The 72,089-nt window shown below is 32.3% G+C and overlaps 2 protein-coding genes across 2 annotated transcripts; one reads left to right on the top strand and one right to left on the bottom strand.

Annotated features, from left to right (window-relative positions):
- The first annotated feature begins 40,069 nt into the window (after positions 1–40,069).
- On the top strand, positions 40,070–48,526 carry LOC139848545 (uncharacterized). The gene is made up of 3 exons (XM_071838273.1): positions 40,070–40,102; positions 47,742–47,744; positions 48,077–48,526. Exons 1-3 carry the CDS (start codon positions 40,070–40,072, stop codon positions 48,524–48,526), a joined length of 486 nt encoding a protein of 161 aa, XP_071694374.1.
- Positions 48,527–52,423: 3,897 nt separating this feature from the next.
- Positions 52,424–53,006, bottom strand: LOC139848546 (uncharacterized mitochondrial protein AtMg00810-like). The gene is made up of 2 exons (XM_071838274.1): positions 52,641–53,006; positions 52,424–52,555 (listed from the first exon to the last, which is right to left on the bottom strand). Exons 1-2 carry the CDS (start codon positions 53,004–53,006, stop codon positions 52,424–52,426), a joined length of 498 nt encoding a protein of 165 aa, XP_071694375.1.
- Between the last annotated feature and the right edge of the window lie 19,083 nt (positions 53,007–72,089).

Here is a 72,089-nt window from a genome sequence, read left to right on the forward strand (position 1 = left end):
AGTTTACCCTATGATACCTTGTACTGTCAGTGTCGTGGAATCATTATTATGTAACCAAAGACCAACGGTCGAATGGTTAGAGACGTTACTCTCAATAGGCCTACTCACAATAATTAAGTTTGCATTTAAACGTAGCAATTAACAATATTACGGTAGGGATTTAGCATGAATCAAAGCATGACAGCATAGTTAACAATTTAGTACTTGTGTCTAAGCGTAAAACAGTTATAAAGCAAGCATGTGTCTCACCCCAAAAGTTATAAAACAATTATGAAACAGTAAAAAGTGGGGCTATGAAGTTCACCTTAGTAGCACAAAAGAGTATTCCACGAAAGAATTGAACGGAAGGACGTGATCGAGATCTCAACCTAGAGATAGAACGTATGATCAGACATTGCCTAACAGACAATAGTATATAGTAATATATTGATCGTAATGGTTCACTAAAGAATTTCCATTTTCGGAAGGTTACTATTTATGGAAAGTTTTCACTTATAGTAATTTTCCAATTTTAGAAAGTTCGGGTTAATCTTTAGCAAGACGTTGTACAACTTTACTCAAACTTCGTTCCTATCAAATAAGTCAGAAATGACCAGATGTAACCGGGGGCCCAGGACTCTTGACCAGAATCTAAGTCATGGCATTCGAGATCCACAAGCTTACCCATAAATGGCAACCTAGACATCATTCACTTACGACCGTGAGTAGCGATGAAGTTCACATGAATTGTACATTATCTTTGATTAACCTCCACTTTAGGTTTATATGTTATTATATATGTTATATTATATTTATTAATGTATTAACAATTTGATTATCTTATATTATATACTATAAGTTATTATTATTAAATTAGTATAGTTATAAAATAAATGTTTATTAATAATGTATTGTTATTAACTTACATTATAAGCATTATACTTTATTATATAGTATACTTAGTTATTAACCGTAAGTTATAATAATAATATTAATTTAGTATATGTAATATACTTATGTTAATCGAAAATCATACTAATATATGTTAATTCGAATATTAATTCATTAAATATTATATTTATAATTTTTATAAACTTAGTTAATTATGCAATTCAGTAGGATATTTTATAAAAATAATTTTATCAAGTTTTTGTATTTATTTCCCACTTTTCTTTATATATATACTCGATTTATATTAATCAAATTTAATTAGGTAATAAATATTAAATCGACCTAAATAAATAATTTTATATTTTTTACAGGTTCTATATTATGTAAAAATATTATAAAAATTGTTAATCGAATTTTATATCAAAATATTATTTATTTAATGTTTTCTAATTATTTAACCATTGTAATTGGCCTATAATTAAATAAATAGGAAAAATAATTTAAAATTAATTTTTATATTTTTTTTAAAGTATCTAGTGATGCTACTAATCATATAAAAATTTTATAAAAATATTTAATACACGTTTGTATTTATTTTGTATTTTCTTTATTATTTCTCTCGGTTTAGAATAATGCAAAAGTAAATTCATTTTAAATAATAATATTCCCATTTATTTAAGTTTTATAATTTTCGCTTGTTTATAAAATTATAATAATCTCAAAAAAAATTTAAAATTATTTTTATTACTGTTTAATATTTTATTACGAATTTTATATTGCTTTTATGTTTAAATACTACATAATTCGTATTTAATTATAAATAATATTCCATAAATTATCAAAATTATTTTTATACATCATAATACTTATAATACTAATTATAACATGTAAAAATAATTTATATATATTAAATTCGAATTTTTAAAGAATATACAAAAAAAATAAAAGTAATTCGATAAAAAAATAGAAAATACCTCAAGTACTTTCCCAAGTTTGTGAGAGAGTTTTTCTAAAGATTTGATACAAGTTTTTATGAAATGGAAGTGGGTATTTATAGGAAAAAAATGGTTGGTGAAAAGAAAAAATATAAATAAAATAAAGTTGCCAATTTTGACAAAAAATAAAAACATGTTAAAAATGTTTTTAATAAGTTTTTATTTTTAAAAATATTTAGTCAAAATTCATGGGCTCATTATTTAATTTATAAAAAAAATCTCTTTATTTATAAGCTAATATATAAAGACCCAGAAATTTCTTTTAATGGGTAGGTACTGTCACGACCCAGAAATTTCGGTCAAATTTAAACTTCGATAACTCCGACAAGATAAGTAAATTGATGTGTTGCATTAAAATGTTTTCATACATTTAATTAACCTTTGGACTTTACCCTACGATTCACGAACAACCTATAATTTAAAACTCGAACCCGTCATGATTTATATATGATTTTACTTTCTTAAACGAAGACGTTTTATGATATAATAATTTCTATTATTATTACCTCTTAATAAAATAATTTTGAATATAATTAGTTCTAGAAAACTAAATTTTATAATATTTATATACGGAATGATAAAAATTTACTATTGAATGAGGCAATTTTAAATTAAAATTTTTACATATATAATCGTTTTATTTTTATGATGTAATTTTTTATTAAATTATAAGAAAAATGCAATTAAATCAAAAATGTATAAGCTGTAAAGCACAACGTACAACAATGTAACTTAAATAGTTGAATCTAAATTAATTCATTTAATATTTATATGAATAGTAAATAAAACGAAATTAATTAATTTACTATTCACATGAAAGCGACATGATAGAAATTATTAATTATAAGTTACATAAAATACCTCTGGAGTATTTAATAAATACGACTTTTTAAAATATTAAAATTCATTCATTCGATTGAATTAAATGAATTCCGTAATTTACGGTGATACAGAATGATCAGCTGACTAGTACGTACACTCTACATCGAACGTAAATAGTAATTTTATAAATAAATGGACCTTTTAACAACTAATTTTATAAAGCTTAAGACCAAAACAGATATATGTTTTCAAATATAAAAAGTGGAATTTTTATCCATATTTTTTAACTGTCAATTATTAGCAACAGAGTACGAAATACCGATCCGTGAAAACTGTCTGTATAAAATGACAAAGGCGGCTACTTTTTAATTCTAATTCACACGTTTTTTTATGAATTATTATTATATTATTACTTTATTACTTTATTATATTATATTTATATTATTATATTATTATATTTATTCTATATATATCGAACGAATTCTGATTCTGGTTTCATTTCCATAACATAATACTCCGTAAACATATATATATATATATATATATATATATATATATATATATATATATATATATATATATATATATATATATATATATATATATATATTATTATTATTAGTATTATACATAAAATACTACGACGGGGGTATGCTCGGGTGATTTCAAAACGGGTTTTTCAAATAGTTTAAAGCTAAGGAATTCATGGGTATTAAATAAGGGGGTTATGGGTATTGATCAGGGGTATTGTTCGTGAATCAAAGGCCAACCGTGCATTTATCATTTCCGTTGCGTCTGCATACTTTTCCTACAATATTGAACCACAATATTGATATGTGAGTTTTCATAGCTCCCTTTTTAAATGCTTTTGCATTATATATTTTTGGGCTGAGAATACATGCGTATTTAATAACTGTTTTACGAAATAGGCACAAGTACTAAAACTAATTCTATGCGGGTTTAAACCAGAAATAGCCCCTTAGCTTGGTAACTATAACTAGTAGTGTATGACTGGTTGGCGCGAATCCTAAAGATAGATCTATTGGCCTGACAAACCCCATCCTGACTATGGGATGCTTTAGTACTTCGAGGTTATTTTAAACGCACCTGATCCGGTATACTTCAGAGGGTAAAACATGAACGTTAAAGCTTGTTACCGGGTGCCCACAACTTATAGAATGCTTTTGTACACTACGGTGTATGGTTATTTATGAAACTGAAATCTTGTGGTCTATTATAACTATTGAAAATCATTATTTATGATAAAACTATGAACTCACCAACCTTTTTTGGTTGACACTTTTAAGCATGTTTATTCTCAGGTTTTAAAGAAGCTTTCGCTGTTTAACTGCTATGTGCATGGAGTCTTACATGACATATTCTTCAAGGAAACTTTGCATTCAAACATTAATATGTATTATATTTTGACTAATGTAAAACGTATTCTTAATATGCATATTCTTCAAGGAAACTTTGCATTCAAACATTAATATATATTATAATAATACATCAGTTAAAAATGTTTGTAAAACGTATCATATAGAGGGCAAACCTCGCTGTGGGACCGTAGTTAACGTACCGCGTCAATAGCGATTTTGGTGGGTCGTTACATGTGGTATCAGAGCGTTGGTCTAAGCGAACCAAAATTTGCATTAGTGTGTCTAACGGGTCTTTGTTAGGATGCATTAGTGAGTCTGGACTTTGACCGTATATGTTTAGTTATAAGTTTTGCTTATCATTTCTTGTCGAAAATTACCTGCTTATCATTCTAGTCTTGACACGTCTCACTACAAGTATCGCATAGACAGTGTATAGATAAATTCATATCTTATCATATCTATTACTCTAAATCTGCCTGCCATATTCCGTAAATTCCTCCGTAACTTGTGAGATTTTGATATTATCTATACATATGTAAAATATGTATTTAGAATATCAATTTAAGTCCTACAAATTTTTTTTTTATATCATCATTCCCCTGATTGTATAAGATGGATCCCGCAACTAGTTCGAGTTCATCGAATTCCGACAGCTATTCCGATATAGATATCCATATGAGTTTCGAAAGCAGTGTAATCGGAATAAATCAACTAATTAGCCATCATCTATTCTGGATGAAATGGGGATGGGTTCGTAGTCAACTTACTCATTGGAGACAAGAAGAAGGCGTTCCTTTCCACCCACCAAATTTTCCTCTTGGCAAAGAACCTGAAGCACTTACCGGCGAACCAGTCCGAAACACCATTTTCACCCTCATTTCTAGAATAGCTCGCAACGATTATATAATATCTAAAATTTTAAATTTTATTCATCCTCTTGTTCCAATCGCTAATCATCCTGGAGTAATGGAAGAAGTCAACGAGCTTCGTGCTCGAGTTGTGGCTTTGGAGAATATGGTGCAAAATCTACAAGCACCACCAGCATCAGCACCAATAGCACCAGTACCACCACCAATAACATCCACATCGTGAGCCTCAACATTACAATCTGTACCATAAGCATCGACATCCTATGCACCATAGATACCAAGGAGTACCAACAACAAACCGATGAAGTATTGATTCATAACTTCATTGGAAAAATATTCTGCGATGATTATGTAATCTCTAAAGTTTTAGAGATTATTTGTTCTAGTTCTAACTCATTATTTCCAAAGAATTCATATGTATAATTTTATATATATATATGAATTTTGAAACCATAATAAATCTATTTGTACTAAGCTATTACGTGTGAATTTTTAACTGGTAGGTACTACTTGGTTAATTCATATTACTAGTATGCTATGATGTACATCCTTCGTTAACGACATAACAATCGTTAACTATAATCTCTACTTCAACTCAATAAATTCCATTTCGTAATAAACCAAGTGTATTATTGAAATACATGTTTGATTTTACACTTTAATTTTCGATATACACGAAACTTTCTAGAAAACATCATTCGTGCCTTGCAAAGTTCACGAGAATTCCACGAGCACCAACACCATACACCGAGAAATATCAATAAAAAATGAATAATGAAGTATTAAATCATAAATTCATTTACATTGGAGAAATATTCCGCGGAGAATATGTAATTTCTAGAAAGTTTTAGAGATTATTCATTCTTGTTCCAACCGTAAACCAAATGAAATTAATATTATATTAATTCATTAATTCTATGTTACATCTGAAGAAAATATACATGTACGTATATTTTCATAAAGATTGTAATAAAAATTCCGTGTACAAACTGTTAATTGTGAAAATATTTTAACGGGTAGGTAATACCCTAGAAATATTCAAATTTCACATTGATATGTTACACTGTACATTCTTCAATTTTGATTCAACAATCATTAACTACATTACTTACGTTCCCAGATATATATATATCTCTTCAAAAAAATCAAGACAACCATTTCCATACAAATTCAATTATATATTCTAATTTTAACATATCAGAATTCAAGTCAAGATTTAACAAGTGGCATAATTCTTAAATTTCTACATTTTTTGAAACCCTACTTTGAATCCCAAAGGTATTTTAAAACCACCTTTATTCACAAAACCCAGAAGAATATTTTTGCATCTTTCCGGATTCACGATGATTTCACCTCAGCTATCATATGTATATTGACAGTTACATCCTGCTCTTAAACACCACAATTTAAAATTCTTAAAAACACCTCAGATTGAAAATCAACGATTCGAACTCGTTATATATGAGAATGTTGATGAAGCAGCCAAAGCTGTTGATGGTCTTAATAATCAAAAGTTGATAATAAAGTAAAGTACGTTGGAAAAGCTCAAAAGAAATTTGGAACTGGAGAACGGATTGAGCAAACTATGAAGGAGGCTGTTGACAAATCACAAGGACTAAACATGTACCTAAAGAATCTAGATGATTCAGTTTCTGATAGAAATCTCAGAAGATATGCAGTCTCTTTACGTATTCTAAATCCTTGCGGAAGAATTTTTCTCATCATCTTTCGATTTTAAATATTTTTTTTTAAAAAATTTTCTAAGATATCATCGTATCTTTCATTATAAATATCCTCAATATTTCTGAAAATACCTTCATAACTATTATTGTCTGAAATTAATTATCTTTTCGCGCTATCTGTTTTACATCATAAAGGAAACTGTTTTAGTTTGTAAATTTCAGTAACATTCGAGTTTACATCCATTGATATTTTAGAGTAGTGTTGGAATGAAAGCATGAGTTAGTATAATATAATAATGCCCGATCAACGTGATTATATTACAGTAAGTCATGCGGAAGTTCTAATGGCACATGAGGAAGGTAGTACTTGATCAACATTACCCTTACCATGTACCATGTTACACGAATCTTTTATTTTACTTAACATCTGAACATACCAAGAATGTATTTTCTTGATAGTTCTATACTTTTCGTGATTCCAACAGTTTGCTAATATAATCGTGCCATTACATTTTTATTTCTGCTTATAACACTAGTTATGCTCATTCAAAATTCAAAGAATAACTACGAATTCTAGATGTCTTAATCGATTTATTTCAAGTCGGGAAGAAAAATAAAAGCATGGAGCTTTGGAACATAAGCAAGAATATAAATGACAGCAAACAAGAAATTACAAACCATGTATATCTATGCAAATCGCAACATAAAGACACGGGAGAATGATAAATACAACAATTCCTAGAGCATAGTAAAAGTAGACAGGTTCCTCCGGCGAAAGTTGAAAAAGTAGGACAATTGTTGCAATGGTCAGGATAAGATGAAGGACCAGGCTGGATTGACCATCTTCAAGATTTTTTTTAAAGGAATAAGAATTAAGAAAGAGAAGATAGGAGTTGAGAAAAATAATGATACAAAGGTGGTAAATTTATAGTAAAAGAATCAGACAAAACAATTGAGGCAGATCACCATATTGCAGAAGATCTTAATTTTTTCTTATCCTCCGTAAACCAAATCTTACCAATTCGAATAGATCCTAATTTCCTTGATTATCGGAGAATCAAATTCTATAGTAATTATGAAGATTTCCTTAAAATCTTTAAATTAAGAAATTCAACACGCTTAAATTATAAGGATTCGCAATTAATTATTACTTCCTACACTCTTTTGAAATCTTATCTCTCATAAATTAATCATTTCATTCATATTTCTCAATGGTAAGAAATCCTATATTTATTGAACTCGTGCTTATCATAAAACGGAACTCGGCCATTTGGGGTATTCAAAATGCTCTACCCATCGATTTTATCATTTCTTTAATGATGATTATATGAACAATCGAATTCATTTTAAAAATTCAAGTTATATCATATTTCGTGATACAAAAATATCCTTGTTTTCGTTATCAACTTTCCTTAGCCAAATTTCGGGACGAAATTTCTTTTAATGGGTAGGTACTGTCACGACCCAGAAATTTCGGTCAAATTTAAACTTCGATAACTCCGACAAGATAAGTAAATTGATGTGTTGCATTAAAATGTTTTCATACATTTAATTAACCTTTGGACTTTACCCTACGATTCACGAACAACCTATAATTTAAAACTCGAACCCGTCATGATTTATATATGATTTTACTTTCTTAAACGAAGGCGTTTTATGATATAATAATTTCTATTATTATTACCTCTTAATAAAATGATTTTGAATATAATTAGTTCTAAAAAACTAAATTTTATAATATTTATATACGGAATGATAAAAATTTACTATTGAATGATGCAATTTCAAATTAAAATTTTTACATATATATTCGTTTTATTTTTATGATGTAATTTTTTTTTTAAAATTATAAGAAAAACGCAATTGAATCAAAGATGTACAAGCTGTAAAGCACAACGTACAATAATGTAACTTAAATAGTTGAATCGAAATTAATTCATTTATTATTTATATGAATAGTAAATAAAACGAAATTAATTAATTTACTATTCACATGAAAGTGACATGATAGAAATTATTAATTATAAGTTACATAAAATACCCCTGGAGTATTTAATAAATACGACTTTTTAAAATATTAAAATTCATTCATTCGATTGAATTAAATGAATTCCGTAATTTACGGTGGCACAGAATGATCAGCAGACTAGTACATACACTCTACATCGAACGCATATAATAATTTTATAAATAAATGGACCTTTTTACAACTAATTTAATAAAGCTTAAGACCAAAACAGATATATGTTTTCAAATATAAAAAGTGAAATTTTTATCCATATTTTTTTAACTGTCAATTATTAGCAACAGAGTACGAAATACCGATCCGTGAAAACTGTCGGTATAAAATGACAAAGGCGGCTACTTTTTAATTCTAATTCATACGTTTTTTTATGAATTATTATCATATTATTACTTTATTATATTTTTATATTATATTTATATTATTATATATTATTATTTTATTATATTTATTCTATATATATCGAACGAATTCTGATTCTGGTTTCATTTCCATAACATAATACTCCGTAAACATATATATATATATATATATATATATATATATATATATATTATTAAGTAGTATTATTATTAGTATTATACATAAAATACTACGACGGGGGTATGCTCGGGTGATTTCAAAACGGGTTTTTCAAATGGTTTAAAGCTAAGGAATTCATGGGTATTAAATAAGGAGGTTATGGGTATTGATCGGGGGTATTGTTCGTGAATCAAAGGCCAACCTTGCATTTATTATTTCCGTTACGTCTGCATACTTTTCCTACAATATTGAACCAAAATATTGATATGTGAGTTTTCATAGCTCCCTTTTTAAATGCTTTTGCATTATATATTTTTGGGGTGAGAATACATGTGTATTTTATAACTGTTTTACGAAATAGGCACAAGTACTAAAACTAATTCTACGTGGGTTTAAACCAGAAATATCCCCTTAGCTTGGTAACTATAACTACTGGTGTATGCTTGGTAGGCGCGAATCCTAAAGATAGATCAATTGGGCCTGACAAACCCCATCCTGACTATGGGATACTTTAGTACTTCGAGGTTATTTTAAACGCACCTGATCCGGTGTACTTCAGAGGGTAAAACATGAACGTTAAAACTTGTTACCGGTGCCCACAACTTATAGAATGCTTTTGTACACTACGGTGTATGGTTATTTATGAAACTGAAATCTTGTGGTCTATTATAACTATTGAAAATCATTATTTAGGATAAAACTATGAACTCACCAACCTTTTTTGGTTGACACTTTTAAGCATGTTTATTCTCAGGTTTTAAAGAAGCCTTCGCTGTTTAACTGCTATGTGTATGGAGTTTTACATGGCATATTCTTCAAGGAAACTTTGCATTCAAACATTAATATGTATTATATTTTGACTGTTTAGTCAACTGATGTATTATTATGAACTATCATTTATTGGGATTGTCTATACGTAGAAATCACCACAGGTCAAAACATTTATGTACATGCTTTAAAAATGTATACAGATTTAAAAACTTTCTTACATAGAAAGCGCGTCTTTTGAAATGAATGCAATGTTTGTAAAACGTATCATATAGAGGACAAACTTCGCTGTGGGACCGTAGTTAATGTACCGCGTCAATAGCGATTTTGGCGGGTCGTTACTGTAACACCCTGATTTTTTTTATTCACAGCGGAAGTACATTTAGTTACTAAAATAACCCTGGTTAATACTTACAAACCATAGTTAACAAATCAACTTAGTTAATGTTATTACAATATTCCAAAACATCAGTGTTACGTGAAAACATCACTAAAATTGAAAACATCAGAGTTAATCACATAGTCAAACATGTCTTCAAACCCGTCCACAACATCCATCCTAAACAGCAGTACCTAAACCTGCAAGGGTGGAATTGTGGGGGAATTAGCACAACTTCTAAGTGAATGGATACTATCTAATAGATCAAGCATAAACAACTAAACATGCAAAGGTCACAGATATGCTAACATCCTGAACTAGCATATAACAACAACTGACAATATGAGGATCGGCTGAAATGTCCCGTTCATATTGATTATAAACGTTCCATATTAATTGATTTCGTTGCGAGGTTTTGATCTCTATATGAGACGTTTTTAAAAGACTGCATTCGTTTTTAAAACAAACCATAACCTTTATTTTATCGACAAGGTTAAAAGGACACCACCTAGATTATCAGAAATGATAATCTAAAAATATCACACTTACACACTACAAATACATATTGGTTTACAATATTAATATGTTACAACAAAGTAAATCTCGAATGCAGTTTTAAACAATATTATACAAGCATGATGACACCAAGTCTTGTCCATATTTTAGCATGCAACAGTGGAAGCTCTTAATAATCACCTGAGAATAAACATGCTTTAAACGTCAACAAAAATGTTGTTGAGTTATAGGTTTAACCTATATATTATCAAATTAATATAATAGACCACAAGATTTCATTTATTCAATAATCCTACACTCGCAAGTGTATAAAAATCATTCTATGATGAACACCTGGTAACCGACATTAACATAATGCATATAGAATATTCCCCGCATACTCGCAAGTATGTCATAAATTGGCAATCACAATCACCATATAAATCGAAGTATTAAAGCATTCCAAATTCCAGAATGGGGTTTGTTAGGCCCATAGATCTATCTTTAGGATTCGCGTCAGTTAGGGGTCATTTCCCTAATTCTTAGGCTACCAGACTTGAAGGAGCAATATTCGGTTTAATAATCCAACCATAGAATGTAGTTTCGCGTACTTGTGTCTATTTTTTAAAACATTTAGAAAGCTGCATGTATTCTCATCCCAAAAATATTAGATTTTAAAAGTGGGACTATAACTCACTTTCACAGATTTTTACTTCGTCGGGAAGTAAGACTTGGCCACTGGTCGATTCACGAACCTATAACAAATATGTACATATATATCAAAGTATGTTCAAAATATATTTACAACATTTTTAATACGTTTTACTGTTTTAAGTTTATTAAGTCAGCTGTCCTCGTTAGTAACCTACAACTAGTTGTCCACAGTTAGATGTACAGAAATAAATCGATATATATTATCTTGAATCAATCCACGACCCAGTGTATACACGTCTCAGGCTAGATCACAACTCAAAGTATATACTCCCTCCGTCCCAGATTAATTGTCCCCAGACAAAAAACACACAGTTTTAGGAAATCCCACTAACTTTATTTCTCCACCAATGAAATATCTTCTCTCTCCAGATCCACCAATGAAATATCTCCTTTCCTTTCTATTTATGGAAGTAGACAATTAATTTGAGACATCCCAAAATGGAATACTGGACAATAATTTAGGGACGGAGGTAGTATATTTTAGGAATCAACCTCAACCCTGTATAGCTAATTCCAACATTACTGCATATAGAGTGTCTATGGTTGTTCCAAATAATATATATACATGGGTCGATATGATATCTCAAAACATTTGCATACGTGTCTATGATATCCCAAGATTACATAATATATTAGAATACATGTATAATACAATATGAGTTAGCTAGGATATGATTAATATAGATTTGTTACCAATTTTTACGTAGTTACAACAAGCAAAAATATCCAATCTTGTTTTACCCATAACTTCTTCGTTTTAAATCCGTTTTGAGTGATTCAAGTTGCTATGATTTCATATTGAACTTAAGTTTATGAATCTAAATAGAAAAAGTATAAGTTTATAGTCAGAAATACAGGTTACAAGTCATTTTTGTAAAGGTAGTCATTTCAGTCGAAAGAACGACGTCTAGATGACCATTTTGGAAAACATACTTCCACTTTGAGTTTAACCATGATTTTTGGATATAGTTTCATGTTCATAAGAAAAATCATTTTCCCAGAAGAACAACTTTTAAATCAAAGTTTATCATAGTTTTTAATTAACTAACCCAAAACAGCCCGCGGTGTTACTACGACGGCGTATATCCAGTTTTACGGTGCTTTTCGTGTTTTCAGGTTTTAAGTCATTAAGTTAGAATATCATATATATATATATATATAGAACATGTGTTTAGTTGATTTTAAAAGTCGAGTTAGAAGGATTAACTTTTATTTGCGAACAAGTTTAGAATTAACTAAACTATGTTCTAGTGATTACATGTTCAAATCTTCGAATAAGATAGTTATACATATATGAATCGAATGATGTTATGAACATCATTACTACCTCAAGTTTAGTAGGTAAACCTACTGGAATTGATGAAAAAATAACTTGAGCTTCAAAGGATCTTTGATGGCTTGGAAGTTCTTGAAATAGAATCATGACACAAAAACAAGTTCAAGTAAGATTATTACTCGAATTAAGATAGTTATAGTTATAGAAATTGAATCAAAGCTTGAATATGAATATTACCTTGATTTAGAAAGATAACCTACTGTAATAACAAAGGTTTCTTGATCTTAGATGATTGCTTGGAACGGATTAGGAAACTTGGAAGTAAACTTGTAAACTTGGAAGTGTTCTTGATGTGCTCTTGAGTAATTGTTTTTATGATGATTATAGGTATTAACCAAAGCTTGTATTTGATAATTTTTACTGGAAAAATAGTAACTTAGACGTTCATGGAAGAGTGTGTGTGTTTTGAGAGAGAATTGGGAAGAAAATTGGAAGTGAAATGGAGTAGGTGGTGAGTGGTAAAGGTGAGTGGGGTTAAAAGAAGTTCTTGTTTTTGTTTCCTTGCTCATAAGTCATGCTAGATGTTAAATGATGGTTCCCACATGGTTAGGTGACTCACATGGGCTGCTAAGAGCTGATCATTGGAGTGTATATACCAATAGTAAATACCTTTAGAAGCTGTGTATTGTACACGTACAAATACGAGTGCATACGAGTAGAATTGTTGATGAAAATGAATGAGGATGTAATCGTAAGCATTTTTGTTAAGTAGAAGTACTTGAATAAGTGTCTTGAAGTCTTTAAAAAGTGTATGACTACATATTAAAACACTACATGTATATACATTTTAACTGAGTCGTTAAGTCATCGTTAGTCGTTACATGTAAATGTTGTTTTGAAACTTTTAAGTTAACGATCTTGTTAAATGTTGTTAACACATTGTTTATTATATCTAATGAGATGTTAAATTATTACATTATCATGATATAATGATGTATTAATATATCTTAATATGATATATATACAGTTAAATGTCGTCACAACGATAATCGTTACATATATGTCTCATTTCGAAATCCTTAAGTTAGTAGTCTTGTTTTTACATATGTAGTTCATTGTTATTATACTTAATGATATGTTTACTTATCATTTAACATGTTTATATATATTGTATAAATATCTTAAAATGATTCATATGTAATTAGTAAGACGATGTTATAACGATAATCGTTATATATACTGTTTTCAAGTTTCTTAATTCAATAGTCTCATTTTTATGTATATAACTCATTGTTAAAATACTTAATGAGGTACATACTTATCATAATATCATGATAACTATATATATATATATATATATATATATATATATATATATATATATATATATATATATATATATATATATATCCATATGTATGTCATCATATAGTTTTTACAAGTTTTAATGTTCGTGAATCACCGGTCAACTTGGGTGGTCAATTCTCTATATAAAACCTATTTCAATTAATCAAGTCTTAACAAGTTTGATTGCTTAACATGTTGGAAACACTTAATCATATAAATATCAATTTCATTTAATATATATAAACATGAAAAAGTTCGGGTCACTACATCGGCGGCTTGTACGAGCACACGACTTAGTTGATCAAGCTACAGTCTACCGATAGTCCACTTTACTGACTCCACTACATAACCGTCCAGATGCAACACATGCGTCCTTCTATGCTATACTGAACAGTCAGTAACACCATGACCCGACCAGGCTACCACAGTCGACCTCACATCAACCCTACCTTGCTGCCTCTGTGGGTTCCCAACCTTGCTGCCTCGGTTGGTGTCCAACTAACAGTGCGCACATAATATCACAGATAATTAGTCATGCAATCGTCCTAACTAGCATGGCAATATCTAACTACACATGTGATAACGCCAAAATTATACATATTTGTTGTCGTTATTTCGATCCGATTTTGTATGTAATTATTGTACTTATGTATTGTAATAAGTTAAAATTTGTGTATAATCCGTTGCAAGTGTTGAAGCGAAGATTTATGGAAAATATTGCTGATTTTAGAAGATTCTGCGCACCTGTACCGTTTTGGCCATAACTCGGTCATACGGACTCGAAAAAAGGTGAATCCAGAGCCCAGACATCCGTAACTCAGAGCACTACAACTTTTATTTATATATTTCCTCATTTTACTCAAGGTATGCGGCGCATCTGTGCAGTTTTCTTGTTCAAAAGTATTAAATGCGGTGTTTCAGAGGCATACGACGCATCAGTAAGGTCAGATGCGGCGCATCTCTTTTAGATGCGGCGCATCTGGGTATAAAACATCAAAAATGAGCTAGAAATGACCTGTATGTGAGCTGGATGGTAGGTGAGAAGGTAATGCAGCGCATCACAAAGAGATGCAGCGCATCGGAGGCTGAAATACCTACTTTTCATGCTACTTAAAGGGTCTAAACTCATTCTAAACATACACCACAATATAGATCAGTAGTAGTTCAAGAAGGGGGTTTCCTCAGCCATTCTAAAGGGTTCTTCACCCTTTTGAGCATCAAGATTGAAGAAGGGATCATACGCTACAATAGGTACTCTCGGTTTCATTTATTTTAGTGATAAGATTATGAATTCCTCTTGTTTCGATTGTATCATTGTAACCTTCATTACTATGATTGGCTAAAGCCTTGTATGTTTACTTTAATGTAAGATTTATGGTTTGGGATTGTTCTATCTTTTAATGTTATTTAAGTTACTATGATGTTTGATTGATTAAATTACCATGTCCAACCAAAAGAACCATAGTTATGCTAGTTTGGTACTTTCCTTCAATTACATAGATTGTTAACTACATGTGACACTAGGAACAAAATCTATGCTTCAATACTTTTAGTAATCTAGACAGGTAAACATAAACTTAATTGACGACTTTGCTATATGTTTAGATCGGTAATTGAATAGGTACTAGAACTACATAATCATGAATTTACCTCAAGTGATTGTTGTAATTTAGGTTATACATGATTTTAACTGGGTTGGGTCTAATTAATCTAATCAATCTAAATTAATTATGTTCTTCCATAGATCCATTGTTGTAAGTATCCATTTACTCTAGTTCAATTATACAAGTTATGAACTGGTTTATGTGAGTTTATCAATGTTCATGGCTTGTACTTCAACACTTAGTGATTTAGACATCTACATGTGAGTGTAGGATGGTAACTAAATGGTAAATAGATTTCACAATAGTGAAGTTTATTTAGAGTGATCTTAATAAACTAGGTTTTATGTGAATTCAACCAAGGAAGAGTCTTATTGATTAAACATAGGTAAAGAAGAACTAATGACAAGGTTTATGTGAATTTACTAAGTTTATAGTTCTCGGTTTATAGATATTATGAGATTGATATGAACCATTTACTTGTAACTACAAAATAACGGGTTTAAGTACAAAAGAACAATTCACTGTCATTTATCAAGCATTGAAGTAAACACCGCCTTCTCATCCTTGTTATTTATCTCATTTTATTTCCTGTTTATTACTTAACAATTCTACAATTAAAACTCCCTCTTTAGAATAATTAATCGTTTAAGGTCCTTAAAACAAACTTCTCCCTATGGATCGAACTGGTCAATTTACTTGCTAGTTACTGCATGATCGAATTTTATTTTCCTGTATTATGTGTTAATTATTAAGCATATTGTCTACATTTTAAAGGTTACATCTTAACACATCAACTTTTTGGCGCCGCTGCCGGGGAATGGTTTTGTTTAAAAGATTTTAATAGACTTTTAGTTATTCGATCCTTTCGTGGGAAGTTATTTTCACGAAAGTTACCTGCTTTATTTTTATTTTTGTTTTTGTTTGTTTTGTTTTTCTTTTGTGGTGTGATTGCAGCTAGGTTACATGTATAATATGGATGGGTATGATTATATGATTTCGGAAGCCATGTATGATGGCCAACAATCGGGTGAATTATCGATTTTCATGGGTATGAATGATGATTGGTGTATGGGTTCTTCGGAAGCTAGGGTTGAACTACGAGGTGTTTGTGAGACTTAAGGAGGTTACTATATGCCTGAGGAGTGTGATGATAATCTTATGTATCATTGTGACCTCATGGACCAACCATGGGATTATTATGAACATGGTAACTCATCCTGGGATTCATCTCAACAACACTTTCAAGTTCAACAAGAAGAGGAGAGTCAGTCGAATTTGGAAAATGTAATTTTAGATTTCATGAGAAACGATTCTGAATGGAGCCAAAATTTGCAAGAAACACTAGCGGGCCAACAAGAATCCATTGAGCGTTTACAGAGGACCATGAGCAGTCTACTCCAGCAAATTGAAGAAAGGGAGCCGAACACTTTTCCGGCTAATTCACTAGATGATTTGAGGGGTAATACGCAGATACCCGAGATGGAGAGTGTTGAGCCTACCATTATTATACCACCTGCCACCCCAGTTATGTCCACATTTGAAATGCTTAAGGCGGATATTGATGAAGAAGAATCCTGGGATACAATTTTGTATTAATGGGATATTGATAATGATGAAGTTTATATTCCCGAGATTGAAGTGGTAGAATCATCCAAAATCGTTGAGGGTGACGAACTTGATATAAAAGAACCACTTGAGGAATCCCCTCCTTATATGGATTCTATATATCCTCACGAAATTGGTATTTGGGATACGGTGTATGAAGATCCATTTGGACATGATATACCTGAAAGAATAAACTTTTTGCTGAAAGCCGCACTTAGGAGAGAGTCATGTGTTGACTCTCGGGTTAGGTATTCCTTTTTCAAGAAATTGAAAAAGGAATTATATGATATATTATATACCACCCGAGGGGTTAATGACTGGCTCACGTTACTTATTCGTGGAACTTTTTCCACTGATTTTACATGTCGTCCGATAAGTGTGGGGAAGAATGACCCCATTAGGTATTAAAAGAAGGGGTCAAGTTGGGTGCACAACTCATTAATAAATATGCACCATATAAAATAAGTATTGTGCTATGTGCTCTAATTTTCAAAGACTGACATTAGGTTCAACAAAATACTTGAATGATGATTGATTTGTGGTTGCAAATGAATGGACGATGTTCTTATGCTGGCATTCAGTTCAGCACCATCATCCCGTGAACTTCGGTTTTAAACCTTGAAAGTAATAAACTCTCTTACACTCTTTAACCCTCTCAAATTTAAATTTTCCTGATTTCATGTAACGAGGGCGATACATGAACTCAAGTGTGGGGAGGAAGTTATAAATTCTTTTGGGAATTCTTTCGAGTTTTGATTTTGGTTAAAAAGGCTTCAAATGGTGAAAATTTTTGAACTTTTACCTTCATAAATTCAAATTGGGTTTAAAAATTTGTAGATTTTAAAACTAAGTGTTTACACCGAAATTATTATCACGAAACAAATTTAGAAACAACCAAATGATTGAGTTTATTTTGTTAAAAATCATAAAACTAGTAGTCATATAAAAGAGATAATCACCATGTTATACCACATTCTTAATGGAAAGAATCATCAAGTAATTTGTTGTTCTAAAATTCTAATCCAATGCTCACCAATGTAGTGATTATGAAGGAAGTCAAGTCTTCCAAAATGACGCACTTGCTAACTTATGTTAGAAGATGTAGTCCAAAACAGCTGTAGGTTGACGAAAAATCTTGAAAAGTCATCTCTGTCATCGGCTGGAAATCCACCTCACCTCAACATCAAACAGGGTTTTTGGTGGTCAGACTTATCCTAACCATGAGATGGATATGTCTCGTACAATGGGGGGCACAATGCAAATTAGCTTTTAAGACTAATAAATCTAATCCCCAGATGGATGATCTCCATAAAGATCAACCGCATCTATCTTTGACCGCGGTCAACATACATATGCCATAACAAATTGAGGTGTGCAAACTTATGGTTCACCGATGATATTTGGACATGATATAGTTTCTTCTAAAACTTATACTATTTTATGAACTATATTGTGTAAAACTGTTTTTGATATAGGACATTCGGTTAAAAGTTCCATGATACTACAATCATGGGGGCGAGTAGCTTGCTAAGCGCCGACTGAGGCTTCGGTTTTCAGTTACCCTCAACCGGACTTTGAGGTTAAAACCGGAAAACTTGATTAGTGTAAAAACTAACATACTATTTTTCAAAATATCAAAGGTTTTTCGCAAAGGTCCTAATTTCCCTAAGGATCCAATTTTTAAGAAATGTGGGACTTTAAAACCACCTTTCGACTTTGGTGTGATTTCAATTCGCGTATGTACTCTAAAGGTTTGTGTATACTCAAAATGCATGTGTGTGTGTGTGTTACATTGTGTGTGTGTGTGTGTGTGTTACATTGTGAAATAAATAAAAAAGTGTGAGTGTGATTCGTGTGTGTTTTCAGAAATGTGTGTGTTCATTGTAATATATTTTAGTTTTTATAAGTCTTACTTGAGGACAAACAAGGTTTAAGTGTGGGGATTTGATAACGCCAAAATTATACATATTTGTTGTTTTTATTTCGATCCGATTTTGTATGTAATTGTTGTACTTATGTATTGTAATAAGTTAAAATGTGTGTATAATCCGTTGCAAGTGTTGAAGCAAAGATTTATGGAAAATATTGCTGATTTTAGAAGATTCTGCGCACCTGTACTGTTTTTGGCCATAACTCGGTCATACGGACTCGAAAAAAGGTGAATTCGGAGCCCAGACGTCCGTAACTCAGAGAACTACAACTTTTATTTATATATTTCCTCATTTTACTCAAGGGATGCCGCGCATCTTAAATGGATGCGGCGCATCTGTGCAGTTTTCTTGTTCGAAAGTATTAAATGCGGCGTTTCAGAGGCATACGACGCATCAGTAAGGTCAGATGCGGCGCATCTCTTTTAGATGCGGCACATCTGGGTATAAAACATCAAAAATGAGCTGGAAATGACCTGTACGTGAGCTGGGTGGTAGGTGAGAATGTGATGCGGCGCATTACAAAGAGATGCGGCGCATCGGAGACTGAAATACCTACTTTTCTTGCTATTTAAAGGGTCTAAACTCATTCTAAACATACACCACAATATAGATCAGTAGTAGTCCGAGAAGGGGGTTTTCCCAGCCATTCTAAAGGGTTCTTCACCCTTTTGAGCATCAAGATTGAAGAAGGGATCATACGCTACAATATGTACTCTCGGTTTCATTTAATTTAGTGATAAGATTATGAATTCCTCTTGTTTCGATTGTATCGTTGTAACCTTCATTATTATGATTGGCTAAAGCCTTGTGTGTTTACTTTAATGTAAGATATATGGTTTTTGATTGTTCTATCTTTTAATGTTATTTAAGTTACTATGATGTTTGATTGATTAAATTACCATGTCCAACCAAAAGAACCATAGTTATGCTAGTTTGATACTTTCCTTTAATTACATAGATTGTTAACTACATGTGACACTAGGAACAAAATCTATGCTTCAATACTTTTAGTAATCTAGACGGGTAAACATATACTTAATTGACGACTTTGCTATATGTTTAGATCGGTAATTGAATAGGTACTAGAACTACATAATCATGAATTTACCTCAAGTGATTGTTGTAATTTAGGTTTTACGTGAGTTTAACTGGGTTGGGTCTAATTAATCTAATCAATCTAAATCAATTATGTTCTTCCATAGATCCATTGTTGTAAGTATCCATTTACTCTAGTTCAATTATACAAGTTATGAACTGGTTTATGTGAGTTTATCAATGTTCATGGCTTGTACTTCAACACTTAGTGATTTAGACATCTACATGTGAGTGTAGGATGGTAAGTGAATGGTAAATAGATTTCACAATAGTGAAGTTTATTTAGAGTGATCTTAATAAACTAGATTTTATGTGAATTCAACCAAGGAAGAGTCTTATTGATTAAACATAGGTAAAGAAGAACTAATGACAAGGTTTATGTGAATTTACTAAGTTTATAGTTCTCGGTTTATAGATATTGTGAGATTGATATGAATCATTTACTTGTAACTACAAAATAACGGGTTTAAGTACAAAAGAACAATTCACTGTCATTTATCAAGCATTGAAGTAAACACCGCCTTCTCATCCTTGTTATTTATCTCATTTTATTTCCTGTTTGTTACTTAACAATTCTACAATTAAAACTCCCTCTTTAGAATAATTAATCGTTTAAGGTCCTTAAAACAAACTTCTCCCTGTAGATCGAACTGGTCAATTTACTTGCTAGTTACTGCATGATCGGGTTTTAGTTTCCTGTATTATGTGTTAATTATTAAGCATATTGTCTACATTTTAAAGGTTACATCTTAACACATCAACATGGTATTCACACAGGGCATAAACATAATAGTAAAGAGTCTGAACAAGTAGCGTGTCAGATACTTAATACTCTATCCGGAAATAGACCCACTCACAGAATACCAGCAACTAGCTCAGATAATCTATCACTGAACGACTTCCTTATCCTTATCACCTGAACATAAGGCAAATTAAGTTAGTTTTTGTCTGTTAACACAAAACAGCACAGTACAGTAAATCAGTCACAAAAAGCGCTGCTAAAAGTCCACCTAACACGTATGCATTTTCAGAATTTATATCCTGATCATCATAAGTCACGCGGACAGCATAACGGCTAGAAAACAACTATATTACACAATATTGCATCACTGATCTATATCCGTACGATTGCACATGCATCCGTACGGTTGCACATGCATCCGTACGGTTGCAAGTCCATCCGTACAGTTGCATAGTGCATCCGTACGGTTTCACACTTTCTGCCCGGTTGCACCACACCACTGCATCCGTACGGTTGCATATGCACCCGTTCGGTTGCACCGTGTACCCGTGTGGTTGCAAGCTGCAACCGTACGGTTCTGTTCATCGAGCAGCAGCAGAAAACTGACGGGTTTCATCCCCAATTCACCAAATCTCGATTTTGGACTCGTTTTTGACCTTGAAAATGGTTACATCTCTTGCACAAAACCTTTTGGGACTTAAACCCACAAATTTCATACTCAAACAATATCAAATTAGACCAATTTGACATCAAAACCTACTTTAATAAAAACCTAACTTTAAAAGCCATTTTGACACAGATTCAAGCACGAATTGGAACGATTAATACCTTGTTAGAACACAAGAAATCACTAGAGACTGGTCTCCAACTAAATTAATGATCAATAACAAGTTTTGGTGAATCTAGGGTTTGAAAGTAGAAGAGAAGTAGGTACGGTGTGTGTAGAAGATTCAAGAAAAATGTGAGAAAAGGCTGGTTCCTTGTTTATATATTTATGTTAAAACACAATACCCCATCACACACGGGTATTTACCAGTTATCTGATAACTTTCGTACTTAATTTGACTGCCCTAACGGAGTCCAAATTAAATAAACGAACCTATTCTGTAATGAAATGTCCCGTTCTTATTGATTAAAAACGTTCCATATTAATTGATTTCGTTGCGAGGTTTTGACCTCTATATGAGACGTTTTTCAAAGACTGCATTCATTTTAAAACAAACCATAACCTTTATTTCATCAATAAAGGTTTAAAAAGCTTTACGTAGATTATCAAATAATGATAATCTAAAATATCCTGTTTACACACGACCATTACATAATGGTTTACAATACAAATATGTTACAACAAAATAAGTTTCTTGAATGCAGTTTTTACACAATATCATACAAGCATGGACTCCAAATCTCGTCCTTATTTAAGTATGCGACAGCGGAAGCTCTTAATAATCACCTGAGAATAAACATGCTTAAAACGTCAACAAAAATGTTGGTGAGTTATAGGTTTAACCTATATATATCAAATCATAATAATAGACCACAAGATTTCATATTTCAATACACATCCCATACATAGAGATAAAAATCATTCATATGGTGAACACCTGGTAACCGACATTAACAAGATGCATATATATAAGAATATCCCCATCATTCCGGGACACCCTTCGGATATGATATAAATTTCGAAGTACTAAAGCATCCGGTACTTTGGATGGGGTTTGTTAGGCCCAATAGATCTATCTTTAGGATTCGCGTCAATTAGGGTGTCTGTTCCCTAATTCTTAGATTACCAGACTTAATAAAAAGGGGCATATTCGATTTCGATAATTCAACCATAGAATGTAGTTTCACGTACTTGTGTCTATTTTGTAAATCATTTATAAAACCTGCATGTATTCTCATCCCAAAAATATTAGATTTTAAAAGTGGGACTATAACTCACTTTCACAGATTTTTACTTCGTCGGGAAGTAAGACTTGGCCACTGGTTGATTCACGAACCTATAACAATATATACATATATATCAAAGTATGTTCAAAATATATTTACAACACTTTTAATATATTTTGATGTTTTAAGTTTATTAAGTCAGCTGTCCTCGTTAGTAACCTACAACTAGTTGTCCACAGTTAGATGTACAGAAATAAATCGATAAATATTATCTTGAATCAATCCACGACCCAGTGTATACGTATCTCAGTATTGATCACAACTCAAACTATATATATTTTGGAATCAACCTCAACCCTGTATAGCTAACTCCAACATTCACATATAGAGTGTCTATGGTTGTTCCGAAATATATATAGATGTGTCGACATGATAGGTCGAAACATTGTATACGTTTCTATGGTATCTCAAGATTACATAATATACAATACAAGTTGATTAAGTTATGGTTGGAATAGATTTGTTACCAATTTTCACGTAGCTAAAATGAGAAAAATTATCCAATCTTGTTTTACCCATAACTTCTTCATTTTAAATCCGTTTTGAGTGAATCAAATTGCTATGGTTTCATATTGAACTCTATTTTATGAATCTAAACAGAAAAAGTATAGGTTTATAGTCAGAAAAATAAGTTACAAGTCGTTTTTGTAAAGGTAGTCATTTCAGTCGAAAGAACGACGTCTAGATGACCATTTTAGAAAACATACTTCCACTTTGAGTTTAACCATAATTTTTGGATATAGTTTCATGTTCATAATAAAATCATTTTCTCAGAATAACAACTTTTAAATCAAAGTTTATCATAGTTTTTAATTAACTAACCCAAAACAGCCCGCGGTGTTACTATGACGGCGTAAATCCGGTTTTACGGTGTTTTTCGTGTTTCCAGGTTTTAAATCATTAAGTTAGTATATCATACAGATATATAACATGTGTTTAGTTGATTTTAAAAGTCAAGTTAGAAGGATTAACTTTTGTTTGCGAACAAGTTTAGAATTAACTAAACTATGTTCTAATGATTACAAGTTTAAACCTTCGAATAAGATAGCTTTATATGTATGAATCGAATGATGTTATGAACATCATTACTACCTTAAGTTCCTTGGATAAACCTACTGGAAAAGAGAAAAATGGATCTAGCTTCAATGGATCCTTGGATGGCTCGAAGTTCTTGAAGCAGAATCATGACACGAAAACAAGTTCAAGTAAGATCATCACTTGAAATAAGATTGTTATAGTTATAGAAATTGAACCAAAGTTTGAATATGATTATTACCTTGTATTAGAATGATAACCTACTGTAAGAAACAAAGATTTCTTGAGGTTGGATGATCACCTTACAAGATTGGAAGTGAGCTAGCAAACTTGAAAGTATTCTTGATTTTATGAAACTAGAACTTTTGGAATTTATGAAGAACACTTAGAACTTGAAGATAGAACTTGAGAGAGATCAATTAGATGAAGAAAATTGAAGAATGAAAGTGTTTGTAGGTGTTTTTGGTCGTTGGTGTATGGATTAGATATAAAGGATATGTAATTTTGTTTTCATGTAAATAAGTCATGAATGATTACTCATATTTTTGTAATTTTATGAGATATTTCATGCTAGTTGCCAAATGATGGTTCCCACATGTGTTAGGTGACTCACATGGGCTGCTAAGAGCTGATCATTGGAGTGTATATACCAATAGTACATACATCTAAAAGCTGTGTATTGTACGAGTACGAATACGGGTGCATACGAGTAGAATTGTTGATGAAACTGAACGAGGATGTAATTGTAAGCATTTTTGTTAAGTAGAAGTATTTTGATAAGTGTATTGAAGTCTTTCAAAAGTGTATAAATACATATTAAAACACTACATGTATATACATTTTAACTGAGTCGTTAAGTCATCGTTAGTCGTTACATGTAAGTGTTGTTTTGAAACCTTTAGGTTAACGATCTTGTTAAATGTTGTTAACCCAATGTTTATAATATTAAATGAGATTTTAAATTATTATATTATCATGATATTATCATGTATGAATATCTCTTAATATGATATATATACATTAAATGTCTTTACAACGATAATCGTTACATATATGTCTCGTTTAAAAATCATTAAGTTAGTAGTCTTGTTTTTACATATGTAGTTCATTGTTAATATACTTAATGATATGTTTACTTATCATAGTATCATGTTAACTATATATATATATATATATATATATATATATATATATATATATATATATATATATCATCATATAGTTTTTACAAGTTTTAACGTTCGTGAATCACCGGTCAACTTGGGTGGTCAATTGTCTATATGAAACCTATTTCAATTAATCAAGTCTTAACAAGTTTGATTGCTTAACATGTTGGAAACATTTAATCATGTAAATATCAATCTCAATTAATATATATAAACATGGAAAAGTTCGGGTCACTACAGTACCTACCCGTTAAATAAATTTCGTCCCGAAATTTTAAGCTGTTGAAGGTGTTGACGAATCTTCTGGAAATAGATGCGGGTATTTCTTCTTCATCTGATCTTCACGCTCCCAGGTGAACTCGGGTCCTCTACGAGCATTCCATCGAACCTTAACAATTGGTATCTTGTTTTGCTTAAGTCTTTTAACCTCACGATCCATTATTTCGACGGGTTCTTCGATGAATTGAAGTTTTTCGTTGATTTGGATTTCATCTAACGGAATAGTGAGATCTTCTTTAGCAAAACATTTCTTCAAATTCGAGACGTGGAAAGTGTTATGTACAGCCGCGAGTTGTTGAGGTAACTCAAGTCGGTAAGCTACTGGTCCGACACGATCAATAATCTTGAATGGTCCAATATACCTTGGATTTAATTTCCCTCGTTTACCAAATCGAACAACGCCTTTCCAAGGTGCAACTTTAAGCATGACCATCTCTCCAATTTCAAATTCTATATCTTTTCTTTTAATGTCAGCGTAGCTCTTTTTTCGACTTTGGGCGGTTTGCAACCGTTGTTGAATTTGGATGATCTTCTCGGTAGTTTCTTGTATAATCTCCGGACCCGTAATCTGTCTATCCCCCACTTCACTCCAACAAATCGGAGACCTGCACTTTCTACAATAAAGTGCTTCAAATGGCACCATCTCAATGCTTGAATGGTAGCTGTTGTTGTAGGAAAATTCTGCTAACGGTAGATGTCGATCCCAACTATTTCCGAAATCAATAACACATGCTCGTAGCATGTCTTCAAGAATTTGTATCGTCCTTTCGCTCTACCCATCAGTTTGTGGATGATAGGCAGTACTCATGTCTAGACGAGTTCCTAATGCTTGCTGTAATGTCTGCCAGAATCTTGAAATAAATCTGCCATCCCTATCAGAGATAATAGAGATTGGTATTCCATGTCTGGAGATGACTTCCTTCAAATACAGTCGTGCTAACTTCTCCATCTTGTCATCTTCTCTTATTGGCAGGAAGTGTGCGGATTTGGTGAGACGATCAACTATTACCCAAATAGTATCAAAACCACTTGCAGTCCTAGGCAATTTAGTGATGAAATCCATGGTAATGTTTTCCCATTTCCATTCTGGGATTTCGGGTTGTTGAAGTAGACCTGATGGTTTCTGATGCTCAGCTTTGACCTTAGAACACGTCAAACATTCTCCTACGTATTTAGCAACATCGGCTTTCATACCCGGCCACCAAAAATGTTTCTTGAGATCCTTGTACATCTTCCCCGTTCCAGGATGTATTGAGTATCTAGTTTTATGAGCTTCTCTAAGTACCATTTCTCTCATATCTCCAAATTTTGGTACCCAAATCCTTTCAGCCCTATACCGGGTTTCGTCTTCCCGAATATTAAGATGCTGCTCCGATCCTTTGGGTATTTCATCCTTTAAATTTCCCTCTTTTAAAACTCCTTGTTGCGCCTCCTTTATTTGAGTAGTAAGGTTATTATGAATCATTATATTCATAGATTTTACTCGAATGGGTTCTCTGTCCTTCCTGCTCAAGGCATCGGCTACCACATTTGCCTTCCCCGGGTGGTAACGAATCTCAAAGTCGTAATCATTCAACAATTCAATCCACCTACGCTGCCTCATATTCAGTTGTTTCTGATTAAATATGTGTTGAAGACTTTTGTGGTCGGTATATATAATACTTTTGACCCCATATAAGTAGTGCCTCCAAGTCTTTAATGCAAAAACAACCGCACCTAATTCCAAATCATGCGTCGTATAATTTTGTTCGTGAATCTTCAATTGTCTAGACGCATAAGCAATCACCTTCGTTCGTTGAATTAATACACAACCGAGACCTTGCTTTGATGCGTCACAATAAATCACAAAATCATCATTCCCTTCAGGCAATGACAATATAGGTGCCGTAGTTAGCTTTTTCTTCAATAACTGAAACGCTTTCTCTTGTTCATCATTCCATTCAAATTTCTTCCCTTTATGCGTTAATGCAGTCAAGGGTTTTGCTATTCTGAAAAAGTCTTGGATGAACCTTCTGTAGTAACCAGCTAGTCCTAAAAACTGGCGTATGTGTTTCGGAGTTTTCGGGGTTTCCCACTTTTCAACAGTTTCTATCTTTGCCGGATCCACCTTAATACCTTCTTTGTTCACTATGTGACCGAGGAATTGAACTTCTTCCAACCAAAATGCACACTTTGAAAACTTAGCGTACAATTCTTCCTTCCTCAATACTTCTAACACCTTTCTCAAATGTTCACCGTGTTCTTGGTCATTCTTTGAGTAAATAAGTATGTCATCAATGAAAACAATGACAAACTTGTCAAGGTATGGTCCACACACTCGGTTCATAAGGTCCATGAACACAGCTGGTGCATTAGTTAAACCAAACGGCATGACCATAAACTCGTAATGACCGTAACGTGTTCTGAAAACAGTCTTTGGAATATCATCTTCTTTCACCCGCATTTGATGATACCCGGAACGTAAGTCAATCTTTGAATAAACAGACGAGCCTTGTAGTTGATCAAATAAGTCGTCGATTCTCGGTAGTGGGTAGCGATTCTTGATGGTAAGTTTGTTCAACTCTCGGTAGTCGATACACAACCTGAATGTACCATCTTTCTTCTTGACAAACAAAACAGGAGCTCCCCACGGTGATGTGCTTGGTCGAATGAAACCACGCTCTAAAAGTTCTTGTAATTGGCTTTGCAGTTCTTTCATCTCACTGGGTGCGAGTCTGTAAGGAGCACGAGCTATTGGTGCAGCTCCTGGTACAAGATCTATTTGAAATTCAACAGATCGATGTGGGGGTAATCCCGGTAATTCTTTCGGAAATACATCGGGAAATTCTTTTGCGACGGGAACATCATTGATGCTCTTTTCTTCAGTTTGTACTTTCTCGACGTGTGCTAGAATAGCATAGCAACCTTTTCTTATTAGTTTTTGTGCCTTCAAATTACTAATAAGATGTAGCTTCGTGTTGCCCTTTTCTCCGTACACCATTAAGGGTTTTCCTTTTTCTCGTATAATGCGAATTGCATTTTTGTAACAATCGATCTCTGCTTTCACTTCTTTCAACCAGTCCATACCGATTATCACATCAAAACTCCCTAACTCTACTGGTATCAAATCAATCTTAAATGTTTCGCTAACCAGTTTAATTTCTCGATTTCGACATATATTATCTGCTGAAATTAATTTACCATTTGCTAATTCGAGTAAAAATTTACTATCCAAAGGCATCAATGGACAACTTAATTTAGCACAAAAATCTCAACTCATACAGCTTCTATCCGCACCCGAATCAAATAAAACGTAAGCAGATTTATTGTCAATAAGAAACGTACCCGTAACAAGCTCCGGGTCTTCCTGTGCCTCTGCCGCATTAATATTGAAAACTCTTCCGCGGCCTTGTCCATTCATGTTCTCCTGGTTCGGGCAATTTCTAATAATGTGGCCCGGTTTTCCACATTTATAACAAACTACATTGGCGTAACTTGCTCCGACACTACTTGCTCCGCCATTACTCGTTCCGACACCATTTGTTCCTTTCGTTCTATTAACCCCTGGTCCGTAAACCTCACACTTCGCCGCGCTATGACCATTTCTTTTACACTTGTTGCAAAATTTGGTGCAGAACCCCGAGTGATACTTTTCACACCTTTGGCATAGCTGCTTCTGATTGTTGTTGTTGTTGCGGTTATTATTGTTGTTGGGATGATTGTTGTAGTTGCTGTTGTTGTTGTTGTTGTTGTTGTTGTTGTTGGGTCGTTTGTTGTAGTTGCGATTGATGTTGCGATTATTGGGATAATTGTTGCGATTATTGTTGTAATTGCTGTTGTTGTTGTATTGGTGATTCTTATCACCGTTTTCCTCCCACTTTCTTTTGACTTGCTTCACATTGGCCTCTTCAGCAGTCTGTTCTTTAATTCTTTCTTCAATCTGGTTCACTAGTTTGTGAGCCATTCTACATGCCTGTTGTATGGAGGCGGGCTCGTGTGAACTTATATCTTCTTGGATTCTTTCCGGTAATCCTTTCACAAACGCGTCGATCTTCTCTTCCTCATCTTCGAACGCTCCCGAACACAATAGGCATAATTCTGTGAATCGTCTTTCGTACGTGGTAATATCAAATCCTTGGGTTCGTAACCCTCTAAGTTCTGTCTTGAGCTTATTGACCTCAGTTCTGGGACGGTACTTCTCGTTCATTAAGTGCTTGAATGCTGACCACGGTAGTGTGTAAGCATCATCTTGTCCCACTTGCTCTAGATAGGTATTCCACCATGTTAACGCAGAACCTGTGAAGGTATGCGTAGCGTACTTCACTTTGTCCTCTTCAGTACACTTACTTATGGCAAACACCGATTCGACCTTCTCGGTCCACCGTTTCAATCCGATCGGTCCTTCGGTTCCATCAAATTCCAAAGGTTTGCAGGCAGTAAATTCTTTGTAGGTGCATCCTACACGATTTCCTGTACTGCTAGATCCAAGGTTATTGTTGGTATGTAGCGCAGCCTGTACTGCGGCTATGTTTGAAGCTAGAAAAGTACGGAATTCCTCTTCATTCATATTCACGGTATGTCGAGTAGTCGGTGCCATTTCCTTCAAAATAGTCAAATGGAACAAGTTAATCATACAGAATATTAAGAGTAGTTAATAGTATTTCGTAGCATAATATGAACTAATTTATAAAAGCTTTTTCTTCATATTAGCGTTTTATAAGTTTAAATTCGGGTAGTACCTACCCGTTAAGTTCATACTTAGTAGCTAATATACAATTTAACTACTACAATTCTATATGAAAAACTGATTATAATAATATTTCGCGTTCAAACTTTTACACAATATTTTACAAACTTACAATACCGCTTATTTTACATATAGCATGAAATATAGCACACAATAAATTTGATACAAGATGGTTGTGAAGATAATTCTAGCTAGTACACAAGTCGTTCAGCAAAGGCAATAAAGACACGTAATTCATACGTCCAGAAACAAGTCATGCATTCTGGTTTTACTAGGATTACTTCCCATCCTTGGTCTTGTGGAACATAACCGTTATGGCCGTTGATAAGACAGCGTGTTGTAACGTCGTCAAAGGGACGAGGGTTACGTAATGTCCAACAGTCCCGTAACAATCTAAAAACCTCATTTCTAACCCCAATTACCGACTCCGTCACTTGTGGGAACGTTTTGTTTAATAGTTGTAGCCCGATGTTCTTGTTCTCACTTTGGTGAGAAGCGAACATTACTAATCCGTAAGCATAACATGCTTCTTTATGTTGCATGTTAGCCGCTTTTTCTAAATCACGAAGTCCAATATTCGGATATATTGAGTCAAAATAATTTCTTAACCCATTGCGTAAAATAGCATTTGGGTTCCCCGCAATATATGCGTCAAATTAAACACATCGTAATTTATGGATTTCCCAATGTGATATCCCCCATCTTTCGAACGAAAGCCTTTTATAAACCAAGGCATTCTTGGAACGTTCTTCGAATGTCTTACAAACTGATCTCGCCTTAAATAGTTGTGTCGAAGAATTCTGACCGACTCTAGACAAGATTTCATCAATCATGTCTCCGGGTAGGTCTCTTAAAATATTGGGTTGTCTATCCATTTTGTGTTTTTATACTGTAAAATAGACAAGAGTTAGATTCATAAAAAAAAAATACTTATTAATACAAGCAATTTTTACATATATCATAAAGCATAAGCACACTATATTACATATATTACACCACACGAATACAACTATCTTATTCCAACTCGCTTGTTTCTTCTTCTTCGGTTTTGGTTCGTTTTGCCAAGTTTCTAGGGATATATGATGTTTCCCTAATACTAGCTGTTATTTTCCACATTGGTTTAGAAAAACCTGGTGGTTTAGAGGTTCCCGGGTCATTGTTACAACTTAAGGACTTCGAGGGTTGACGATACATATAAAGTTCATCGGGGTTGGAATTAGATTTCTCTATTTTTATGCCCTTTCCCTTATTATTTTCTTTTGCCTTTTTAAATTCAGTTGGGGTAATTTCTATAACATCATTGGAATTCTCGTCGGAATCCGATTCATCGGAGAATTGGTAATCCTCCCAATATTTTGCTTCCTTGGCGGAAACACCATTGACCATAATTAGCCTTGGTCGGTTGGTTGAGGATTTTCTTTTACTTAACCGTTTTATTATTTCCCCCACCGGTTCTATTTCTTCATCCGGTTCCGATTCTTCTTCCGGTTCCGATTCTTCTTCCGGTTCCGACTCTTCTTCCGGTTCCTCTTCGGGAACTTGTGAATCAGTCCACGAATCATTCCAATTTACATTTGACTCTTCATTATTATTAGGTGAGTCAATGGGACTTGTTCTAGAGGTAGACATCTATCACATAATATCAAACGCGTTAAGAGATTAATATATCACATAATATTCACATGTTAAAAATATATAGTTTCCAACAAAATTTGTTAAGCAATCATTTTTCAAGTAAACACGGTCGAAGTCCAGACTCACTAATGCATCCTAACAAACTCGATAAGATACACTAATGCAAAATTCTGGTTCTCTAAGACCAACGCTCTGATACCAACTGAAATGTCCCGTTCTTATTGATTAAAAACGTTCCATATTAATTGATTTCGTTGCGAGGTTTTGACCTCTATATGAGACATTTTTCAAAGACTGCATTCATTTTAAAACAAACCATAACCTTTATTTCATCAATAAAGGTTTAAAAAGCTTTACGTAGATTATCAAATAATGATAATCTAAAATATCCTGTTTACACACGACCATTACATAATGGTTTACAATACAAATATGTTACAACAAAATAAGTTTCTTGAATGCAGTTTTTACACAATATCATACAAGCATGGACTCCAAATCTCGTCCTTATTTAAGTATGCGACAGCGGAAGCTCTTAATAATCACCTGAGAATAAACATGCTTAAAACGTCAACAAAAATGTTGGTGAGTTATAGGTTTAACCTATATATATCAAATCATAATAATAGACCACAAGATTTCATATTTCAATACACATCCCATACATAGAGATAAAAATCATTCATATGGTGAACACCTGGTAACCGACATTAACAAGATGCATATATATAAGAATATCCCCATCATTCCGGGACACCCTTCGGATATGATATAAATTTCGAAGTACTAAAGCATCCGGTACTTTGGATGGGGTTTGTTAGGCCCAATAGATCTATCTTTAGGATTCGCGTCAATTAGGGTGTCTGTTCCCTAATTCTTAGATTACTAGACTTAATAAAAAGGGGCATATTCGATTTCGATAATTCAACCATAGAATGTAGTTTCACGTACTTGTGTCTATTTTGTAAATCATTTATAAAACCTGCATGTATTCTCATCCCAAAAATATTAGATTTTAAAAGTGGGACTATAACTCACTTTCACAGATTTTTACTTCGTCGGGAAGTAAGACTTGGCCACTGGTTGATTCACGAACCTATAACAATATATACATATATATCAAAGTATGTTCAAAATATATTTACAACACTTTTAATATATTTTGATGTTTTAAGTTTATTAAGTCAGCTGTCCTCGTTAGTAACCTACAACTAGTTGTCCACAGTTAGATGTACAGAAATAAATCGATAAATATTATCTTGAATCAATCCACGATCCAGTGTATACGTATCTCAGTATTGATCACAACTCAAACTATATATATTTTGGAATCAACCTCAACCCTGTATAGCTAACTCCAACATTCACATATAGAGTGTCTATGGTTGTTCCGAAATATATATAGATGTGTCGACATGATAGGTCGAAACATTGTATACGTGTCTATGGTATCTCAAGATTACATAATATACAATACAAGTTGATTAAGTTATGGTTGGAATAGATTTGTTACCAATTTTCACGTAGCTAAAATGAGAAAAATTATCCAATCTTGTTTTACCCATAACTTCTTCATTTTAAATCCGTTTTGAGTGAATCAAATTGCTATGGTTTCATATTGAACTCTATTTTATGAATCTAAACAGAAAAAGTATAGGTTTATAGTCGGAAAAATAAGTTACAAGTCGTTTTTGTAAAGGTAGTCATTTCAGTCGAAAGAACGACGTCTAGATGACCATTTTAGAAAACATACTTCCACTTTGAGTTTAACCATAATTTTTGGATATAGTTTCATGTTCATAATAAAATCATTTTCTCAGAATAACAACTTTTAAATCAAAGTTTATCATAGTTTTTAATTAACTAACCCAAAACAGCCCGCGGTGTTACTACGACGGCGTAAATCCGGTTTTACGGTGTTTTTCGTGTTTCCAGGTTTTAAATCATTAAGTTAGCATATCATACAGATATAGAAAATGTGTTTAGTTGATTTTAAAAGTCAAGTTAGAAGGATTAACTTTTGTTTGCGAACAAGTTTAGAATTAACTAAACTATGTTCTAGTGATTACAAGTTTAAACCTTCGAATAAGATAGCTTTATATGTATGAATCGAATGATGTTATGAACATCATTACTACCTTAAGTTCCTTGGATAAACCTACTGGAAAAGAGAAAAATGGATCTAGCTTCAATGGATCCTTGGATGGCTCGAAGTTCTTGAAGCAGAATCATGACACGAAAACAAGTTCAAGTAAGATCATCACTTGAAATAAGATTGTTATAGTTATAGAAATTGAACCAAAGTTTGAATATGATTATTACCTTGTATTAGAATGATAACCTACTGTAAGAAACAAAGATTTCTTGAGGTTGGATGATCACCTTACAAGATTGGAAGTGAGCTAGCAAACTTGAAAGTATTCTTGATTTTATGAAACTAGAACTTTTGGAATTTATGAAGAACACTTAGAACTTGAAGATAGAACTTGAGAGAGATCAATTAGATGAAGAAAATTGAAGAATGAAAGTGTTTGTAGGTGTTTTTCGTCGTTGGTGTATGGATTAGATATAAAGGATATGTAATTTTGTTTTCATGTAAATAAGTCATGAATGATTACTCATATTTTTGTAATTTTATGAGATATTTCATGCTAGTTGCCAAATGATGGTCCCCACATGTGTTAGGTGACTCACATGGGCTGCTAAGAGCTGATCATTGGAGTGTATATACCAATAGTACATACATCTAAAAGCTGTGTATTGTACGAGTACGAATACGGGTGCATACGAGTAGAATTGTTGATGAAACTGAACGAGGATGTAATTGTAAGCATTTTTGTTAAGTAGAAGTATTTTGATAAGTGTATTGAAGTCTTTCAAAAGTGTATAAATACATATTAAAACTCTACATGTATATACATTTTAACTGAGTCGTTAAGTCATCGTTAGTCGTTACATGTAAGTGTTGTTTTGAAACCTTTAGGTTAACGATCTTGTTAAATGTTGTTAACCCAATGTTTATAATATTAAATGAGATTTTAAATTATTATATTATCATGATATTATCATGTATGAATATCTCTTAATATGATATATATATATTAAATGTCTTTACAACGATAATCGTTACATATATGTCTCGTTTAAAAATCATTAAGTTAGTAGTCTTGTTTTTACATATGTAGTTCATTGTTAATATACTTAATGATATGTTTACTTATCATTGTATCATGTTAATTATATATATATATATATATATATATATATATATATATATATATATATATATATATATATATATATATATATATATATATATATATATATATATGTCATCATATAGTTTTTACAAGTTTTAACGTTCGTGAATCACCGGTCAACTTGGGTGGTCAATTGTCTATATGAAACCTATTTCAATTAATCAAGTCTTAACAAGTTTGATTGCTTAACATGTTGGAAACATTTAATCATGTAAATATCAATCTCAATTAATATATATAAACATGGAAAAGTTCGGGTCACTACATGTAACCCTTGTCACAAACTGGTCTTAACCAAATAATAAAACAACATTAAACATTTTATTAAAATAAAAGCATAATTAATCACATAATTAAGCCTAAGGGAAAAATAGTCATCTTACGTCTAGGCCCGATCTGAGGATGTTACAAATCCACCCCCTTAAAGATATTCCATCCTCGGAATCTGGTCTTGGTCAAACAGACATGGATAACGAGCCTTCATCAGCTCTTCGGTCTCCCACGTAAGGTTCGATCCTAAACTATGCTTCCACTCTACAAGCACCATGTGGATCTCCTTCTTTCTAAACTTTGTCACCTTTCTATCGACAATCCGAACCGGTTCTTCAACTAACTTTTGATTTAGGTATACCCTTAAATCGCTCAACGGAACCAGTTGCGTCTCATCATCAACCTTACACTTCCTAAGGTAACACACGTTGAAAGTGTTATGTATCCCTGCTAACTCTGCTGGAAGCTCTAACACAACCGTCTTATCATTAATCCTCTGAATAATCTTGAACGGACCAATGTATTTCGAAGCTAACTTTCCCCGCTTACTAAACCTGATAACACCCTTCCACAGCGAAACTTTCAAGTAAACATGATCACCCACCTCAAAGGTTACTGAAAGTCTACATGGATCAGCGTACATTTTCTGTCTGTCACGTGCTGCTTTTAACTTTTCACACGCTATTGCTACCTTGTCGGCTGTTATCTGAACTAATTCTGGACCTGCAAACTGTTTCTCACCGGCTTCTAACCAACAAGTCGGCGTTCTACACTTGTGACCATACAAAATTTCATAAGGTGGCATACCAATACTCGAATGGTAAGTATTGTTGTAAGCAAACTCGATCAATGGTAGATGTATATCCCACGGACCACCATACTCTAACACGCAGGATCGAAGCATATCTTCTAGTGTCTGTATTGTACGCTCACTCTGACCGTCGGTCTGTGGATGATACGCTGTACTCAGATTTACCCTCGTTCCTAAACTTTTCTGTAAACTGTTCCAGAAGTTCGATACAAATCTACAATCCCCGTCAGATACAATAGACAACGGAACTCCATGTCGACTAATTATTTCTTTCAAGTACAATTCTGCCAAAGTACTCAACGAAGCTGTCTCTTTTGTAGCTAAGAAATGTGCACTCTTCGTCAGTCGATCAACAATTACCCATATCATATCATTACCTCTCTGAGATCTAGGTAATTTGGTTATAAAATCCATCGTAATATGATCCCATTTCCAATCTGGAATTTTCAACTGTTGTAACGAACCATAAGGTTTCTTGTGTTCAGCTTTAACTTGAGAACAAATATGACATCTTTCTACTAATTGAGCAACATCTTTCTTCATCGTTGGCCACCAATACATCGGCTTTAGATCATTATACATCTTGGTACTACCCGGATGGACAGTCAATCTCAATTTGTGCGCTTCATTTAAGATCAATTTTCTTAAATCTCCAAGCATAGGCACCCAAATTTGGTTCTTAATCGTCTTAAGTCCACGGGAATCGTCAGTCAATTGGTCCTTGATTTTGGTCATCAGTTCAGTCTTTAAGTTCTCCTCCAATAAAGCTTGGGCTTGAACTTGTCTTATTTGTTCAATAAGGTCTGAAACTATTTCAGTTCTCATAAACTTCACGGTCTCTATGGTCTTTTTACGACTTAAAGCATCGGCAACAACATTTGCTTTACCCGGGTGATACATTATTTCACAATCGTAGTCTTTTATAAGCTCAATCCACTGTCTCTGTCGCATATTCAGTTCTTTCTGCGTGAAAATATATTGGAGGCTCTGATGGTCTGTACATATCACACACTTTGTACCGTATAAGTAGTGTTTCCATAACTTCAACGCAAATGCAACTGCGGCCATTTCTAAATCATGAACCGGATAATTACGTTCGTGGGTCTTTAACTGATGAGAAGCGTACGCAATAAATTTATCTCTCTGCATCAGTACACACCCTAACCCGGTAATTGACGCATCACAATAAACCACAAAGTCATCTGAACCCTCTGGCAATGCTAACACTGGAGCCTGACGCAACAACTGTTTCAAAGTCTGAAAAGCCTGTTCATGTTGATCACCCCATCAGAAACTTACATCTTTTCTGGTTAATTTAGTCAACGGACCCGCTATTTTAGAAAAATCTTTGATAAATCAGCGATAATAACCCGCAAGACCCAAGAAACTCTTAACTTCTGTCGGTGTCTTCGGCGAATTCCAACCCATTACCGCTTCTATTTTCGACGGATCCACTTTAATACATGCCTCACAGATGACCTGACCCAGAAACTGCACCTCTCGAAGCCAAAACTCACACTTCGAGAACTTAACATACAACTGTTCTTTATTTAATAACTCTAACACTAATCGAAGATGCGTCACATGATCAGCCTCTGACTTCGAATACACCAGTATATCATCGATAAACACAATAACAAACTGATCTAAGTACAGTTTACAAACCCTGTTCATTAGATGCATGAAAAATACTGGAGCATTCGCCAACCCAAATGGCATAACCAAGAACTCGTAATGCCCATATCTCGTTCTAAACGCTCTCTTCAGTATATCTGATTCTGCAACCCGAACCTGATGATACCCGGATCTAAGATCTATTTTTGAAAAATACGACGCACGCTGAAGCTGGTTAAACAGATAATCGATTCTAGGTAAAGGATACTTGTTCTTAACCGTCCTCTTATTCAATTCTCGATAATGTATACACATTCTCAGAGTACCGTCTTTCTTCTTTACAAACAACACCGGCGCACCCCACGGCGAGGAACTCGGTCTTATAAACCCTCTGTCTAACAGTTCCTGCAAATGAGACATCATCTCTCTAATTTCAGAAGGTGCTAACCTATAAGGAGCCTTAGCTACTGGAGTTGTTCCCGGAACCAACTCAATCTTATACTCTACTTCTCTTACCGGCGGCAACCCCGGTAACTCATCAATAAATACCTCAGAAAATTTCGAAACCACTGGAATATCAGTAATCGATCTCTTCTCTATCTTAGCATCAATAACATAAGCCATAAAAGATTCACACCCCTTAGAAAGTGACTTATTCGCCTTCATCATAGAAATCAACGGAAAACTAAACCCACTTCGTTCCCCTCGGGCCACAATACGGGTTCCGTCGGTCAAACGGAAGGTCACAATCTTCTTATCACACTTAATGTGGGCCTTATGTAGGCTCATCCAGTTCATCCCTAACACTACATCAAAACTTGGGATAGGAAACACTAAACAGGACATATCAAGCGGTCTACCATCAATTTCTATACTAGCCCCAGACACATACGTTGTGACTGGAACCGTCTGACCATCAGCTACCTCTACTCTAACAGGCTCAGGCAGTGCCATAGCAGGTAACCCTAACTTAGTACAGAAATCTATAGATATAAACGTCCTATTTGCACCCGAATCAAACAATACTCTAGCAGGTATTGAGTTGATCAAGAACATATCGGTTATGACGTCATCATTATTAGTTGCGGCCTCAACTGTCATCTGAAAGGCCTTGGCTTCCGCAGTCGGCGGGTTCTTTCTCTTCTGTCCACTAGAGGCTGTAGAACCCCCGACAGATGCCGCACGTGCCCCTGACCCTGCCCCAGAACTTGCGCCCTTTGACGCCTGACAACTAGCTGAATGGTGACCCGGCTGGTGACAACTCCAACACACATTCTCCCTAAAGGAACACCCCTGGGACTCATGACCTACCATACCACATCTCAAACATCTTCTCGTTGCCTCAGAACACTGCCCACTGTGAGAAGACTTACAACCTTTACACCATTCTCTCTTTCCTGAACCAGACCCTGAACTTGCTTAATTACCTTTACCCTTTTGTCTAAACCCAAAAGATTTCTTAGACTTAGAACCTGACTGACTGGTAGCCTGACTACCCTGCGATATAACGTTTCCCAAATTCACACCCCTTGCTACTCGTACATCACTTTCTACCATATTTTCCATTAAGAAAGCCTGAGATAACATCGGTGCTGACCTCACAAACGTCCTGTATTCTGGAAAGATCACATTCACAAAATGTTGGATTCTTGATTGTTCATCAGGCATCCATTATTTTACAAACCTCAACTTATCCATGTATTTCTCAATTACCTCATCAATTGACATCTGAGGTGTCATTCGCATCTCCAAAACTCCATTTTGATTCTATTCATGTCAAACACATTGCAGTACTGCTCACATACCTTACCGTAAAGTGCCCCCAAGTGATCATTCAAACTTGTTCTGGAGGAACACTTGCTATCACAGAATCCCACCACACCATAGCTCTGTCTTTTAACAACCTACTCACATAAGTTACCTTCAATTATGGCTCACACTGACATGCCTCGAATGCCTTTTCAAATTCCCTTAACCAGTTGAGAGTTGTGGTTGGGTCAGAACTTCCTGAGTAGGGAGAAGGTCCACAATCCTTGAATTGTTTAAAGGTGCATCTTTTTGGTGGTTGGTATTGTTGTTGAAATTGCTGTTGCGGAAATGGTTGTTGGTATATGGGTGGCTGAACTTGGTTCATCATAATGGGATTTTGATACTGGTAATTAAACTGTGGTGGCTTAACATGTTGAGGGAATTGGTTCTGTAATGGGTATTGGTACTGGTTCTGGTGTACTTGAGGTATTGTGTGTGATTGAGCAGTGGCAAAACCCGGTGGTGTATCCTCATTACCTGACTGTCTAGCTAACTCAAGCTCAGTAATTTTTTCCTGAGCTTCCTTAAGTTTACTTTCAAGCTCATGCACATAATCAGCCTCGTAAACCTCTGCCTCATCCTCCACATCTGGAGCACTGAATGTTTCGGGGTGGATCGGATTTGTAGCGTTCGCATCCCTGTCATCTGCCATCTGTGCTACAAAACACTCGCACAAAAGCTTAGTGGATAACTGTTAGTTTACTAAACACTAACATGTACCAAATCCTACATTCACTTAGCCCCACCCCACGGACATGTTTGACTTAACTCAGGTTTTAGGAACAAATACGTGCACATACTTGCTGCTAAACCACGCTCTGATACCAAGTTGTAACACCCTGATTTTTTTTATTCACAGCGGAAGTACATTTAGTTACTAAAATAACCCTGGTTAATACTTACAAACCATAGTTAACAAATCAACTTAGTTAATGTTATTACAATATTCCAAAACATCGGTGTTACGTGAAAACATCACTAAAATTGAAAACATCGGAGTTAATCACATAGTCAAACATGTCTTCAAACTCGTCCGCAACACCCATCCTAAACAGCAGTACCTAAACCTGCAAGGGTGAAATTTTGGGGGAATTAACACAACTGCTAAGTGAATGGATACTATCTAACAGATCAAGCATAAGCAACTAAACATGCAAAGGTCACAGATATGCTAACATCCTGAACTAGCATATAACAACAACTGACAATATGAGGATCGGCGGCTTGTACGAGCACACGACTTAGTTGATCATGCTACAGTCTACCGATAGTCCGCTTTACTGACTCCACTGCATAACCGTCCAGACGCAACACATGCGTCCTTCTATGCTATACTGAACAATCAGTAACACCATGACCCGACCAGGCTACCACAGTTGACCTCACATCAACCCTACCTTACCGCCTCGTTGGTTCTCAACCTTGCCGCCTCGGTTGGTGTTCAACTAACAGTGCTCACATAATATCACAGATAATCAGTCATGCAATCGTTCTAACTAGCATGGCAATATCTAACTACACATGGTATTCACATAGGGCATAAACATAATAGTAAAGAGTCTGAACAAGTAGCGTGTCATTTACTTAATACGCTATCCGAAGATAGACCCACTCACCGAATACCAGCAATTAGCTCAGATAATCTATCACTGAGGGGCTTCCTTATCCTTATCACCTGAACATAAGGCAAATCAAGTTAGTTTCTGTCTGTTAACACAAAACAGCACAGTACAGTAAATCAGTCACAAAAAGCGCCGCTAAAAGTCCACCTAACACTTATGCATTTTTAGAATTTACATCCTGATCATCATAAGTCACGCGGACAGCATAACGGCTAGAAAATAACTAAATTACACAATATTGCATCACTGATCTACATCCGTACGGTTGCACATGCATCCGTACGGTTGCATAGTGCATCCGTACGGTTTCACACTTTCTGCCCGGTTGCACCACACCACTGCATCCGTACGGTTGCACATGCACCCGTACGGTTGCACCATGTACCCGTGCGGTTGCAAGCTGCAACCGTACGGTTTTGTTCATCGAGCAGCAGCAGCAGAAAACTGACGGGTTTCATCCCCAATTCACCAAATCTCAATTTTGGACTCGTTTTTGACCTTGAAAATGGTTACATCTCTTGTACAAAACCTTTTGGGACTTAAACCCACAAATTTCATACTCAAACAACATCAAATTAGACCAATTTGACATCAAAAACTACTTTAATAAAAACCTAACTTTAAAAGCCATTTTGATACAGATTCAAGCACGAATTGGAACGATTAATACCTTGTTAGAACACAAGAAATCACTAGACACTGATCTCCAACTAAATTAAAGATCAACAACAAGTTTTGGTGAATCTAGGGTTTGAAAGTAGAAGAGAAGTAGGTACGGTGTGTGTAGATGATTCAAGAAAAATGTGAGAAAAGGCTGGTTCCTTGTTTATATATTTATGTTAAAACACAATACCCCATCACACACGGGTATTTACCAGTTATCTGATAACTTTCGTACTTAATTTGACTGCCCTAACGGAGTCCAAATTAAATAAACGAACATGTTCTGTGACCCTTGTCACAAACTGGTCTTAACCAAATAATAAAATAACATTAAACATTTTATTAAAATAAAAGTATAATTAATCACACAATTAAGCCTAAGGGCAAAATAGTCATCTTACGTCTAGGCCCGATCTGAGGATGTTACAGTTACAGGGGGTGAATAGTTACTTGATACGTTTTTAACACTTTTTCGATTGATCACCAAATTTGATTAACTATGATCAACCAACTCAACTCAAACTTGATGTGTGTGGTGTGTATGTTCAAAATGATGAATAAAGTAATGTAAAGAACATAGACACGAGGATTTATAGTGGTTCGGGTGGATGTTAACTAATCTACCTTAATCCACTCCCCGATTACACTAATAGGGATTTCTTGCTTCACTAAGCACTTTTCTCCAAACCCGGTGGAGATACGATTTACAAGTCTTTAAATTCTTTTGTAGACAACAAACCTAATCTTTTTATCCCTTTGAAAGATCAACTCCAACCTAGATCAACTTGTCTTCACCTTGGACAAGTATTAATCTCCAAATAAGATTAATCAACTTCCTAAGTCCCTTTAAGGAAGTAGATCACTAAGTTAGCCTATGCTTCTACTAATTGAAGTTACAAGACTTATACAATTTGTAATGATGATCCTAAGATAATATTAGGACATACATTACACTAAGTAAACTCACATGATAAATGATTTTGATTAGTAAGTTTAAAACAACCAAATTTTATATTTATAAGATCATAAAATCTTATCTTACTTGATCACATTTGAGTAGTAATTAGAGCCCTTGTGATCTCTGGAAATAAGCTTTTGAAATATGCAAGAGGGTCACCTTAAAATGTTCTTCAATGCTTGCTTTTTATAGTGTGATTAAAAAAATAGCTGTTATCACACGGTTGCCAGCACGGTCGACCGTGGTTCGACCGCACGTGTTCCAGTCCAAAATATGTATCCGTTGTATAGCCGTTTGACTCAGATTTGAACACCACATTTTGAAACCTTTACTTCATCTAGCACCTGCAAAAGAAACCCAACATCCTATACAAGTACTATATGCATTAAGTGTGTGAGATTTGGTCTTATTGAGTGAAAGTGGCATAACACTCCAATAGTGGTAAACCAACATTCTTGGAGAAGTGTCATGATTGATATTTTGGGAAAATCTCAGTTTGGTCAAGACTTAGTTAGGCACATTAATGCATTTGGTTCAATCGTAAAGACTAGTCAATATGTCATTAACTTCCTAGTTTCAATTAATCACAAGTCATATTCATTTTAAGATTAAGTAGAGATTAATTGAATGATGTCTTTCTAAAATAATCATTAAGTGTGTAAAGACATCAATGTTAAGTCATACTTGGATAAGTAATCACAACTTGTTACTTAGACAAAATCAAATAGACAATTGACTATTATTCCTTTGTGAACCATTTTACACTTAATTTATTGGAGTAAACTAGTTACTTGAATCCTAGTATTCTAACTAGTAGCACATAGCAAGCATGTTAATCAAGTTGGCAAATTAATGAGTACTAAACATATTAGCAAGTAGCAAGTAATACTCACACATAGCAAAAGATAGTTATTCTAAAATCAGTCATATAGATATTTGCACAACATTATAGTTTAAGCTTTTAGCAAGGTTACTTGCAATATAACATATTGCATGATTAATGTGTAAGCACACATTAATGTCCAACACATGCACAAGGAAAGAGCAATCTCTAGTTGGAACTTGGTGACCATCCTAAATATATCTAAGTGTATTCTGGGATTACAAGTCTTTACTAGTTACACTTGAAAGCATTGTTCTTCATTTAGCCTTAATTAATCACTAAGTCATCTTTGATTGTAACTAATGTTCTATTGACATTAGCTTAAATGTGTTGGTACTTGGTGATCATACAAAGGATATCTAGATAAGTTTTAAGATCAAAAGTTGTTGATTAACACTTATGTGTTATGCCTAATCTTGGTTAATTTGTCATTAAGATGTAATTAAGCGTAATTAACCGAGATTAGTGTTTTTATGACCAAAACTCAACTGAGTATTGAAAGGACATCTATTCTAAGTGTATTGAAAAAGGTCGCATGAATTATAGATGTCGGGAGCTAGTCAAACTAAATTTGGTCAAAAATGGTGACAGAGAAAACTGCGGTCGCACTGCGGTTGACCGTGGTGGCGACCGTGCAACTTGTTTTCACAAAACTGCGTTGCAATTCAGTCTGGACTTCCACGGCTGGGTATGCGGTCGACCGTACCTTGACCGTGTATTTTGCTGACCTTTATTTTCATTCTTTAAGTTTTGTTTGACTTGGCCATTTGCAAGATCAAGTATGGATTAGTGACCTTGCGTGTTTTATGTTAAGATGTCATCATCACTTATGCATATGTATGTGTCTTCATCAAAACATATTCTTTGGTTAAACATTATGCTTAACATTGTCGTTTAGTCCATTAACCAACATTCAACCAACAGTTTGCATGTTCACAAACACATCTGCACATGTGTACGAGAAATTATATAATTGATTGTATAGTTAAACTATAGGTTTTTTCAAACTTTTTTTTTTCAATGTTACTCTTCATTCAGATTTATATGTGATTCAATTTACTCACATGCGAAAATCCTTATAATTTAATTGTTCTCGCCATTTTTTTTATTCTCGTTTGAACTTTTGACTATATATATATATATATAGGGAGAAGATCCAGTGAGAACTTTTAGAAACTCAAAAATACACTGAAATTCGAACAAAAAGGGGCACGGACGAGCAAAAAAGGGAGACGAACGAACAAAATTCACGGTAGTCGAACAAAAAAAAAAACGGACGAAAGTTTTTTATTTTTTTTTGTTCGAATTACCAAAATGTAGAACACACTTTTGCTCGACTACCAGTTTTTTTGTTCGACTACCGCTGTGTTCTACATTTTTTTGTTCGAATATCAAAAATGTAGAACACATTTTGTTCGACTTTCATTTTTTTGTTCGACTATCTACGTTTTGTGCGCCCGCCTTTTTTTGTTCGAATATCACGTTTTTTTGTTCGAATTCCCTTTTTTGTTCGTCCGCCCACTTTTTTTTTTCTCGAATTTCTCCTTTTTGTTCGAATTTCAGTGTATTTTTGAGTTCTCGGGGTTCTCACACTAAAAAAGTTCTCATTTGATCCCTCTACTATATATATATATATATATATATATATATATATATATATATATATATATATATATATATATATATATATATATATATATATATATATATATAGATTTAATCAAAAGGGAAGCACTTTTTTGGGGAGAAGTGGGGGGAAGTAATTTTTTTCGTTTTTTGAAAAAACTTTGTTCACGAACATCATAGATTTGATGAAAATATGAACATTTAAAAAAGACACTTTGTGATGAATGTCATTATTTTGGCGGAAAAACGCTCGAAGAAAAAAATAAAAACATTCAATGCATTGAATGTTTTACTGCTGAGTTTTTTTTAAGGGGTTAGAAATTAGGGTTTAGAAATTAAGGGTTATAAATTAGAGTTTATCTATTAGGGTTTAGAAATTAGGGTTTTGGGTTTAGAAATTAGGGTTTAGGGTTTAGAAATTAGGGTTTAGATTGAATATTTTAACACGAACGGTTTAGAGTTTAGGGTTTAGGATTTAGGGTTTAGGGTTTTGGGTTGATGGTTTACAGAGTAAACCCGAAAACCCAAAACCCTAAACCCTAAACTCTAAACCCTAAACTCTAAATCGGGCTAAATTCGAAAAAAACACTTCACACAAGATGAAAACAAAACGATGCAAATAAACTCAGCAGCAAAATATTCATTGCATTGAATATTTTTATTTTTTTTCTTCGAGCGTTTTCCTGCCAAAATAATGACATTCATCACAAAGTGACTTTTTTAAATGTTCATATTTTCATCTGATCTATAATGTTCGTGAACAAAGTTTTTTTCAAAAAACGAAAAAATAAAAAATAATAATTTGCTTCCCCCTTCCCCCCAAAAAAGTGCTTCCCTCTTGATTATGACCCTATATATAGGGGCAGGTTCAAACTAGAACCACAAAAAAAGCGAGAACTGCGAGAACCTTGTAATTTTATGGTTTTTATGCATTTAAATGCAACAAATGACATAGATATGTTAATTAATGCTCATACTATTAACAAACTTATGTTCATTACCACAAGTTACATGCTAAATTGTTAATTATATGAAATGTTCACATGTTACACAAAAAAATATGCACTTGTGAACAAGAAACTATATACTTGATTGCATAAGTCAATTTTAAGTGTTTTCGGACTATTTTATGTTCATTCGCACTCTTCATCAATAATAATGAGTGATTCAATCTATGTACATGCGAAAATCTTTGTAAATTAAAAGTTCTCGCAGTTCTCGTCTTTTTTGTGGTTCTCGTTTGAACTTTTGACTATATATATATATATATATATATATATATATATATATATATATATATATATATAGTGGTAGGATCAAGAGGGAAGTAACTATTCAGGTGGAAGCGGGGGGAAGCAATTTTTTTTTTCCCGTTTTTTGAAAAAACTTTGTTCACGAACATTATAGATGAGATGAAAATATGAACATTTAGTAGAGACACTTTGTGATAAATGTTTTTATTTTGGCTGGAAAACGCTCGAAGAAGTAATATATAACAATTATCGTGTTTTTCGAGCGTATTTTGAGGTTTTAGCTATTGGGGTTTAGATATTAGGGTTTAGATATTAGGGTTTATAGGGTTTAGATATTAGGGTTTCGAAATTTAGGGTTTAGGGTTTAGATTTAGGATTTAGATTGAGTTTTTAACACGAACGGTTTAGAGTTTAGGTTTTAGGGTTTAGGGTTTGGTGTTTAGGGTTTATGCAATAAACCTAAAACACCAAACCCTAAACCCTAAACCCTAAACCCTAAACTCTAAATCGGGCTAAATTTTACTTCACAAAACATGAAAAAAAAGCGTTCATATTCTTCACGAACAATATTATCTTGAATGTTATTTTTGTCGATCTTTTTCCCGCCTAAATAATAACATTCATCACGAAGTGTCTCTTCAAAATGTTCATATTTTCGTGTGATCTTGATGCCGGAAAAAAAAAATTCAAAAAAAACGAAAAAAAAAAAATTTTTGCTTCCCCCCGATTGGGTACTTCCCCATTGATCCTGCCCATATATATATATATATATATATATATATATATATATATATATATATATATATATATATATATATATATATATATATACTCCTGATAATCTTATGTCGATCACCTTGTTTTTCTCGAGCCTCCAATGCATTACGGAGTAATGGATTAGAACTAAAATATATCCTAAGCTAATAAAACTACACATTTGTAAAAGAATTCAATTCACAACTCAAAATTATCATCTCGAGTTAATAATAATGATTTGCATACCCTAAGAATAGTATTAAACTTTTTTTTTTTGTTTTTTTTGTTTTTTTTTTAATTTAAGGCAGTAAAATTCAAATTTGTCATCCGATAACAAAATTCATTTATCTAAAAGTCGTTATCCTCTTATAATTATATTCAACAAACTGATAAATCCATCAAGATGCATGTACATACATATATAAATAGTCTTTGTAAACATAACCTAATGTTCAAGCTTCATATATATCCTACAATCTCAAAAACTTTAAAACCAAAACACAACTTTAACCACTTTTCTTAGATCACACACTTAGCTTATATATCCATGTACAATTCACTCCATTATTTTTCAACATAACCATGATCAATTAACATACTAAAACATAACCCTAACGTTTTTTTCCCCTATTTCTTTAGTTATATATGATCATGATGTACTCACCGAAGAAAAATAATAATTCAGGGAAGAAGAACTTTCTAATCAAGACGTGGGACCGGTGTCGATCCATCTCTTGCTCTAACAAGAAAAAGGTTACTCCGGTAGGGTTCTTTCCGGTGTACGTGGGCCCTGAAAAACAATGGTTTGCCGTTAAAACAAAGTATGCAAACCATCCGTTGTTTCGGATGCTTCTAGATGATGCTGAGATCGAATACGGGTATAACACGCCTGGCCCGATATTACTTCCATGTGATCTGGATCTCTTTTATAAGGTTGTGGCCGAAATGGATGCTAATGAAGATATGGAGCCCCATGGGTGCGGGTTGGTATCCGGATTGCTTAGCCCGTTTAGTCCTGGTCAACGGTTTGTCAAAGGGGACGGTGATTATGAAATTCTAACACCTTCAAGGGTTGTTATGACGAATTAATTTATGTATAGTCTAGTATAGTATATATATAATCCAAATCCAAAAAATATATTTAGTTTTTTAAATAATACGAGTATATAGATTATGCTAGCATATGGTAATTTTGTTAACTTAATTTCTTCACTTATAGTTGTTTTAGAGTTGATAGAAGATTTAATTAAAGATACATATATATAGAAATTGTGATGTGGAACGGTTCGGTTGGTGGTCTGCCTCCTTTAGGGGAGGTCTGGAGTTCGACCCCCGTTGGCTACATAATAAAAACACAATTTCATCTCTGCCATGAAGTATCCACCCATGACACCTTTCCCATATCGTTTGGGGGTAAAGGGGAGGGGGGTTTTACTTGGCCGTGCCCTTGGATCAGTTTCAAGGTTTCCTCCCGGGCAGCGATGGGGGCGGGGTTTATCGCTGCATCGGCATAGTCGAAACGGGAGATGATCGCAACGGGTGGTTAAAGTCCCACTCAGGTGATCCCAATCGCTGTTAAAAAAAAAAAGATACATATATATATATATATATATATATATATATATATATATATATATATATATATATATATATATATATATATATACACACTCCGTATATTTTTAGTCTACCTATTCACTAAATTATCGACAGTCATCACAAGATAAAGATAATAGTGGTTTGGGGATAAAGATAATACTGGTTTGGGTCCTCTACTGTGGGCATCAAGTTGCAACATGGTCCATGGAATCATCTAAGCAAAGATGTTCGTACTCCACGATCTATTTTTATGTTCATTGAATAACTGATCGACCTAACGTAACTAAGAGTTACAAATTGTGGTTTTCATTCATGGGCACAATGATAGATGTATAAACAATTGAATTGTGTAATTTTTGTATCTTTTTCAATTGGCTGAATGGCAGCCATATATACACGAGGTATTACTATATTATCTAAAAGACAAAACCCTGTAGCACTATTCATCAATAGTAATCAGGGGTATTTTCGTTATCTTACCTTTTTTTTTGGTCTCCAACGATAAAAGAATCAACTTTTGTAAAAGAACTAACCCTTCAATATAATCAAAAGATGTCGAAAAAAATTATTTTTTACAAAAAAATCAACTACTTTTTTTTTTTCCTCAAGCAACTTTCGTAAAAGAACCAACCCTTCAATGTTACCAAAAGATGTCGGAAAAATTTTTTTTTTACAAAAAAATCAATTACATTTTTTTTTCTTCCTCAACGATAAAAAAGACAACTTTCATAAAAGGAACAACCCTTCAATGCTACCAAAAGATGTCGAAAAACATTCTTTTTTACAAAATAGATCAACTAACCTTAAAAAAAAAAGGAACGTTAAAAGAAGCAACATTCACAAAAGGAACAACCCTTCAATGTTAGATGTCGAAAAAAAAAAATTCTTTTTTACAAAATAGATTAAGACTTTTTTTAACTCGCATTCAAAATGGAGCCCCCGGCGCGAAGCGAGAGCTCCACAACTAGTTACATCTATTCCTAACAATTATTCCTCTATTTTGGGAGGATAAGTTCAAATAATATCAAATAATAACTATGTATTTAACTAATTAGCCGAGATTGTCTCTATTACTCCCCCGCAGTTGAAGGGTTCGGTTCCCGAATGCATAAACTGGAACGAAAGTCTTCAAAGAGAACACGAGGAAGACCTTTTATAAAAATATCAGCTATATATCTGAAACCGAGTAGGAATGTGAAGAACCCGTACTTGACCCTTAGAGACCTTTTCACGCACAAAATGAATGTCAAGTTCGATGTGTTTGGTTCGCTAGTGTTGTACGGGATTACCCGATAAGTATATAGCACTACTGTTGTCACAGAAAACGAGTGTAGCCTTGTTAATGGGACACGATAGTTCTAACAATAAATTGCGTAACCAACAAGATTCGGCAACAACATTGGCGACCCCTCGGTATTCTGCTTCGGCACTAGATCGAGAAACCGTGGGTTGCCGTTTGGAGGACCAAGAAATTAAATTGTCACCTAAGTGTGATGACCCGAAAATTTATGACCAAATTTAAACTTTATCTTTAAATGATTTAATGTTTCCGACACGATAAGCAAAGTCTATGAAGTTGAATCTCAAAATTTTAGAAATATTTCATGTATTAAATTACATTTGACTGCTCTCGACGATTCATGAACAATTATATGTATGTATATATATATATATATATGTACAAGTAAAAAAACGACTTTCCTACCGTAAAACACTATTTGCTACAGTAAAATGACTTTGCTACAGTAAAACACTATTTGCTACAGTAAAACACTATTTGCTACAGTGAAACCGTATTTTTGCTACATTGCTACAGTGATTTGCTACAGTAACACACTATTTGCTACAGTGAACACTATTTGCTACAGTAAACACTATTTGATGCCGACGAACTAGCGATCGCATGGCAAAAACACTGAAAACTCATGCGATCGCATGGAGTCAGATTTCATGAAAAGTCTATAAATTGAATTCGATTTATGTTCGTTTACACACACATATATATCTCTCTATTATTTATATTTATATTATTATTTATATTAATATTATTATTACTATTATTATTATTATTATTATTATTATTATTATTATTATTATTATTATTATTATTATTATTATTATTATTATTATTATTATTATTATTATTATTATTAAGATTAATATTATATTATTATTATTCATCTTATTATTATTATTAGTAATATTATACATAAAATATTACGACGAGGTCATGAGCGTGTCACTTTTTAAAATGGGTTTTCATACGGGATAAAGCTAAGAAAATTATGGGTATTATTCGAGGGTTATGCTCGTAAAGTCAAACCTAGTGTTTATCATCTCCGTACGTCTACGTACTTTTCTGAAATATTGAATCACAATATTGATACATTGAGATCTACGATTATTTGATATTCCGGGTTTCGGTCACATTACGATGAACAACTTTATGTGCTGCTAAGGTGAGTTTCATAAGATCCCTTTTACTCTCTACATTTTTGGGCTGAGAATACATGCAAATGCTTTATTAACCGATATACAATATTTATATGCGTGAGTTTCATTGCTCCGTTTTTAATTGCTTTTGCAATATATATTTTTGGGCTGAGAATACATGCAATTTATTTTAAACGCAATGGATACAAGTACATACTTAATTCTACACTGAGTTTAAACCGAAAATCCCTTAGCTTTGGTAACTATTAACTGCCAGTACATAGGATGTGGACTGGTGGGCGCGAATAACAGTATATGGATCCATAGGGCTTGACATCCCCGTCCGAGCTAGAGCACTAGCCTTTTAACGGACGTGTGTTATTTGAGTTTAGGACACTTTGGTTTGCGTGTATTAAAACGAATGGGGTATTTATCATTATAACGTTAAAGTTTAGTTACCAGGGTGCTCTGTAATGTAGAATCTATTGATAAACATTTCTGGATGAAACAACTAAAATCTTGCGATCCATCTTTATATACAGATTATGCGAAACATATAAACTATGAACTCACCAACCTTTGTGTTGACACTTGTTAGCATGTTTATTCTCAGGTTCCCTAGAAATCTTCCGCTGTTTGCTATTATGATATACAAGCTATGTGCACGGAGTCTTACATGGCATATTTTTCAAGAAAACGTTGCATTCACCAATTCATCACCATGTACCTTATTTTGACTGCATTGTCAACGAAAGTACTATTGTAAACTATTATATACGGTGATTGTCTATATGTAGAAATCATCAGATGTCGAAAACCTTTGATTTAAATATACATTTATGGCGTGCCTTTTCAAAAGAATGCAATGTTTACAAAACGTATCATATAGAGGTCAAATACCTCGCAATGAAATCAATGAATGACGTGTTCGTCCATATGGATTTGGAGCGATCGTCACACTAAGTATACGTAGTAACCTGATGTCGACCGGCGTGTATCGGGGTAACCAGCCCAGTCTGCATCGGTGTAAGAAACAAGAGAAGTCGACTTGGACTTTGAAATAGACAAACCGAGTGAAATGGTTCCCTGAACATAAACGAATAATACGTTTGAGGGCAAGCATATGAGAGTCATGAGGTGCATGCATGTGTAGACACACTTGTTGGACTACATATGAGATATCCGGTCGTGTAAACGTGAGGTACTGATGTGCTCCCGGAAGGCTTCGATAAAAGGTTGGATCATGGTAGAGATTTCCAGCAGACTCGCTTTGCTTTCCACTGGTGTCAATGGGAGTTGCGGCCGGGTTATAGGAGACCAAACCTGCTCGTTGAATTATGTCTTGCGCGTATGATGATTGATTGAGAAATAGACCATTGGGAGTGCGTGATACCGATATGCCAAGGAAGGAACTAAGCGGACCCAAATCCTTCATAGTAAATTCATTAGCAAGCTTAGACAAAAGTACATCACGAAGAGCGTCTGAAGATGTTACTAAAATAATATCATCCACGTGAAATGCCCCGTCCTTATCCATATGGACGAATACATTACATTTGGTTACATCGCGAGGTACTTGACCACTATATGATACATTTTACAAACATTGCATTCGTTTTGAAAAGACAAACTTTCACCACATCGAAAGTTGACGGCATGCATACCACTTCATTATATATCCAACTATAAATGACTTAATAATAATCTTGATGAACTCAACGACTCGAATGCAACATCTTTTGAAATATGTCATGAATGATTCCAAGTAGTATCTCTAAAATGAGCAAATGCACAGCGGAAGATTTCTTTCATACCTGAGAATAAACATGCTTTAAAGTGTCAACCAAAAGGTTGGTGAGTTCATTAGTTTATCATAAATAATCATTTTTCAATAATATAATAGACCACAAGATTTTCATTTCATTTCTCATAAACATCATCTCATATCAGGTATTTCGCAAACTGCATAGAGATAAAAATCATTCATATGGATTGAACACCTAGTAACCGACATTAACAAGATGCATATAGAATATCCCCATCATTCCGGGACACCCATCGGACATGATAAACTCGAAGTACTAAAGCATTCCAAATTCTAGAATGGGGGTTGTTAGTTCCCGTAGATCTACCTTTAGGATTCGCGTCAATTAGGGGCCAGCTCCCTAATTCTTAGGCTACCAAGCTAAAAGGGGCATATTCGATTTCGATCATTCAACCATAGAATGTAGTTTCAATTACTTGTGTCTATTTCGTAAAACAGTTATAAAAGTTGCGCATGTATTCTCAGCCCAAAAATATAAAGGGTAGAAAGGCAAATGAAACTCACAATATTGTATTTTGTAGTAAAAATACATATGACGATATTGAACAATGCAGGGTTTGGCCTCGGATTCACGAATTTATATCATTTGTATATTTATTAATATACATAATTGTAATCGAATGAATAAATATATAAATTTATTAATTACATTATTTTTATATTAATAACATATATTTTTAATTTGTATATACATTCAAATGACTAATATTTTTATAGTTATATTAATGTATATGTATATCTGTTTCGTGTTATATTAAAAATACATAAATTGTTATATATATATATATATATATATATATATATATATATATATAAATATATATATATATATATATATATATATATATATATATATATATATATATATATATATATATATATATATATATATATATATATATATATATATATATATATATATATATATATATATATATATATATCTCTAAAATAGTTTATTAATATAGTTAATATATACTTATAAACCTAATAATAATATTTTTAAAACTTTTATTTTTATATTCTTAATACTTTTAATAATAATGATATTGATCCTAATACTTTTTGTTTTAATGATAACTTTAAATAAATTGTTAGTAATGATAATAGGTTTTTAATAATAAAAGCACTAATAATGATAATCTTATTAATAATAATAATGGTAGGATAAAATGATAGTTTTTATAAACATAATATTTTTAACAATAATGGTAAATTTAATAAACATGGAACTTTTTATAGAAATTTTACTAATCATAATACTAATAATATTAATATTAATAAAAATGATACTATTAATTATAATTCTATCAATAGTAATATTTATTTTCAAGATCTGTATAATTATAATCTCAATAATATCATTAAAACTTTTATGTTCATAGTCATAATAATTAAAATCTTCGTGTTTAATTTCTAAACTAATGACTAGAGTTTCTATAACATCAATTCGTAAATTCTAATCATAATAATAATAATAGTGATACTTATATTAATAATAGTCTGATAAAATTAATAATAATGATAATAATAATAATATTTAATGATAATACTAGTAATGATAACGATAACATTATTGGTAATAACAACAATTATATTAATAATTTTGGTATATATATTTATAATCAATTTTAATTACTAATAATAGCAATAACAATAATAAGAATAATAATGATAATAATAATAATACATCTATTAGTAATTAATAAATATAATAATAATAGTAGTGATAACAATATTTTTAGTTATAACTATAATTGTAATAATAATTAATAATAATGATAAATGATAACTAATGCTTGTTAATAGTAATAACAATAATAATTATAATATTTAATACTAATAACAATAATTAAAAATAACAATATTAATAACATTAATAATAATGATAATAATAAATAGAAATCTACCTCATAAGCTTTTCCAAAAAAAAAACTGTCATGAACGGGACTCGAACCCCCAACCTCTCGCTAACCCAACCAACATCCAAACCATTCGTATGTTCCATTTTATCTGATTACAATTACCCCGTATAAGTATTTAAACCGTGGTAAACTGTTCCCCTTTTCTTCTTCAAAATTTCATCGATCAAACACCAATTCAATTCAACATATTAGCCAATTACTAATTCTATTTAAGACTTGAAACTGTATTAAAAATAACCTAAGTTGGATGCTTTTTTAAAATCAAACAAATAAAAAAAAAATGGCCTGCTGGTAGCTGTTCGCGAACACAACAAAAACTATAAACTTGATTTTGGTTTTGAAAACGTTTTGGACAATCTTCACAACATAAAATAGGTTGTATATCATTCATATAAACTTTCTAAATCAACAATTTAACAGAAAACATTAAAACGAGTTCAAATTTCCTTAAGAACGATTCGGTTGACTTTTTGAAAATTATCTTTGACTGCAAAATTGGAATTCGATATCAAAAATTGGTACTTGAAACTTTGCAGAAAGATTGAACACATGAGTCCTAACTAAACTGCATTTAAGTATTTTTAAATTTGCTAATAAATCGAGCTTTTGGAAAATGAGAGCAAAACAGGGGAGTGGACTTTTTTTTATAAAATTTGAATGATTTTATCTCAATTATTGTGAACACATTACACTGGATGATTGAGGTTGTCTTATAAACGATTAGGGAATATTTAGAAGGACAGTTAATTTGATTTGTGGGGTTATTAGGTTTGACATTTGATTCGATCAGGAAAATAAATAAATAATAAACAAATTCGATTTCCAGCGGTTTTTGTTGTGTAATGGGTAAATTGTAATCGACATAGAATAATCTGAAGACAGAATCCAAAAGCATATACAGCTCGATCGTGATGCCTAACTGAATGAATTATTTAGGTTATATATTATATATTTAATTAATTAATATTAATATTAATAATTAATATTAATAATAATAAAAAATACTAATAATAATAATAATAGAATTTAATAATAATAATATTAACAATAATAATAATAAGATAAATAATAACAATATTGTTAATTTTGTTAAGTTTCATATTAATTAATAATGGTAATTATAATTATAAAAGCAATAATATTAATTATAGTAATAGTATTAATCATATTATTTAATAATATTTAAATTATAACTAAATAATAATTTTAATGATTCTTATAGTATTATTTATATTTTAAATATTTATTTAAATAAACATAACATTAAATTTACTAAAATTTAATATTTAATATTTATTAATATTACTATTATTGGTATTATTGAAAGTAGTAATGATAATATTTGTCATAGCAGTTATATTTTTATCTTGTAGTTACATTTAATATATCCATATTACAATTTATTACATATGTAATGTTTACTAATTATATATATAATAACATATATTTAATATTTATACGTTTTAATATATTACAATATACATATAATAATAATTATACATAGAAATCATTCATATTTATATATATATATATATATATATATATATATATATATAGATTCATTTTAAATTACACCTATTTATTTTGTATCCTATTTTATATATTTAATTCAAATATTTAAATTATATTTAATAATTTCAAACTATTTTATATACTTACATATATATATATATATATATATATATATATATATATATATATATATATATATATATATATATATATATATATATATATATATATACACACACACACACATATACATATTTATTTACAAGCAATTGTTCGTGAATCGTCGGAAATAGTCAAAGGACAAATGAATTCATATAAACAGTTCCAAAAATATTTAGACGTAATATTACAGACTTTGCTTATCATGTCGAAGTCATATTAAGATTAAAGTTTAAATTTGATCAGAAATTTTCGGGTCATCACAGTACCTACCCGTTAAAGAAATTTCGTCCCGAAATTTGAGTGAGGTCATCATGGCTAACAATAAAAATGTCTTCATGACGAATATGAGTTAATAAAAATAGAATTTTATTACTATAGAGTAGTATGGATAAAATGATTCGATTACTCGAAGCGTAGGAGTGAAGCTAACACAAAAGAGTGAAAAGTTTCATCTTAACTTTTGACATAGTCATGGTTGTATTCCGAAATTCAAAGGATTTAAAGGAAATCTTTGTAATAAGATTTGGTTCTTTGATAATTAAGGAATTTGGTTTCCTCTTTAGTCAAATGCGATGATCTGTCTTGATTTCTCTGTCTGATATTTCACTATAATTCCACTCCCTTTGTTTCCTTTATATTTTGGGGTTCTATCCTTTTGTTTTCTCTTTCCGACTTTAAGTACAACAAGTAATGGTACAGAATTCGTAGGTATGGTGTTTCGAATGAACGTGATTAATGTTCTAAGAGAGAGATTGTAATAGCACGATCTTGATTGGTTAAATTACCAGAATTCAAGAGAGGAGGTAGAACTATTAGGAAGATACGTTCTCTATATATTTAGAGATTAGGTAGAATGTAAGAGTCGTGTAACATGACCCATGATGACGTTATGGTCTGTGAATCATCATGTTTCATTAGAAACTCAGCATGACTTACTGTAATATAATTACGTTGATCAAGTGTCATTATATTATACTAACTCATGCATCAATTTCCAACACTGCTTCAAAAATATACATAATTTAAATTTGAAGGTTTACAAAATATAGAAACTAAAATAGTTTCCTTTTATGATATAACACAGATAGCGCGGAGAGATAATTAATATCGGAAGAGAATATTTATGAAGATATCTTCAGAAATATTGAAGATATTTATGATGCTAATTTGGAATTTCTAAGATCGGAGGTTGATGAAGAAAGATTTTTCCACAAGATTTAACATGACTTCGGAGCAGGATATTCTCTAAAGATTTCATCGGATCCAAAATTACATGGATTCTTTGAATATAGGGTATGGTCCTTGTATTTGGCCTTGGTCTACTTCATGGTTTGCTCAATCTGTTTTTCAGTACCAAATTTTCTATCAAGCGTTCCTAACATTCCATTCTTTATTATCAAACTTTTGGCTGTTTAGATCATCTACGATTTTGTTGTTTCCTCTGCATTTAATGCTACCATATCTGAATCATTGGTTATCAATCCGAGGTGGTTTCAAAAGAATTGTGTTTTTAAATGATTAAACGCTGATGGTAATAAGGTGGAATATAAAAGGTTCCTCGGTAACAATAAAAGAGCACGTATATATATCAAGGTTATAATAAGGTTGTTTCGAACGAAAAGTCGAAGTTGACTTGCTGGAGCTGTGACAAAATTGGCTAATTTGGAAAAGGATTACAAAGTTATTTTGGGTAATAATAACGCCAAAGGAGCTAGTGCAGATATGTGTTAAACGTTTACTCAGTTTCTGAGAGTTTTTCAGGTGCATAACTATATGCATAAGTTCTTCCTTTCATAGATAAAGTGCGGTTGGTTTATCCTCTCGATTGAGGGGTTTTCAAGAATCATGAAAGGTTTGAACGCAGGTTGTAATCGTTAAGATACAAATGAGGTTTAAGATGAAATCAAGTGGCAAACTTAAAGAAATGTTTAGTTTCATATGTTATAATCAATATTTTAATTCATTTTAAATTGTCCAATGTTATTAGTCCACAGTCGATAGTCCACAGTTAACAGTCCAATAATTCATATATAGTTTAATATATAATATTCGAATTAATTAATACGTATCGTGACCCGTGTACATGTCTCAGACTCGATCACAACTCAAAGTATATATATTATTTGAGAATCAACCTCAACTCTGTATAGCTAACTCAAACATTACTGCATATAGAGTGTCTATGGTTATTTCAAATAATATATATAGATGCGTTGATATGATATGTCAAAACCTTGTATACATGTCCCGATATTTAAAGTGCGTAAAATAAATAACAGAAATTAAATGACGATAAATAAAATTGCGAGAATTTAAATTGCGATAAATAAATTGCGATAAATAAATTGCGATAAATAAATTGCGATAAATAAAATGTAATACGGAATTAATCAGTTAGCTAGGAACAGTTAGCTAGGATTTTGTTAGCGTGAATTCTTAATAAAATTTCTCATAGTTAATTTGTTTGTTTCTAACAAATTTTATTTTGTCAAATTTTTTATTTATTATGCCACTTGTCGGATTCTGATAGGTCAAAATCCAAATATGAAATTGAATGAAAATGGTTATTCTGTGGTGAATGGATACGTATATTGATGGATGTAAGTAGGATAGTAAATGACTGTTGAATCAGATTCGAAGAATGTACAGTGTAACTTATTAATGTGAAATCTAAATATTTCTAGAGTATTACCTACTCGTTAAAATATTTTCACCATTAATCGTTTGTACAAAAGAATTTTTAATTACAATCTTTATGAAAATTATACTAACATATATATTCTCTTCAGATGTAATCATGGATTTAATGAGTCAATATGATATTAAACTCATTTGATTTACCGTTAGAACAAGAATATATAATCTCTAGAACATTAGAGATTACATAATCGTCATGTCGTACGAAGATAAATGATGTAGAACGTCATGTAGAACGATGATTATGCTCGAGGTATAGATTGCGATGTTGAGGCGTGTGATGTTGAAACTTGGGTTGTTGGTGGTACTGGTATTGATGTTGGTGGTACCGTTGGTGCCGGTGATGTTGTTGAAGCTGGTACGTTTTGCACCATATTTTCCAAGGCTACAACTCGGGCGCGAAACTCGTTGACTTTATTATTCCGGGATGATTGTCGGTAGGAACGAGCGAATGAATAAGGATTTAGAATCTGACTTGTGATATAGTCGTGGCGAGATACCCTGAAAATGAGAGAGAAAATGGTATTACGAATAGGTTCGCCGATCAGTGCTTCAGGTTCTTCGCCAAGAGGTGATTTCGGTTGGTGGAAGGGATCGCCTTCTTCGCGTCTCCATTGATTAAGTCGATCACGAATCCATCAGATGAATTGGTTGATTCATTATGGTGATACTGCTTTCAGAGCTTAAGTGAATATCCATGTTGGAATAGCTGTCGGAATAGCTGTCGGAATCTGAGGGACTCGAACTAGTTGAGGGATTCATCTCGTACGATCAGATGAAGGATTTTCGATAAGAAATAGATTATAGGATGTTGATTAGTACTCTGCAATACATAATTTACGTATGCATATATAATACTAAAATCCCATAAGTTACGGAGGAATCTACGGAATCTGTCAGGCAAAGGTAACAATAACAGATACGCTAAGATATGAATTAGCAGATACACTAAGATATGAATTTTGTCTATACACTATTCATGCAATCATTGCAGTATGATGTGTCTAGACTAAAAATGATAAGCAGGAAATTTTTCGACAAAAATGATAAGCAAAACTTTTGACATGCAGACACGGTCGAAGTCCAGACCCACTAATGCATCTAAACAACAACTAGTTAGACACACTAATGCAAGACCTGGTTCGCACCGCTCTGATACCAACTGAAATGCCCCGTCCTTATCCATATGGACGAATACATTACATTTGATTACATCGCGAGGTACTTGACCTCTATATGATACAATTTACAAACATTGCATTCGTTTTAAAAAGACAAACTTTCACCACATCGAAAGTTGACGGCGTGCATACCACTTCATAATATATCCAACTATAAATGACTTAATAATAATCTTGATGAACTCAACGACTCGAATGCAACATCTTTTGAAATATGTCATGAATGATTCCAAGTAGTATCTCTAAAATGAGCAAATGCACAGCGGAAGATTTCTTTCATACCTGAGAATAAACATGCTTTAAAGTGTCAACCAAAAGGTTGGTGAGTTCATTAGTTTATCATAAATAATCATTTTTCAATAATATAATAGACCACAAGATTTTCATTTCATTTCTCATAAACATCATCTCATATCAGGCATTTCGCAAACTGCATAGAGATAAAAATCATTCATATGGATTGAACACCTGGTAACCGACATTAATAAGATGCATATAGAATATCCCCATCATTCCGGGACACCCATCGGACATGATAAACTCGAAGTACTAAAGCATTCCAAATTCCAGAATGAGAGTTGTTAGTTCCCGTAGATCTACCTTTAGGATTCGCGTCAATTAGGGGCCAGTTCCCTAATTCTTAGGCTACGAAGTTAAAAGGGGCATATTCGATTTCGATCATTCAACAATAGAATGTAGTTTCAATTACTTGTGTCTATTTCGTAAAACAGTTATAAAAGTTGCGCATGTATTCTCAGCCCAAAAATATAAAGGGTAGAAAGGCAAATGAAACTCACAATATTGTATTTTGTAGTAAAAATACATATAACGATATTGAACAATGCAGGGTTTGGCCTCGGATTCACGAACCTATATCATTTGTATATTTATTAATATACATAATTGTAATCGAATGAATAAATATATAAATTTATTAATTACATTATTTTTATATTAATAACATATATTTTTAATTTATATATACATTCAAATGATTAATATTTTTATAGTTATATTAATGTATATGTATATCTGTTTCGTGTTATATTAAAAATACATAAATTTTTATATATATATCTCTAAAATAGTTTATTAATATAGTTAATATATACTTATAATCCTAATAATAATATTTTTAAAACTTTTATTTTTATATTCTTAATACTTTTAATAATAATGATATTGATCCTAATACTTTTTGTTTTAATGATAACTTTAAATAAATTGTTAGTAATGATAATAGGTTTTTAATAATAAAAGAACTGATAATGATAATCTTATTAATAATAATAATGGTAGGATAAAATGATAGTTTTTATAAACATAATATTTTTAACAATAATGGTAAATTTAATAAACATGGAACTTTTTATAGAAATTTTATTAATCATAATACTAATAATATTAATATTAATAAAAATGATACTATTAATTATAATTCTATCAATAGTAATATTTATTTTCAAGATCTGTATAATTATAATCTCAACAATATCATTAAAACTTTTATGTTCATAGTCATAATAATCAAAATCTTTGTGTTTAATTTCTAAACTAATGACTAGAGTTCCTATAACATCAATTCGTAAATTCTAATCATAATAATAATAATAGTGATACTTATATTAATAATAGTCCGATAAAATTAATAATAATGATAATAATAATAATATTTAATGATAATACTAGTAATGATAACGATAACATTATTGGTAATAACAATAATTATATTAATAATTTTGGTATATATATATTTATAATCAATTTTAATTACTAATAATAGCAATAACAATAATAAGAATAATAATGATAATAATAATAATACATCTATTAGTAATTAATAAATATAATAATAATAGTAGTGATAACAATATTTTTAGTTATAACTATAATTGTAATAATAAATAATAATAATGATAAATGATAACTAATGCTTGTTAGTAGTAATAACAATAATTATTATAATATTTAATAATAATAACAATAATTAATAATAACAATATTAATAACATTAATAATAATGATAATAATAAATAGAAATCTACCTCATAAGCTTTTCCAAAAAAAAAACTGTCATGAACGGGACTCGAACCCCCAACCTCTCGCTAACCCAACCAACATCCAAACCATTCGTCTGTTCAATTTTATCTGATTACAATTACCCCGTATAAGTATTTAAATCGTGGTAAACTGTTCCCCTTTTCTTCTTCAAAATTTCATCGATAAAACACCAATTCAATTCAACATATTAGCCAATTACTAATTCTATTTAAGACTTGAAACTGTATTAAAAATAACCTAAGTTGGATGCTTTTGTAAAATCAAACAAATAAAAAAAAAATGGCCTGCTGGTAGCTGTTCACGAACACAACAAAAACTATAAACCTGATTTTGGTTTTGAAAACATTTTGGACAATCTTCACAACATAAAATAGGTTGTATTTCATTCATATAAACTTTCTAAATCAACAATTTAACAGAAAACATTAAAACGAGTTCAAATTTCCTTAAGAACGATTCGGTTGACTTTTTGAAAATTATCTTTGACTGCAAAATTTGAATTCGATATCAAAAATTGGTACTTGAAACTTTGCAGAAAGATTGAACACATGATTCCTAACTAAATTGCATTTAAGGATTTTTAAATTTGCTAATAAATCGAGCTTTTGGAAAATGAGAGCAAAACAGGGCAGTGGACATTTTTTTAAATAAAATTTGAATGATTTTAACTCAATTGTTGTGAACACATTACACTGGATGATTGAGGTTGTCTTATAAACGATTAGGGAATATTTAGAAGGACATTTAATTTGATTTGTGGGGTTATTAGGTTTGACATTTGATTCGATCAGGAAAAAATAATAATAAACAAATTCGATTTCCAGCAGTTTTTGTTGTGTAATGGGTAAATTGTAATCGACATAGAATAATCTGAAGACAGAATCCAAAAGCATATACAGATCAATCGTGATGCCTAACTGAATGAATTATTTAGGTTATATATTCTATATTTAATTAATTAATATTAATATTAATAATTAATATTAATAATAATAAAAAAAATATTAATAATAATAATAATAGAATTTAATAATAATAATATTAACAATAATAATAATAAGATAAATAATAACAATATTGTTAATTTTGTTAAGTTTCATATTAATTTATAATGGTAATTATAATTATAAAAGTAATAATATTAATAATAGTAATAGTATTAATCATATTATCTAATAATATTTAAATTACAACTAAATAATAATTTTAATGATTCTTATAGTATTATTTATATTTTAAGTATTTATTTAAATAAACATAACATTAAATTTATTAAAATTTAATATTTAATATTTATTAATATTACTATTATTGGTATTATTGAAAGTAGTAATGATAATATTTGTCATAGCAGTTATATTTTTATCTTGTAGTTACATTTAATATATCCATATTACAATTTATTACATATGTAATGTTTACTAATTATATATAATAACATATATTTAATATTTAATAGTTATATGTTTTAATATATTACAATATACATATAATAATAATTATACATAGAAATCATTCATATTTATATATATAGATTCATTTTAAATTACACCTATTTATTTTGTATCCTATTTTACATATTTAATTCAAATGTTTAAATTATATTTAATAATTTCAAACTATTTTATATACTTATATATATATATATATATATATATATATATATATATATATATATATATATATATATATATATATATACATACATATTTATTTACAAGCAATTGTTCATGAATCATCGGAAATAGTCAAAGGACAAATAAATTCATATAAACAGTTCCAAACATATTTAGACTTAATTATAAACGTTCCATATTAATTGATTTCGTTGCGAGGTTTTGACCTCTATATGAGACGTTTTTCAAAGACTGCATTCATTTTTAAAACAACCATAACCTTTATTTTATCAATAAAGGTTTTAAAAACATTACGTAGATTATCAAATAATGATAATCTAAAATATACTGTTTACACACGACCATTATATAATGGTTTACAATAGAAATATATTACATCGACATATGTTTCTTGAATGCAGTTTTTACACAATATCATACAAACATGGACTCCAAATCTTGTCCTTATTTTAGTATGCAATAGCGGAAGCTCTTAGTATTCACCTGAGAATAAACATGCTTTAAACGTCAATAAAAATGTTGGTGAGTTATATGTTTAACCTATATATATCAAATTGTAACAATAGACCACAAGATTTCATATTTCAATACACATCCCATACATAGAGATAAAAATCATTCATATGGTGAACACCTGGTAACCGACATTAACAAGATGCATATATAAGAATATCCCCATCATTCCGGTACACCCTTCGGATATGATATAAATTTCGAAGTACTAAAGCATCCGGTACTTTGGATGGGGTTTGTTAGGACCAATAGATCTATCTTTAGGATTTGCGTCAATTAGAGTGTCTGTTCTCTAATTCTTAGATTACCAGACTTAATAAAAAGGGGCATATTCGATTTCGATAATTCAACCATAGAATGTAGTTTCACGTACTTGTGTCTATTTTGTAAATCATTTATAAAACCTGCATGTATTCTCATCCCAAAAATATTAGATTTTAAAAGTGGGACTATAACTCACTTTCACAGATATTTCCTTCCTTGGAAATAAGACTTGGCCATGGATCGATTCACGAACCTATAACAAATATGTACATATATATTAAAGTATGTTCAAAATATATTTACGACATTTTTAATACGTTTTACTGTTTTAAAATTATTAAGTCAGCTGTCCTCGTTAGTAACCTACAACTAGTTGTCCAAAGTTAGATGTACAGAAATAAATCGATATATATTATCTTGAATCAATCCACGACCCAGTGTATACACGTCTCAGGCTAGATCACAACTCAAAGTATATATATTTTTGGAATCAACCTCAACCCTGTATAGCTAACTCCAACATTACTGCATATAGAGTGTCTATGGTTGTTTCAAATAATATATATACATGGGTCGATATGATATTTCAAAACATTTGCATACGTGTCTATGGTATCCCAAGATTACATAATATATTAGAATACATGTATAATACAATATAAGTTAGCTAGGATATGATTTGTATAGATTTGTTAAACATTTCCCGTAGCTAAAATAATCAAAAAATATCCAATCTTGTTTTACCCATAACTTCTTCATTTTAAATCCGTTTTGAGTGAATCAAATTGCTATGGTTTCATATTGAACTCTAATTTAAGAATCTAAACAGAAAAAGTATAGGTTTATAGTCGGAAATTTAAGTTACATGTCAATTACTAAAGAGGTAGTCATTTTCGTCGAAAAAACGACATCTTGATGACCATTTTGGAAAACATACTTTCACTTTGAGTTTAACCATAATTTTTGGATATAGTTTCATGTTCATAATAAAAATCATTTTACCAGAAGAACAACTTTTAAATCAAAGTTTATCATAGTTTTTAATTAACTAACCCAAAACAGCCCGCGGTGTTACTACGACGGCGTATGTCCGGTTTTAAATCATTAAGTTAGCATATCATATAGATATAGAACATGTGTTTAGTTGATTTTAAAAGTCAAGTTAGAAGGATTAACTTTTGTTTGCGAACAAGTTTAGAATTAACTAAACTATGTTCTAGTGATTACAAGTTTAAACCTTCGAATAAGATAGCTTTATATGTATGAATCGAATGATGTTATGAACATCATTATGACCTCAAGTTTTCTGGATAAAGCTACTGGAAATAAGAAAAATGGATCTAGCTTCAAAGGATCCTTGGATGGCTTGAAAGTTCTTGAAACAGAATCATGACACGAAAACAGTTCAAGTAAGATTTTCACTCGAAATAAGATTGTTATAGTTGTAGAAATTGAATCAAAGTTTGAATATGAATATTACCTTGAATTGGAAAGATAACCTACTATAAATAACAAAGGTTCCTCGATCTTAGATGATTACTTAGAATGGATTAGAAAGCTTGGAAGTAGACTTGCAAACTTGGAAGTATTCTTGATTTTTATGAAACTATACTTATGGAATTTATGAAGATCACTTAGAACTTGAAGATGGAACTTGAGAGAGATCAATTAAATGAAGAAAATTGAAGAATGAAAGTGTTTGTAGGTGTTTTTGGTCGTTGGTATATGGATTAGATATAAAGGATATGTGATTTTGTTTTCATGTAAATAAGTCATGAATGATTACTAATATTTTTGTAATTTTATGAGATATTTCATGCTTGTTGCCAAATGATGGTTCACACATGTGTTAGGTGACTCACATGGGCTGCTAAGAGCTAATCATTGGAGTGTATATACCAATAGTACATACATCTAAAAGCTGTGTATTGTACGAGTACGAATACGGGTGCATACGAGTAGAATTGTTGATGAAACTGAACGAGGATGTAATTGTAAGCATTTTTGTTAAGTAGAAGTACTTTGATATGTGTCTTGAAGTCTTTAAAAAGTGTAAGAATACATATCAAAACATAACATGTATATACATTCTAATGGAGTCGTTAAGTCTTCGTTAGTCGTTACATGTAAGTGTCGTTTTGAAACCTTTAAGTTAACGATCTCAATTAATGTTGTTAACCCAATGTTTATTATATCAAATGAGATGTTAAATTATTATATTATCATGATATTATGATGTATGAATATCTCTTAATATGATATATACATTAAAATATCGTTACAACGATAATCGTTACATATAAGTCTCGTTTCGTAATTCTTGAGTTACTAGTCTTGTTTTTACATATGTAGTTCATTGTTAACACACTTAATTATATATTTAAATATCATTTTATCATGTTAAATATAGTGTATCAATATCTTAATATGATACATATATATTTAGTAGACGTTATCATAACGATAATCGTTATATATATCATTTCGAGTTTCTTAACTTAGTAATCTCATTTCTTATGTATATCACACATTGTTAATATACTTAGTGAGATACTTACTCATCATAATCTCATGTCAACCATATATATATGTCTATATATACCACAACATGTAGTTTTTACAATTTTGTAACGTTCGTGAATCGCCGGTCAACTTGGGTGATCAATTGTCTATATGAAACTTATTTCATTTAATAAATTCTTAACAAGTTTGATTGCTTAACACATTGTAAACATTTAGTCATGTAAATATCAATCACAATTAATATATATAAACATGGAAAAGTTCGGGTCACTACAGTACCTACCCGTTAAATAAATTTCGTCCCGAAATTTTAAGCTGTTGAAGGTGTTGACGAATCTTCTGGAAATAGATGCGGGTATTTCTTCTTCATCTGATCTTCATTCTCCCAGGTGAACTCGGGTCCTCTACAAGCATTCCATCGAACCTTAACAATCGGTATCTTGTTTTGCTTAAGTCTCTTAACCTCACGATCCATTATTTCGACGGGTTCTTCAATGAATTGAAGTTTTTCATTGATTTGGATTTCGTCCAACGGAATAGTGAGATCTTCTTTAGCAAAACATTTCTTCAAATTTAAGACGTGGAAAGTGTTATGTACAGCCACGAGTTGTTGAGGTAGCTCCAGTTGGTAAGCTACTGGTCCGACACGATCTATAATCTTGAATGGTCCAATGTACCTTGGATTTAGTTTCCCCCGTTTACCAAATCGAACAACGCTTTTCCAAAGTGAAACCTTAAGCATGACCATTTCTCCAATTTCAAACTCTATATCTTTTCTTTTACTGTCCGCGTAGCTCCTTTGTCGACTCTGGGCTGTTTTCAATCGTTGTTGAATTTAGATGATTTTCTCGGTAGTTTCTTGTATTATCTCCAGACCCGTAATCTGTCTATCCCCCACTTCATTCCAACAAATCGGAGACCTGCACTTTCTACATAAAGGGCCTCAAACGGCGCCATCTCAATACTAGAATGATAACTGTTGTTGTAGGAAAATTCTGCTAACGGTAGGTGTCGATCCCAACTGTTTTCGAAATCAATAACACATGCTCGTAGCATGTCTTCAAGCGTTTGTATCATCCTTTTGCTCTGCCCATTAGTTTGTGGATGATAGGCAGTACTCATGTCTAGACGAGTCCCCAATGCTTGTTGCAACGTCTGCCAGAACCTTGAAACAAATCTACCATCCCTATCAGAGATAATAGAGACGGGTATTCCATGTCTGGAGACAACCTCTTTCAAATACAATCGCGCCAACTTCTCCATTTTGTCATCTTCTCTCATTGGCAGGAAGTGTGCTGACTTGGTGAGACGATCAACTATTACCCAAATAGTATCATAACCACTTGCAGTCCTTGGAAATTTTGTAATGAAATCCATGGTAATGTTTTCCCATTTCCACTCCGGGATTTCAGGTTGTTGTAGTAGACCTGATGGTTTCTGATGTTCAGCTTTGACCTTAGAACATGTCAAACATTCTCCTACATATTTAGCAATATCGGCTTTCATACCTGGCCACCAAAAATATTTCTTGAGATCCTTGTACATCTTCTCAGGATGTATTGAGTATCTGGTTTTATGAGCTTCTCTAAGTACCATTTCTCTCATATCTCCAAATTTTGGTACCCAAATTCTTTCAGCCCTATACCGGGTTCCGTCTTCCCGAATATTAAGATGCTTCTCCGATCCTTTAGGTATTTCATCCTTTAAATTTCCCTCTTTTAAAACTCCTTGTTGCGCCTCCTTTATTTGAGTAGTAAGGTTAGTGTGAATCATTATATTCATAGATTTTACACGAATGAGTTCTCTGTCCTTTCTGCTCAAGGCGTCGGCTAACACATTTGCCTTCCTCGGGTGGTAACGAATCTCAAAGTCGTAATCATTCAATAATTCAATCCACCTACGCTGCCTCATATTCAGTTGTTTCTGATTAAATATGTGTTGAAGACTTTTGTGGTCGGTATATATAATACTTTTGACCCCATATAAGTTGTGCCTCCAAGTCTTTAATGCAAAAACTGTAACATCCCGCGTTTTTCCGTTAAATTTATTTTTAACACCGTCTTTTTTTTTTTTAATAATAATCTTTCGTATTTAAATTCGTAGTTTCCGTTGACTAACGTTCATAATAATTCCGTCATTTAATTATAACATCTCTCGTTAACTTGCGTTTTAAAAATATTCGTTTGGTTAATTCCCGCACCCGCTCTGAAACTTGAGGGACTAGTTCCGCCACTTGACCAAAGAGGTGGCTAGTAGTTGACTAGTCAACCACTCACCACCTCCACCCCTCATTCATCCATTTCTTCTTCTTTCTTTCTTTCTTTTTTTTCTCTCAAGAACACAAACATAAATCATCATCTAAATTCGGATCGGGAAGCAAACTTCAAAACAAATTACATATTTGGAATCCTCTCTTCATCCTCTACAATTTGATACCAACTTCATCTCGTTTGGGTAACATTTCTAAAACTCTAGATTTCTCTAAATTCGTGTTTTTGATTTGAAATGGTGTTAGTTAGTGTCTATGGCTCGTGTATAACATGAATATATGTTTTGTTTGCTCGATTCGTTGTTTTGAGTAACTCGTTTGAACATTTGAAATGGGTTAGCTTAATCCTTGATTTTGGATGAGTTAATGTTGTTAGATTGTTAAAGTGCATGTTTTAATTGTGTTACTAGTATCACTAGCTTCGTTTTGATGCGTAGGTTGATTAAGGAAACTTCAAAAAACATGAATATTGATTTTTGCGGATTTTGGTTAGGGTTTGATAGACTTAAAACGAGCTTTTGATGTTTCGAATGCCATGAAATGTTATTAGTAAGTGTTTAGTTGTAATGTATGCTTCATTACCTTCAAAACGGCATATCGTATGTGTAAATTGGATTCCCGAATCATAAAATACGTTTTACGAACTTGAAACTTTGAAAATTAACCTTTCTTGATCAATTGACGAGTTTTCGGTTATTGTAATTGATGTTTTTGCTTGTGAAAGGTAGTTAATTGTATTCCTTGTCAAAAGAGCTTTCCAACGATATAAGATGCGAGTTCTAAGTGTTTGCGGTTTGTGTTTTATGCATAAAAAGGTTTTAGGTTGAGACTTAGAAAACTGAAACTGGCCAGGTATCAGCTCGCGTGTAATGCCGCGGCGCGGCCAGCTTTGTCGCGGCGCGGCATATGCCGTGGTCAGATTCTGACCTATTTTGTCAAATTTCGAAAAATGTTTGCTATGCTACGCACCTCCGATTAACATGTAACTTGGCCAACATGCTCATATATGATTTCTAAGATTAGAAAAATAGTTCGGGACCCGACCCGAACGTGTTGACTTTTTCGTTGACTTTGACCAAGTTTGACTTTTAGTCAAACGTAACCAAACTTTTATACAATCATTCTAACATGCTTTTATACTTGATTCTTGCATGAAACTTGACAACGTGATTCACATGCTATACTATTCGAGTCGTAACGAGCCATAGGACTAATTGAACACATTTCACCCGACCTTGTGTCGTAACCGGTTAATTGATACAACTTACTTGTTTAGGTCAAGGCTAAGCAACATTCATGCACACGTTTACTTTGTGAAGTACATTTATACTCGTACACTCGAGGTGAGATCATAGTCCCACCTTTTCAACAACTTTTTATACTTTTAAATTGTGGGCTGAGAAACATATACTTTGTTACATTTTGTACTACTTACTTTTATACTTTGAACACAAGTACAAGGAAAACAAACATTCTACAGCGAGTTTAGAACGAAAATCCTCAATTCGATTATCATTAGTTACACTTGCCGGGTGTAAGCGAGAACTTATGTTATATGGCCATATGGGTTGACAACCCTCATCTTTGACGGTTCGCTACCGTCTACGGATGAAATATATTTTCGAGAATCAGTGTTTGTTCTAGCACTAAGTGATGGGGTATACAATGGGAGGAATGTTAAGCTTTGATAATTGGGTGCTCGCGAACCAACTTTTGGAATGCAACTTTTGGATGATCAATTTATGGAAATACTAAATCTTGTGGTTCAAAATATAACATTTACTAATACACCTATGATTTCACCAACGTTTTTCGTTGACAGTTTTCTATATGTTTCTCAGGTTCATACTTGGCTACTTGATACATGCTTCCGCACTCTTTGATTACTTGATTGGAGTCAACCATGCATACATACGCTAGGGATAGCACTTTTGGATTCAAACTTTTGTTTACATACTTACGCTATTTATAGCAACCGTGTTTTTAAACTAATTATGTCGCAAGTTATTTCATTTATAATTTATGACTTTTGTAAACTTAGACTTGTTGTC

Source organism: Rutidosis leptorrhynchoides, chromosome 5 (genome assembly GCF_046630445.1).
Source record: "Rutidosis leptorrhynchoides isolate AG116_Rl617_1_P2 chromosome 5, CSIRO_AGI_Rlap_v1, whole genome shotgun sequence".
In the NCBI taxonomy this organism is placed as follows: Eukaryota; Viridiplantae; Streptophyta; class Magnoliopsida; order Asterales; family Asteraceae; genus Rutidosis; species Rutidosis leptorrhynchoides.

Excerpts from the sequence above, each read along its gene's own strand:
- LOC139848545 (XM_071838273.1), top strand. The coding sequence starts at position 40,070 with ATGGGTATTGGTACTGGTTCTGGTGTACTTGAG.
- LOC139848546 (XM_071838274.1), bottom strand. The coding sequence starts at position 53,006 with ATGGATAAGGACGGGGCATTTCACGTGGATGATATTATTTTAGTAACA. Across the intron at positions 52,556-52,640 it reads CACGACCGGATATCTCATAT|GGAACCATTTCACTCGGTTT; the intron begins GTAGTCCAACAA and ends GTTTATGTTCAG.